Source organism: Canis lupus, chromosome 12 (genome assembly GCF_011100685.1).
Source record: "Canis lupus familiaris isolate Mischka breed German Shepherd chromosome 12, alternate assembly UU_Cfam_GSD_1.0, whole genome shotgun sequence".
Lineage (NCBI taxonomy): Eukaryota > Metazoa > Chordata > Mammalia > Carnivora > Canidae > Canis > Canis lupus.
The window spans coordinates 16079338-16151426 of NC_049233.1; the positions used below are offsets into that span (position 1 = coordinate 16079338).

Genomic DNA, 72089 nt, shown 5'->3' on the forward strand with positions numbered 1-72089 from the left:
TACCAGAAAAGGAATTCCCTAAGATGGATCTCTGAACAAGTAGAGTCATGACTTCTTGTAGCTTACTCCAGTGATGAAACAACATACCCACAGAGTAATGAGAATGATACCATTGCCAGTGATTGATTGATTGATTGATTGATTTCTTTCTTCCTTCCTTTCTTTCTCTTCTTTTTTCTTTCTGCCTGTCTTTCTGTCTATCTGTCCATCTTTCAGATTTTATCTATTTATTTGAGAGAGAGGGAGAGCATGCCCGAGAGAGAGCATGAGCAGGGTAAGGGGCAGAGGGAGAAGCAGACTCCCCAATGAGCAGGGAGCCCAACTCAGGGCTTGATCCTGGGACTCCAGGATCATGACCTGAGCTGAAGGCAGATAAATGCTTAATCCACAAGCCACCCAGGTGCCCAGGATGCTCTGTTTCTATGCATTGATACCTCTGCCTTTTCCCTGTAGGACCAAGAGCTATTTTACACATGGGTAGGTAAACAAGAAGAATTAAGTAATTTAAGCATGATGAAGTACCACTCAGGAAATGTTAAGGAGTGAAGAGAAGAGAGGCTCTTTTCTCAAGTAGATATTGAAGGAGCCAGATTCACCTTCTGAAGGATATGGACTATGGATGGGGGCCTGAAGGTCAAGTGGAATAAGACTAGGAAGAAAGGGAATAGATGCTACATGTAGTGGGAACCCCAGGTGCAAAGTGTGGAGTTGAAAATGAGCTTGCAGTGTATGAGGAAGAGTCCCCAAATAACCAATACATTTAGGGTTTCCTACTTCCTTCTCTTACTCTGCTTTAGGAAACTACCTAAGTTGTATTTTTGAAAAGAATTGGAAATAGCTCCCCTTAAAGGATTTATTGCCAAACTTGAATAATATAAATTCTGATCAGTGGATCCAGAAAAGAATAAGCCCACATATGATATGTCAAAAGCAACTTCTCTGCCAGGCCCTCCAGAACAAGACCCCATTTCACCAAGCCAAGATGGCTTTCACTTCTCACCATCATGGGCCCTATTCCAGTGAAGCAGATGTCTTCCATTCCTTACATGCTTTACACTAATTTTTGCCTCCAAATACTTGCTTATGTCATCCCCCCACTGAAAATACCTGCCATTGTTCTTATTGTCCAATAAAGCTCCCTGTCTAGTAAATTTCTCATATTATTATTTTCTGATCATTAATTGTGGTTTTTTTTTTCCTGTCCAAAATGATAATTATACTCCTTAAGTCTAAGCAAGTCTATGACACATACATCTTATCCTACCTTATCTTGGTTAATAGTAGATGCTCAGTAAGTACTTCAGTTGTTACTCAAGGATACATTTATTTGGCATGGAACCCCGAGGAAATTCGTCATTTAATAGTTGCATTCTCATGGATGGGCAAGTTTGGGAAAAGTGTGTCCCAGCATGTAATAACCAGACAGTACTTCCTATTTGCAATGTGAGTTCACATCCAATGTTGTATTGTTTCTACAAGAAGCCTGAGTGGTGGGTAAGAATGACATAACTCATTTTATGAATGAAATGACTGGGGTTCAGAGAATTGAAATAATAGAGGATGTATATCACAGTAGGACTCAAATCCTCATCTTATGATTTTAAATCTAAAGTGGAGGACAGGACTGGTCAGGTAGTAGGAATGGGGAATCTGTGGTGAGGAGAGAATTTACCAGAATACCAGAAGGAGATGCAATTAAAAGGAAATCAGGAGTTCTAAAGATAAATTTGGACTCAGGGCAAGACTTGAGATTTTGGGGGGTGTCTAGGATAGTGAGGTTGGGGTGGGGGGGGAGGTTGGCAGCCAGAGGTTTCTCCTTATGGCAGCTCCACTTCTTACAGCTTGTAGGAAGAAGGATTTTGAATGAACATTAACCACATGACTGTCCTAAAACTGTGTGTGGAAGGTGACAGTAGATTCAGCCACTAGGCACTAGGAGGGTCATGGATGGGTTGAGAATTCCTATGAAGCTATAAGTTGGAAGTTAGAAAAAGATTTAATCTGTGTCTTTTGGGGGTTGAATGGCTTCCTTAGACATCCACTCATTAGTCTTGTCACCAATTGTGGGGCATAGGACTCTAAGTTCTACGGGAAGGCTAATGGGTTCTGTCCTCCAAGGCTTCCTAGAGGGCTGAACAGTGACATCTATTGGTTCAATTGAAATAACAAGCTCAAAAGTGGTAGAAACATTCATGAGTCATATTTCTCCCTTGCAAAACAAACAATAATAATCATTCCAGAGGAAGTTATGACATCAGCAGTATGTTTTATCTCCAAAATAACAGCAGTCAACTTTCAGTATTAGGGGTAGTATGTGACTTTTTTTTTTTTTTTTTTTTTTTTAGGGATCATCAAAGACTTCTGAAAGGCTTTTATAAAATCAAAATTCAATAGAAACACTTCAAAGGCCTGTGTGTTTTGGGAGTTTCTTATCGCTCAGCTCAAGATTTCATCCTGGAACAGGGCTGAGCAAATTTAGGGAATGGATTTGAAGGGTGGTGGTGGGAAATAATGAAATTGCTTTCTGCTTTAGGAAACTATAACCCAAATCATCCTGTGCATGAGCCTTGTGAATTACAGACAAGATTGAATTCATTTCTAAAAATTTCAATATATCCTTTAAAATCTCTAGTTTTTAACTTCACTTAGTGAAGATTCTATGTTCCTTTGCATTCAATGTTCTAGTAACTGATGACTCTATTTTTTCTTTTGGAAAGCTTCTAAAGCTCATTGAACATATAACCAATAGAGATGCTCTTCTAGGCAATTTGGATAATGAAAAATATATTCATACTCTGGTAAATTAAAAAACATTTTATATATTTATATTTTAATTATTGATGGAATGTTTTCCCTCGCTCCCCTTTTACATATAGATATAGAGATCTATATAGACATATAGATATAAGTACACTCTCTATAAATCTCTTAGCTCAGACTTTTATAAAACTTGCTAAGAAACAGTAAAATGGATACGATTTGGCCTTCAGTGTTTTATTCACCTTAAGGGAGAGGTGAAGTGACACAAGAGAGTAGCATGATAAAGAAATGACATAATGTAGGCTTGGATACTCTATCTGCACACTGAATAGTTAATTAAATACTGATATATTTGGGTCATTGAAGAAAAGTGTTAAGATACTCACTGTTTATTAATTAGGTAATCAATCATGATCCTAGAAACTCATTTTTATTTTAAAATAGGAGTATAAGGGTACCTGGGTGGCTCAGTTTTTTAAGCATCTGCCTTCAGCTCAGGTCATGATCCCAGAGTCCTGGGATAGAGCCCCACATTGGGCTCCTTGCTCAGCAGGGAGTCTACTTCTCCCTGCACACACCCCCCCCCCCACTCTTGCTTTCTATCTCTCTCTCTCAGGTAAATAAATAAAACCTTTTATTTTATTTTTTATTTTTTTTTTAAAGATTTAATTTATTTATTCATGAGAGACACAGAGAGAGAGAGGCAGAGACACAGACAGAGGGAGAAGCAGGCTCCATGCAGAGAGCCCAATGTGGGACTTGATCCCAGGACTCTAGGATCACACCCTGGGCCAAAGGCAGGCGCTCAACTGCTGAGCCACCCAGTGTCCCAAATAAAACCTTTTGAAAAGATAAAGTAGAGGGCATGGTTATGAGATGGTTCAAGTCGGCTTATTCGGGTCTGTTGCCATCTCTACTGGTTTGCCTTCCAGACTCCTGGTCGCTTGAGCACAGCATGGCGCTAAACCACACTGCCCGGCCCCAGGATGAGCGCCTGCCACACTACCTTCGAGAAGGGGACCCCTTTGCTTCCAAACTTTCCTGGGAAGCGGATCTAGTGGCTGGCTTTTACTTAACAATAATTGGTAAGCTTCCTTAATTTTTCTGTGCAAAGCCTGCATCTAGAAAATTCACAGGGTAATATGTTGATTTTGCACAAAGATAGATATTTTGACTGGAGGTGGAGAGTGGGAGAAAGGTAGAAGTTGGTGTGGCATTGCGGGGTTCAGTGAATGTTTCATGCAAATGACTATTATCTTTATAATTAGTGATGGATATCCCTCGATAATCAAAGAAGTTTTACAGCAAAATCATTTATCCTGAGACTATTTTGGTTGCCTTACAAGTAGGTTTGTCTTTTGAATAACAAAATTAATGATAATGAGATCTTATTTAAATAGAGTGCTTTTACTTTAAAAAAAAAATGCTGTTGGTATAATTGTAAGATGATAGGCTCAGAACGGACCTTAGAAATCACCAGATCAAATTCCTCTTATCACAACTGAGGAAACCGTCCCCAGGCTGTGGTCACAATGGACATACTAAGTTTATTGCATTTAAAGTAGAGTTGCACCATGATGGCATCACTAAGTGATTTTGGTGAGAGTTGAAAAAAATGTATTGGTAATAAGATGGGAGTCAGCCCAGGGTCAAAAAGTTTTGTACATCATCCAAAACATGGTGCACCTGTTTCCAGACTATGCTATCCAATGTGGTGGCCACTTGTGGCTGCTGAGTACTTGAATGGTGACTTGTCCAAAAGATGTGCTGTAGTGTGGATATATGTGAGACATTGAAGACTTAGCACTAGCGAAAATAATGTAAAACAGTTCATGAATAATTAAAAAAATTGACTACATGTCAAACCCATAACATTTTGTCTGTACTAGGCTAGCTATATTATTAAAATTAATTTAGTGGTATTTTTACTTTGTTTAATGTGGCTATCAGAAAAAAATTGAAATACATATATGGCTCACTTTTCTGCTTTACATTGTATTTCTATTGGACAGCACTAGTCTAGGCCATTAGAATTAGACCACAATACTTCTTAAATTTAAAACTGTTGTTTTAAATTTGGGTAACCAGTGCACAGGTGGGTTATGTCTTTAGGTGTGTCTGCCTTTAATCTTTTCAGATTTGGGTCAAGCTCTCTCTCTCTTCCTCTCTTACTTCCTCCTTCTCTCTCTCCCTCCTTCCTCCTTTCTCATCTATTTATTACGGGCTAAGAATTTCATTTAACCTCCTGAAATTAGCAAAACTCATTAGAAAAGTCTGGAGACACCTCTATGGTCAGTGCTTGAGGCAAAAGAAATCAATGAGATTGAATCAGAAATTCCACTGTAACGGGGTTCCCTGGGTCCTTGGCTTTATGATTAGCTATTATCACACTGATTTAAATTCTATTTCTTATAAATGGACCCTCATGTCCTTTCAAACACAAGTATATATTGACTGCTCATTCTTTGCCACCGTTTAAGTTTCTGGGAATATAGCAGTGAACAAAATGGGCAAATTCTCTTTGTGCACAGGGACTATCTGGTAGTAAAATCTACATTGCATTTTCATTAAACATAAGTACTTTCAATTATCAGAAAAAGCAGAAAAATTGACATCTTATAAATTGAATTTGTCTCAATCAATTGCAAGAATGGACTTAAAACATAGCACTCCAGAAAGCACAAAAGAGGGAGGGATCGCAGTCCATTCCCCGCCTTGGTATGGAGGAGCTCAGGAAGAGAGGCAACCAGGAGGGGTGGGTGGGGGTGTCAGGAAAATTTGTCACTTGTATGTGGGGATGGAAGGAAAATCCACAGTCAGATTCAAATGAGCATGCTCAGGTGGAGCTAGAAAAATGGGTCCAGTAAGAGTCCCCAAACAAAGGGAACATTAGGTGACTCAGGGAGCTAGGGGTGGAGCCAAAAATATGTTCCAGAACAGTCATTCAGAGTGAGACCAGGGTCATTTGCAGGGATTTGGACTCCTCTAGACTCAGTCTTGGATTCAGTGCTATGTCTGGTTTTCACCCCTCCTAGGATAGGTATGGAGATATGCCCCGATTCTTTTTTTAAGGGACCAGAGTGGAATGACCTTCTTGGTGAGTTTTGTTAAATACAGGAAGTCTTAGGGAAAACTGGAAGATGAGAAGAGAAATCTGAGTTTGGAATAGAGGAGAAATAAATTCGAGACCCATTTCCATCAACTCTTTTACTATAGATACTTGATTTATTAACAGTTTATATATGAGATTTCATCATTTTGTATTCCTAGGAAGATTCAGGATATTGATAATCATAAAATGTCCCTCCCCACTTCCACTCCTGCCTTTAGCCTTTAGCTTTTTTAATCTTGTTTTCCTTTAACTATCATCAAATATGTTTGCATTCTTTTGATAATCCCCTACAGATAAGGTTGCCTCTGGGAATAATCTACATGCAGCTCATAGTTGACTATTTTTTGATAATGCTTTGGGCACTGGGTAAAGCCTTATGAAACACTAGTAAAGATAATTTAAAAAAGGACAAGTAAGAAAATCAATATTCTCAAAGGAGAAGTAGCAGGACAAAGAGTGTTCAGAGGAGCTTTGTGTATCAAATGCATGCTTATTTTTTAATCTTCTTGGATACAAAGTAGAAGGCATTTGTTTAAAAGTCTTCAAGCCATGTTTTCACATTTTAATTTCCCAGTGTGCCTTGCTAGCTGGTTTCCTTTAATGAGATGCAAGTTTCATTTTAGTTGGTTTGCTTGAGAACTCCATAATCTCTTCTATTTTTTCCTCTTCTCTCTTAAGAAAGCTAAAGAGGTTTTAACAGACCATTAGGCAGCACTGACTCCAGGGATTCATAATTTCCTGAGAGCACAATGCAGTCTGTTCCTGGTGGTTTCATACCATCGGTGGAAACACACATTTCTTTCCTTGCCCCCAAAATGAATTGTGGTGGAGAAGTAGAAATTAAAATAGAAAAATCTGGGTTTCTCCTGTTAATGCTCTCCTTATTCCTTACTACTAAAGGCAGCTGTACCAGATTCTCATTTATACACAGCTACACTATGAAGCAAGAATTCCTGAAGAAATCTACTCTACATGTTAAGCTATGGAAGTAGGTGTATTCTTTTCTTAAATAAAGTCAGTAGGGATTGGGTCTTTTTGGATTTAAACTGGGTTTGTAAGAACTTTTGAACAGTATCATTGTAATGCCAAAGCCAAGTAGTCATTAATAAAAGGATATAAAAAAGTGGGAACACATTTATACCATTATTGGTAGGTTGGTGGGTTGAGGGTCACTTTCTCTCCCTTTGGCGGGAGGGGGAGAGCCCATATTATCCACTGTCACCTACTTCCCCTTCATACCTAGTCCAGTCGCAGCTGCAGACACCCAGCGTCCATGTGTCCTCAGGAGGCAAAAAGTCCTGGGATGTGTCTCCAGGAGAGACTCTCCTTGCGGGGGGTTACGCCAGCCCAACCTGGCCTCTGCCTCTCCTGAATGCTGGGGCTCCCTCAGGCGCCCACAGTGGTAGTGAGAGCACCTTGTCTGGTTGGGGTCACTTCAACTTCAGAATTTATCAAGAGCCTAGGGGCTAACCCTACTTCTTAGAGGGAGGGAGTTCTATAAAGCCGATACTTGGTAAAAAATGGCTGAGGAAATACTCCATCCTGGGGGCCAGTACAAGAACTGACCATGGGGATTCCCACACCCTCCTGAGCTTCACTGGGAAGTTAGCATTTCCTTTTTCTGGGTAAGTTCAGTCTTATAATCCCTGACTCCTCTCCCTTTGGAGGCAACCCATCCCTCACCTGTCACTTGCAACTCATGCTTTTTACTTCATCTTCTTAATTTAGATTTTTATTTAGAGTCCTCTCACTACCCTCCTAAGTCTATGGTGTCCATTTTTGAAGTTGAGAAGTGTTTCATATCTGAGTGAACTCCAAATCCTAGTGTTAACGGTGGGAATTTATATTTTTCCTTGTAGGGATTCTGTCCACATTTGGAAACGGGTATGTCCTTTATATGTCTTCTAGACGAAAGAAGAAGCTGAGACCTGCGGAAATAATGACTATCAATTTAGCAATCTGTGATCTGGGGATTTCAGGTAACACAACCGTTTCTTCTTTGGGGGTTTGAGCTCTGCCCCATTCTAAAGTCCTCAGTGGCTCAGAGGTCACCCCTCCCCCATCTCCTTTTGCTCCTCCCTTCACAAATCATCTTTACTGAGTTTGTGGTAAGTCAACTGAGTGAGTGTCATCAGGCCAAAGACATCATCCATTTAACATTTCTGTGTGCCCAGCACGTTAGATGCTAAGACTACAATTTGGAATAATGCATGATACCTTGTAATGCTACACCTCAAAGTGAACCTGCTAAATGATTTAGAAGACAGAATCTTACAGATCCCTGTGTTGAGCTCCTTCACACCTCTGCCATCCTTATGGGACACAGTTAAAATAAACATCAAGGGGCTAGGTCTTGAAGCTTAAATGATGGGTGAAGACAGTCTGAGAGGTGAGTGTAGGAAGACAGGAGAGCTGCCCCACTGGTACATTCAAATGTGGCTTTCGGACTGATTGCAAGTATAGGAAGCCTCTGGTTCAGTCGTTTCTGGAGTTGGACGCACAAAAAAGTCACATGGGGAACTTAAAAAACAAAACAGAACAACAGAAAAGAAAAAAAAAACTTCATGGCTGGGTTTTATACCCAGAAATTTTTATTTGATTTGCTGAGAATGTTACCTGGGCATCAGGATATTTAAAATTAGTATTATCAGGTAAGTTAATGTGGGGCCAAAATTGGAAATCACTGGTTTATTTCTTGCTTCTTTGGCTTCTCTGATAACCCAGCCAAGGAGGAATTGGAAAACAATTTCTCTTTAACTGTAATTCATTTTTATAACTATAAATGATTTTAGATAAGTAGCCTCCCTTTGTTTTCAGTCCCAGGGTTGGCTAGATACACTCAAACCTGACTTTGGAGCCTAAATTCTGCTAAATTGGGGAAATTTGGGTATGAACAGCACACAACTCCTCTTTCTACTGGAAACTTTTTTTTTTAGCAGTTTCCCACCAAAAAGGTCCCTTTTAAAATGTTTTCTGATATTTGTTTCTCCCTTCATAAGAGGATTTTTTTCTGTCACTGCCAATCTCCAAAAACAAGGCTCAATAATAAGCCTCTACCTATCAAGCCAGTATTTATCACTAGCAGATGTGATGCTCTTTAGAGTCTTCATTACTTGGGAAAGTTTACTCAGTATGGACAGGCGTAAATATCATGAGCTCTTATCAGAAATGCTCATGCACAGAAGCATATTATGTCAGGCCTCCTCCGTGAAAATAGCTGAAATGAACCCTAGGCAATATGCGAGGCTGCAGAATGGTTGCTATTCTAGTAATGGCCACACGATGGCAGTGTCGCAACATGAATGATGGCTCTCCCGGTCCTCTCCCTGCTGAGCCCCGACAGCTCTCTCCCTGGTACTGAACGTAAAATGCTCGAATGAAACCTGCCATTTCATCCACATCCTTCACTGGCGAATAATACCAGGTTCATGTTTAGGCTGAATTAGACGAAGCTTGAATAAAAATGGCCTTAATTGGTCTGATACATTGAAATTGCTTTCCACCAAGCAAATCTGCTCTAGAGTTGCACAAATCACCTCATTACTCTGCATGTGTCTTCAGAGTAATTCAACAAGAAAGCATTTTCTTCCATGTGATAGCTTTTGCTGATGAACCTAGATCATTTTTCAACGTTGAGTATCTCTAATACATTTCCCATTCCAATAAATCTTAAACATTTCTGTTTTATTTTTTTTCTTGGTCAACTATATATATTCCATTATAAACACCTTGAAGTACATAGAAGAGACCGGGTGTTCATCTATATAACTAGTATTTGTTGTTTATATCCTGGTGGCTCACAAGTGTTTAAGTGTATTAGGATCACTGGAGAGCTAAAAAGAAAAAACAGTATATTGAAATATACTGATGCCTGAGCTTGCTCCCAATAAATTAAATCAGACTTTCTAGAGGTTAGGCTCCTGGAAATTGATATTTAAAGTAAGACAAAGCCAAGCCAAGCAAAGCAGAACAAAACAAAACAACTCCTCCAGTGATTTTAGTGTGCAGCCGGGCTCAGAACTATTAAGTGAAGAAGAGGGAGGCAATCTAGATGACATTCCAAAGGTTTACCAAAGGCTCCACTCCAGAAGGAAGCTTAAAATAGTCCCAGGCACAACAGATACTAATTTCACTGCATCCGAGTCACTTTCACTTGTCTTTTGCTGTCTTTAGCACCCACCCAGCTGACACCTAGCTCAAGCTTTGCATTCGTGTCTCCTCTGCCTACAATATTTCCCCTCTAGACATTTGCCTGAGATCTCTACCAGTGATTTAGACATCTCCCTAAATGTCACACTCTCAGAGAGGTCTTTCCTGATCCCCTTACATAAAATAACAGTTTCTATCTCCTTTGGCTTCATTTTTTTTCCCTCACAGCACTAATCACTATCATTCCATCATATCATATCTTATATTTAAAATTATGTATTTCTTTTATCTGCCCTCCTTACTATAAAATATGTTTGTTGATCTCGACCTCCACGTTGTCCTCTTTCACCTTGCTCTGTGGTTGTTACATAAGAGGCACTGAATAATGGCCTTATCCTTGCTGGATAAGGAACAGTTTTAACACTTGGTTTCCTCACTGACAATGGGGCTAGACAATGGGGCTAGACCTCTGGGATCAGGAAGTTCTAATATGGGGGTGCACAGTCCAGCAAGATGGAATGCGACACTAGCTATCCAGACAACCAGAGGAGGTGTTGCTTCTGACCTACAGAAGCACTCAAGAAATATTTTCTGACCTATAGAAGGCACTCAAGAAATATGTGTTCACTGACTACACTAACAGGAACTTGAGTGTACCTCTGCTATGGAAGAAGGGACACACCTTGGAGGGATGCGGCAGGACTGGCTCTTGTGAATATGTTTTCCTCAGGTGATACGTTTCGGGAACCTTATGATACATAGATCACAAAGAGCAAATAGAGGTCATGGAGAGCTTCCTCAGCACATTCCCTTCTGGAAGGGTGAAGATTGAATATAATAGCTGAATATGAAGGGCACGGGGTGTGAATTAAAGTAGAAAAATGCTTTCTAGAAAGCAAAACACTAATGGAAGCTGAGGAATAGTTTATTTTTAATTATTTTGAAATTTTTGCAATTTAATTTTCTTAAAATTTAAAGTCAATTAATTAACATATAATGAATTATTCATTTTGGAGGTAGAGGTCAGTGATTCATTAATCTTATGTAAGACCCAGTGCTCATTATATCCCATGCCCTCCTTTCTGTTTTTTTTTTTTTTTTTCCTGAAGATTTTATTTATTTATTTGAGAGAGAGAAAGAGAGCCTATGCAGGCACAACCCAGGGGCTGGGGGGGGCAGAGGAGAAGCAAGCTCCTTCTGAAGTGGGGCTCAATCACAGGACCCTGGATCATGACCTGAGGAGAAGGAAGATGCTTAACCGAATGAGCCACCCAGGCACCCCCTTCACATGCCCTCCTTTTTATTTTTTATTATTTATTTATTTTAATATTTTATTTAAATTCAATTTGCCAACATATAGTATGACACCCAGGGCTCATCTCATCATGTGCCCTCCTTAGTGCCTGTCACTCAGTTACCCCATGCCTCCACACCCCTCCCGGTTCCAAGAGCTCAGTTTGTTTCCTAGGATTAGCAGTCTCTTATGGTTTGTCTCTGTCTCTAATTTTGTTTTTGGGTCTGGTTGTAAACAAATTGAACCTTAAGTTGACTAAAATAGCTGTCTCTTGCCTGAGTAGATTATAACTCAACAGTGAGTTGAGGCAGGTGGGTAATTTTAACTGGAGGGAACTTCCCTTGACAAATTGCTTGGCGCTCTAGTTGTAGGCAAACCGTTCACGATCATCTCTTGCTTCTGTCACCGCTGGGTGTTTGGCTGGATTGGCTGCCGCTGGTATGGATGGGCTGGATTTTTCTTTGGCTGTGGAAGTCTTATCACCATGACGGCTGTCAGCCTGGATCGATATCTGAAAATCTGCTATTTATCTTATGGTAAGTACGAAGGTTTCTCATTCCCTGATAGTCAAAACTAGTGGATTGTCAGACTGTAAATACTGTACTGATAGGTGATGAACAAAGATTACTAATAACCTAGGACACCAAGAGTATCTCCATTTCTAGCCTATTTTGTTCTAACATAAGTTTAAAGCTTTAAACCTGTGCTGATGTAGATTTCTTTTAATACTACGTTTATAGGAATGTCTGATGTTTGACTACAATGCTTTTGGCAAGTATCATTTCCTTGTATGACGTGTATAAGCTTCTACCATAGTTTGTCATGCAAACAGAGAGATAAGACGCATTGAAAGGATGTTAGGTCTGAGATGTTCTAGCTGGTTCCCCATATGGTAAGTGTAATTAGAAGAAAGATGCTTCTGATCCTCCTTTCAGACTCATGTTCCCTGTGATTTCAGAGATGAGGAATTCCAAAATGTCCAGCTCCAAGTTAGAGAGCCGTGCAGCTGTGCCGGCAAGAAAGGACACACACAGAAATATCGCTCAACATTCTTTTTGTGGGATTGTAGGTAGAAAGATGAGTGACTATAAGAATTGGTGAGGGGAGAGCCAGCTATAAAAAAGTTTTCAGAGGCTCAAGATTTTAAAAAAATAATGTTAAAATAAATTTTTATTGTTTTTTCTTCTTGGGGTTCTGGGAACTTATTGAATCCAAAAGAGAAGCATTTGGACTCTTAAGTTTAATACTGAGAACCAGGTGCAACTGGGGAATAGTATTAGCTCCTTCTGGAAAAAGCTTCTCTGTTTGTTAATCTGTCAATCAGAACAGTTGTGACCATGGAGATGGAGGATGGCCTGGAGCCTGAGATGGGAAAGATCAAGTTGACTTGACACTCTCAATGTGGTAGAATTTTCCTTTATATTTTAAAAGTTTATAGTCCCAGACTCTAAGGAAACCATGCAGGGGAGGGTAAGGTCATGGACCATCATCTTCACGAACTAGCACTAATTTTTTTTTAAATCTGCATCTCTTTTTCTAAAAAGCATAACACTTCCAATAGAAATAACTTAAATCAGAGTTTCCAATAATACAAAAAATATTCAGTTATGTATATTCTGGATGACTTCAGAGTCATATACTTTCTATAAAATTGTTTTTGGTCATATAAGTAGATTTTAAATATACTTAATAGATTTTACAAATGAGAAGTCAGAATTTCAACTTCCTGGGGATATTTGAGGAATACTATACCTTGATGTCTCTGCTTTTAAAATATTTTCTTGAATTTAGGCTTGGTGTCCATTAAAGAGGTGAGACTGCCCACTCCCCAGAATCACTGCAGGGCATCACTCCATATGGGAACTGTATATTTTTTTCCAGCTTCTTTTAAGATTGAACCTCAATGGAATGGTTTCACCATTTGATTTGACTCATGATTAAACCCTCTACACAGTGTCTTAAAATGTTGGAATTAGAAGACCGCTTGGGAACATGGAGACCTTTCTCCCATTAATGTGCTAAACTGTTTTAAGGCATCCCTGACAGACAGCCACTTGGCCTCTTCTTGAATAATTCCAGTGACCAGTGACGGGGAGCTTACTACTGCATAAGGCAGCCCATTCTCTGATTGGTCTGCTCTCATTGTTACAATGTTATTCCTTATATTGAGACAAAACTGCCTCCCAGTAATCTCCACCCATTGGTCCTAGTTCTGACTTCTGGAGCAACACAGAACCAATCTACTAATCTACTCCCTCCTGTACTTGACAGCCTTTCACCATACTCGAATGTAAGTATACAACACCTCACCAAGTAACCCTAACCATAAATGCTTATACGTATGCGTATGCACATTCCCCTAAATATATGTGGTTATCTGTGCCAATGTTTAATCCATTATAATGGATAATCAGGAGCTGACATATATTGTGGTTACATAATTGTTACCTCCCTCTGGTTGGGCTTGAGAAATTTGAATTTTATAATACAAAATGCCATATATTTTTTAAAAAAGAGGCAATAGAGTATAGACACAATCCATTATATTTCTTGTTAGTGCTGAGACAAACACAGGAGTAAAAATTCATGTTAATATAGTCCTTCATAGTATGCAAATCAGGCCTTGTATTATTTGAGTGAACCCTTAACAAAACCTGTAAGCAATGCATTCTTATTTCCTCCATCTTACTGCTAAGAACATGGGCATCTAGAAAGGGTACATGAAGAGGGTCAAATGCTAGAAATGAGAAGAATTAGGCCCTACTGACTTCCCCAACAGCATATGGCTCTAAGCGGAAGCAGGCCTTGTGTCTATGTTGAAGGGGTCATTTGGCTTTTGTTGTCTGTGTTCTGATATTTTTTTCTGTGCTACTCCAAACCCAAGGTAGTGAGGATTCACTACTCTGACCCTTTCTCTTTGAGGTGATACATGGGGGGATGGAGATAATTTTCTTAGTGGGCCACAGCAGTATATCAGGCTGCCCCATTTTGGTGGTTATGTCAAACTTTGGAAGATGATCACTAGTGTTCTACAGCTTTTCTTAGATGACTACATTATTTCTTCTTCTTGGAATGCTCTTTTGGTTGATGGAAACTAGTTCTGAAAAACCTGGAGCTCATTTTTTGTTTTTCTGAAAGTATTTTCACAGAATTACTTTTGCAGAACTTGGTAAAATCTACCTAGATTCTCTACCTCTCTTGCTATGGCCATGTGAGCATGACTGCTGTGTTAGTCATGTTTGAAGATTCAAAATTTGGTCCTGTAATGCAGGGTCGGCCAATTTAATGTCACTGCACACAGTCATGGTCGTGGCCCACCAACCCCCAACAACAAGTACTTAGGAGGATACATGAGATGAGAGACATGAAAGCCTTTAGGGAGAAGGGTATCTAAAGGCACAAACAATGTGTTATTATTTGTCAGCCTCCCCAAAGGAGTCTACCTTGGATGAACCATTAATAAATGCTTTTGGGGGCTTGGTCCTTCTATTCTACCAGTTGGCCCCGTATTGGATAGGATCTCAAGGTCATTCTGGATGCTTTCTTAAGATCCTTCCTTCATTGTCTTTGGCATCTTCTTATCTCTCTACTGTCCCCTTTCTTCAGCTTTTGTCACTTACCCGTCCTAAGGCTCCTGCGTGCCTATGGAAACCTTCCCTGTGAAAGCACTTCTGATTTTATTCTCTTGGAAAAAGGCCCATGCTCTGGAACTTTTCTCCCTTCATTCCACTCTCCCTCAGAATTCAGTTACCTGACCACTTCTCCCAGAATCCAATGGAATAACTCTTTGGATGTGGAATTGACATATCGAGGGGAGGTATTTGGGTGTAGGGCAGATTACATCCCGGTAATGCTTTTCTTCTACCTCCAGGGGTTTGGCTGAAAAGAAAGCACGCCTACATCTGCCTGGCAGTCATCTGGGCCTATGCTTCTTTCTGGACCACCATGCCCTTGGTAGGTCTGGGGGACTACGCACCTGAGCCCTTCGGAACCTCATGCACGCTGGACTGGTGGCTGGCCCAGGCCTCCCTGGGTGGCCAGATTTTCATCCTGAACATCCTCTTCTTCTGCCTCTTGCTCCCAACGGCTGTGATCGTATTCTCCTATGTGAAGATCATTGCCAAGGTTAAGTCCTCCTCCAAAGAAGTAGCTCATTTCGACAGTCGGATACATAGCAGCCATGTGCTGGAAATGAAACTAACCAAGGTAACTACAGGAATAATTTACAGAGGGGTTTTCTGATTGATTAAAACTTCATAGGGCAAAAAGGTTAGGGAATGTTGGGGACTGAGAGAACTTAGAACCTCTATTCTTTATGGACTTCTGAACTTTGCTATTATTTACCTAAACCTTTCTAGTATTTCTTTTCCCTGTTTCTGTCTCTCTCTCATTTACACACACACACACACACACACACACACACAGAACATCACACATTTCTAATATCTACTAAATTTGGATCTACTGGGAGCTTTTTCTCTCTATTGAATAAGACATTCTTGGTTCTCAAAAATTATTTAAGTCATAATAATAATAACTTAATAATATTATTAAGTCATAACAATAATAACTTCTATGCATCATAAAATGCCTAATAGTACTTACTATTTTGTATGGACTTTGGTGGGTGTGATTAGGGACATCCTGCCACCCCATATTATTTAGCATAAGAGCTTACCACATCTACTATCTTATGGGAGCTTAACATAAGAGCACTTTCTTTCTTTTTTTTTAATTTTTATTTATTTATGATAGTCACAGAGAGAGAGAGAGAGAGAGAGAGAGAGAGAGAGAGAGGCAGAGACACAGGCAGAGGGAGAAGCAGGCTCCATGCACCGGGAGCCTGACGTGGGATTCGATCCCGGGTCTCCAGGATTGCGCCCTGGGCCAAAGGCAGGTGCCAAACCGCTGCGCCACCCAGGGATCCCATAAGAGCAATTTCTGCAGAGCTTCAGAGTCAACAGTTCCTTGGATATTGTAATGTAATGAAAGGAACACATAATTTGGGAACAGATTAGGGTTCTCATTCCATCACCAATACTTGCCAGGTTTGTGACCCAGAGCTAGATACTAAACTTTAAATCTATTTTCTCACTTGTGTGACAAGAATTGTAACATCTATGTCATTGGATTATGGTGGAGATTCAATGAGATAAATCATGTTGTTCTGTCATTTGGGGCCTAGAAGGTGTTAAAGAAACTGTAGTTCCTTCATTCTCTTGCAACTTTCAGGAATTCTGGGGAAGTATAAGGTAGGGGTCCTCCCACTTTCATCCTGTCTTACTCTTTTTTAAAAAATTTTATTTATTTATTCATGAGAGACACAGAGAGAGGGAGAGAGAGGCAGAGACACAGCAGAGGGAGAAGCAGGCTCCATGCAAGGAGCCCGATGTGGGACTCAATCCTGGGATTCCAGGATCACACCCTGAGCCAAAGGCAGACGCTTTAACTGCTGAGCCACCCAGTCATCCTCTGTCTTACTCTTATAGTGAAAGAGATATTTTCCCAGCAGGTATCTCAATATAAATGACATGCAGCTAATACCATCAAACTGTATATTTAACATTAGTATGCCCTAATTTCTATTTTACTTTTAAAGATAAAAAAATTAAATGTAGATTGAAGTTCTAACCATTCCCTCTGGTATCCCAATCAGTCATATTATTGACATCCCAACTTCACGTGTCCTCACAGCCTACTTTGGAGACCACTTGTCTCAGGACCTATAGTAACAATTTCCTCCAGACCTGAGATCACTTCTAGTAAGTCAGGGCCTTCATTTTAGTAATATTCCTCTCTTTGAATTGCAGATGTTTTGAGATGGTACAATGATCTTTTGGGTGCACAACGTGAGCTAGAGATTTTTGTTGGTTCCAGTTGACCTTTACTTCCTCAACTCCATGTGCTGAGTAACAGCTCCAGAAAGTTTTCAATACTTTAAATCTATACTCATAATCTCATAATAGAGAAGTCTTACCTGGACAAAAACACAGGATCAGGAATCATTATCTGCGTTTTACCTTATAACTGGCTATAAAATAGAAAAAAACTATTTCCATAAAATCCAAGGTCATGAACTAAGTTCTTCATTTCTAGGTCTCCTTTTAGGTCTTACCTATAACTTAAAAAAAATTAACCCAAATAAATGAATCCAAGATAAATTTGTATTACGTTTAATCCAAACCCTACTCGGAATCAACTACTGTTCTAGGAACAGGGTGAATGCAACAATAATAAAAATTTTCCTTTTTAATACTTTATGGAAGTATGTTCAGGAAAATGATGTGATATCCATCACATTAGTAAGTGGATTTGATTTTACCTTGTAGTCCTGCAGTTTGGCATACCAGAAAGCTGCTGAGATGTCATAGACTCTCTCTCTTCTTGCCACCTTCCAGTGGTGTTGGACTCAAGACATTTTGATGGTTTTGATTAGCGAGCCTGGATCCTTATTTCCATGAGGTCCTACTCCAGTTTTTCTGAGTCTGTTGTTCATCATCTGTTCTCCTGTTAGTTAAATTGCCTAATTCCACCCACAGTTAGCTTTTATAAATACCCTAGCATCTGGTTCTTTGAGTATTCTGGACGGTGGGCAATTTGCTTAGTGAGGGATTCTGAAGCTCATTATACATATGAGGTGAAACTTGGCACACACCATTTAATTTGGTTTGTGGTTATTAGGCTCCTTGACCTGGAATGGACTATATAGATCCAATAGCCAGACTCACCCAGACCAGATTAACCAAAGAGATGTTAAATGAAAAGTGTAGGGCAGCCCGGGTGGCTCAGAGGTTTAGCGCCTGCCTTCAGGCCAGGGCATGGTCCTGGAATCCCGGGATTGAGTCCCACATCAGGCTTCCTGCATGGAGCCTGCTTCTCACTCAGCCTGTGTCTCTGCCTCTCTCTCTCTCTCTGTGTCTCTCATGAATAAATAAATAAAATCTTTAAATGAAAAGTGTAGGCATCTATATGTATGATTTTATTTTATGCATATCTTCTTTTGACATATACTAAATGACACTATTACATATAATGTCTACATTATATAATATATTTCATATATTATACAATATGTCTGTACCTCATTTATATATATAAAACTTATATTAAAATAACCTGAATATAAAAAGCTTCTAATTATTAAAACTTATGCAAAAAACATAAATCAAAATTCAACCCACAATGATAAACATAACTTTCTATTTTGGCATCTCTGTGCTAAATTTAAAATGTTTTCAATTACCTTTTTTTTTTTTTTTATGATAGTCACAGAGAGAGAGAGAGAGAGGCAGAGACACAGGCAGAGGGAGAAGCAGGCTCCAAGCACCGGGAGCCCGACATGGGACTCGATCCCAAGTCTCCAGGATCGCGCCCTGGGCCAAAGGCAGGCGCCAAACCGCTGCGCCACCCAGGGATCCCTACCATTTAGTTTTTATCTTAACTTTTTTCTGACTAAAAATAAGTAAAAAAACAACCTTACACTGCACCTTTTCATAGTCTTAGAAAGCTTTTCCTCCAACTACCTCCCAGGATTGGTGGTTTGCTTATTCATTTGGTGCTTTTGATCTTTTAGAACAGCCTGGTCTAAAAGCTTACTACTTAAAGGTCACCTCCTTGGATTCTGGAGTCAAAATAATTTACTTTTCTGGGTACTCTAATGATTTCCAGCTGGGTTATTATCTGGGACTGCATTTTGCCAGTCTGGTCTTATCCACCTGAAAGCTGACAACCCATCTACAAATATCTCTCTGCTTTGTAATTTCCCTTGAATTAATTTTTTTAAGAACGATGGTCTTGCTAGACTTTTGTAGCAGGCTGAAATTTAACAGACTGCCAACAGAGGTCTGTAAAAAAAGCTCAAGAAATAAAAACAAACAAAGACTCTCTTTATATTTCTAGGACTCCGTACCATCTCATTTTCATGTCTGCATTTGACTTTGTAAAACAAACTTAATATTAAACAATGAAGATAAATTCAGTTGAACTGGGGATTTTCCTCCTCCTCCCAGGGCCATGTATAAATTCTAGAGAGGCTTTTATAATTCTGTGGTGTTAATGGGTGGGGGCTCCTGGTCTAGTTGTTTTAATTTATTGACCATGGTATTGCTGACATATTTAAGTTTCTTTCCAGTCTCAGTCATCAGTTGTCATGAGTCACTTCGCATTCTTTTTGTTCCAACTGGAAGTCCTCTTTAGGTTTATCAGCAGTTCCAGCTATTTCTCTGTCCTTCCTTGTTTTTTGACTGCATGCGTATGTTAGGAGTTGGCTGGGACCCTGGGAAGCAAGGCACAAGTGTTTGGCTCTGAGATCCCCAAATGTATTGAAGGTCTTTGCTCCCCTAGCACCATCCCTGGCCCTTTGTGCTAAGCTCGGTGGAGTAGCATCCGGACAGTTTCTCAAGGTCAATTACCAGCTCCTCCAAGGTCCTCCCTCACCTTCAAGCTGTATTCTGTAGTTCCTTTACCCACTTTGGGGTGGGAAACCTGTAATCATGTGCATCCCTCAAAAACTGTTCCCATTTAGTAAGATTAATGCCTCTGGTCCTACAAATTTCTGGCTGTGGATACTCTGTCCTTTTTTTTTTTTTTTTCATACTCAAACCCCCTTTCTCTCAAGTATTTTTTTTTTTTCCTGTAAGTTTCAAATTTCTATTTTAAAACTCACAAGCTGAGAAATGAATGTTTTACTTCTTTGGGTATTTCTGCTTGAAAAAAATCTTCACACAATGCAGTGAACACTCTTGCTTTTGCTTTAATGAGGGGGGCGGTGGAGTAACAGGCAGAAAATACCAGAAGCATAGACTAATTTTTCCAAATATTGTTATGCTGTGTGTATTAGTACTTAATATTTATTTATTTAGCACAAATAGATTATCTATAAGTTCTAGGTCTATAAGTAGTATCTTGATCCTTTGGCATCTGGATTTCTCTTATTTTCCCTTATTTCCACCAGAAAGCCTTCCTGATCCTCCCTGGCTAGTTTAAGTCCCTCTGCAATTGGTCTTCAGAGCACTTCATACATTCACTTTATTGAGCCACACGCTTGTCCTTCTTTGCAAGTAGTAGGTAGGTGAACAGTAGTGTAATATCCTGTTTGCTACTGAGCCTCACTGGCACCTACTAGATGCTTAATCAAGATTGCTATAATGAATACATAATTGAATAAATTAAGTTAATCTAATTACCTTGATGAGTGTTAAGTGGTCCCTTGACCCCTGACTTGAGTTCCTCTGTCCCTTTTATTACTGACAGGCATTTTGTTTCGCTTTGTTCTTTTACGCTGATTGTGAAGTCTTTTTAAAAATCATAAATGTAAATCTCTGCTTTCCTCAAATGATTCCTCTCTTTGATTGCTCATCCAGTGTTATTTATCACTGAGGGTTCATATTCAGAGAACCTTTTAGGAGAACTCTAAGGGCAGTTTGTGGGAAAGCTGAACTGCATTGCTTTTTATTTTTTAAACCAATTAAGTTATTTTCTCTGATTCTTTGTAAGTGTTCTTATCTTAAATGCCACTTCCCAGAAAAGCATTCCCCAAATTCAATTCAGATCTTCCTATTACAATGTGTCAATGCTGTCTTTACATTTTTTTTAGAATTGGGCATAATTTATAATTAATTTATAATCACATACTTATTTTTGTGATTATTTGCTCAATGTCCGGCTTTAGCATTAGTCAGTAAGGCCTGTGGAGTAACAACCGTATCACTTTGTTCATTTTGTGTCCCTAGGGTATAGCACAATGTCTTGAACATTTTAAATTAAACATTATAACATGATATGACATAAAATCATATAACATATAATTAATTATGTTATATCAATATAAATGAAATATAAAGATATATATAAGTAAATGCATATAAAAATATGTATTTGTTGAAGGAAAGAATTTCAAATTAGGGGTGAATCTGTTTTGCCACTAGCCCATGGAGAGTCTCATATAGCTGACATTTGTTATTTTAGTTGCTAGTGGATAAATTCCTTTCTGTGCTGAGGAATTTCCAACATTTTGAATCTTGGGGAATGGAATGGTGGGGAGCAACACATCTAAGCAAAGGCTGACTCCTAAATTAAAAGATACAAAAGGACCAGTCACTGATTTTCCAAGATTCCTTTGCATTTGGAGTACAACTATGACCCTAGGCTCCAGCCAGTGTATCTCAGGAGCTAGTGACTCCAGTGGAGGGGCAGGGAGATGTCTCCTGAGGGTATGGCAGCAGCAGCAGTGGTCTCTGTATCAGAGCTGGTTTGGGCCACCATTTTGGGTATCATTTCTGTCTGCTTGGTCTCAGTTTTGAGTGTAGTGCTCCCAATGATGCTCTAACTAACCCATTCCTTTCCTGTCTCACTCAGCCAAAGTCAATTTCTGTTGTTTGGAACTCAGAATCCTGACTGATTCACCTTGGACAAACCACTTTACCTCACTGGGCCTCGTTTTTCTCATCTGTGAAAGAAGGTGGGGGAGGGGAACTAAATGCTGCCCAAGTTATCTTCTAAAACTCTTAGGTTGTATAGAAATGGCTAGATTGGTTGAATTATTTAAGGGTAGACAGCAACAGCTCTTACTGCTAAAACTACCTGGCCTCTCCACCTATGTTACCCTGTTGAGTAGCAATTTCTTCACCTTAAGGGTTTGGTTCATCTACAATGAACAGTGAAATCTCCCTCATTTGGTTGAGCCAGATAGAGATTTGTATCTCTTATTGTTTAAGCCAGCCACTGCCTCACTGGGGAATGTTGTGTTCAGTTTTAGACCCAAATCCCGCAACACAGATGTACAGAGTGACATGACCTAATTCACATCCTCTCCTTTCAATCACAGCTTTTGCTTGTTTATAGAAGAGTGGTATTTTAAGATTTGAGAAAATTGCAGTGGGGAAGTACAGACCCCTCCTTCTATGTCTTTTTTTTTTTTTTTTTAAAGTACAAGTTAATATTTTCTACTTGGATCACAACCACTTCTTTCTAAGTGCATGAAGAAGGACCTAGGACAGTTGTCTTCTTTGTCATTCTATCAATAAAATAAAAGGAAGGAAGACACTCAAATTACACATGCTTAGGGTCAACAAATTATTTCTTCAAAGGTGGTGTGAAAGCTAAATATCACCCCTATTTTTATACATGTCAGGAACTGAGGGCCAAAGAAGGTGGATCATGGTTGCTAAGCAACACCCCCCCCTCCCCAGTTGGTAGTGTCTCTCAATGGCAGGCTGCCTGCATGTGGGGGTAGTGGCCTCATAACTAGCATTTATTCTTGCATTATCATCTTTTCATATCAATTTTTTGATCAGTTTGGAGCAAATCCATATGCTTGCCAGCTAGACTCAAGATAGGAAAACCAAATCTTATTATCCTCATCTTCTGGTCAATTGTATGCTCTCCCACCATTTTCTCAATGCACACATGTAGTGATCTTGCTCCTTGTGATCTTGTCTCATCCCAGCCGCTGCAATATCCTTGTTATCACTAGTTTGACTGGTTCTAGGATGTGATCAATCTTGTTATTGGTGGGGAATTTATTCCATCTTATTGCCTCTCTTTTTAAACTTCACTTCCACATCAATTCCATGTCCTCTTTTCAACCATTTTATTATTCAAGGTAGTACACAACTTCAAACATTGGCTGAGGCCCTACTCATATCCAGGCAAAGGAGCCTGATGGAAGGAACCAAAATGGTCGTTTCACTCACACTGGTCAGTGGAATTGAACCACAATTGGAATCCAAACCTGAATATATCTATCCATGATGTTTGTGCTATTCCACACTGCTTCAGCACAGAGACAGGGCTGGACTTTGCTTCTTGGAAACCATATCTGCTGGAATGGTTCAGATGAATTAGGTCCAAGGACAGAGCCTTATATAATATTTACTTCTAATCCCATTGTTCTATTAGTACTATGTACAATATTGCCTATGTGACACTTAAGTTAATGCCTATTTGAATTGTAGCAGGAACATATAGATATTCCTTAGTCCTCTGCAGCAAGATCTATTTAAAGGGAACTGGGTTGCAGATGTGTGATTCTTTTGTAGAAGCAAAACACATATTCTGTGAATTTCCTCCCACAAAAAATTGCCTAATTTAAGAATTGAAATTTTACTGCTTTTCCAGTAAACCAAAAGGCAGTGATAAAAGTGAAGTGACTAAAAAATAAACAACTTAGAAAAAAGTTGACAGGTACAGGTGTCTGTGTTAGAACTGGTTTAAGGATATCTGGAATAGAAATTCTGGAAAATGAAAATGAGTACACACTCAGAAATGAGGAAAGAACAGACTGATGAAAGATTAAACATGTTCCACATTGAGTAGAAAGCACTGGGAAAATGAGTGTAACATGCAAGTTTTGTAAGTTTTTATAGAGTATATCTTAAAATGCCTTTAATATTTAATGTTTTAATATTTTGTGGAGTATATTTTAACAGGAAAAGATTGTAAAAAATAAATGGGCCTCATGTTAACTTTGTATTCACTTCAAATACATAAGTAGCATTCTGCAGCGCTTTAGATCTAGGCTTTATCCTTCTTTCTGCTTTTTAAACTTGATTTCTAGTCATTCAATTTAAGGCACTTAAATCCAATGTCCTTTTAAAAAGGATAATGTAATGCACATGTTTGAAGTCCTTCCTCTTCCCATTGCACACCCTCATAAAAGCAGAAAATATGTAAAATGTAGAAAATATTATGGACTAATTGCTAATCTATTTTTTTTTTGTCAATGACTTTGACAGCAACACAAAACAACTTTTGAGACACCGTGAAATCATCAGATGAGTCACCAAAGAGAAAGGGTGGAGCTATGTTAAGTTCCCAGACATCTGCTAAAGCAAGTTTTATTTATACAGTTATTGTTTATTTGGGAATTTAGAAAAAAGACCCTCACTTTGAGCCTTGAGGCATCTGTTCCATTTACAAATGAAAGTCACACAGACCAAACTAAACACAATTTCTCCTGGGTAACCCTCTGCAGAGAGGTGGAAAAGTAAGCAAGCAGGAGATCGCATGTATGATCTAGGCCTGCTTGATAACTGTTAAGCATAGACAAGAATTTTGGTTCAGGACCCTAAAGCAAGGCTGCAGGACCCTGGCGCAGGGCTTCAGGACTTGAAGGAGGTCTGAGCTCACTTCATTCATTTCTTTGAGATTTAGAATATTTGTAAAATGGAGTGAAATGGTTATAACTGAGGTGTGTCTCAACTGCAGTTAATTTTTAGAGATGAGCCTTGAACTTCTTGGGTAGAATTTTATGACCTGAGACGTATGGTGGATTTTCCAGGCTTCTTTCTTGACACAGCCCACAGACGTGGGATTCTCAGGACAAACACCCTACTTACAGGCTGTTCCACAGGTCAAATAGGGCTATGGATCATTCCCTGCATGCCACATCTCTGTTCTCATGGAAGCATATTGAAATGCATATGGTCGTACAAATGACTTTGTTACAAAAGAACTTAGCCAGTTGGATTACTAAAACAAAAAACAAGCATAAATATTATTGCTTTGTTATTAATAAAACATTTTGTGTCTTATTCCTTTTCATAGATCCTCTACACTAGCTTGTCATGACTCTCATGTTAGGAACACTATTTTTTTCCTTCTTAAATGAGACTGGGGAAAGAGGCAGTGGTGTCTGCCCCAGACAGCAGCATGTTTTTGTCTTCTCTGGGTTTTGGGGCACTTGGATAAAAGGATGCTCCACTCTTCCTACAAATCCCTTATAAAATCACTAAGATGAGTCTGATTATGCTCTTTCTAGTCATCTGCCCATTCCTATTCTTGCTGTTGTAGCTAGGGGGCATGAAGTCCTCTGGTCAGGCTTAGGTCATATGATGCTAGCTCCATACAATTGCCTACAGGTAGAAGGGATACTGGTGATGCTATAGTAGAAGGTTTAAGAAGAAGAGGAAAATAAATGCAAACAAAACCAGATGTCCACTACAAAGAGCACTCATTTGAATATCATCTCATTATTTATCTTACAAAAAATACTCTAGTAGATAATAGTATAAAAATACTTCAAAGTTAGTGCCCGCTCTCTTAACTAGGACCTGAAATAGCTCATGTTTAAGATAAACACCGAAGCTCAAACTTCACTCAGAGTAAGAGCCCTTTCATTTCTTGTTTAGACTGTTGCTTAAACAAACCTGTTAAAAGTGGAAATTCTATGTGGCCAAGGATTGTGTCTGCTTTGTTCTTTACTTTATCCTTGACACAAAAACATGTAAGAGATGCCAATGATGCTTGTTGATCGAATGAATAAACAATGGTTTTTCTACCTCCAATTTCTTCCTGCACTATTTCACTAGTAAGGTTAATCTTCCTAAACAGAGCTCTCATGAAGTCTCCAACCCAAAAACCTACTAGTGCCTCAAAGCATATGGAATTTAGTGCAAGTACAGTCATATGTAATAAAAAACCCTGAATATATGGATATTATCTTTCTTTCCAGCCTCATCTCCTATGCCAAAGTGAATTGCTTGCTAGTTTTAATTCCTTTTTTTCCCTCAAAAATATGGAATGTTTCTCGAATTTGCATGATCATCCTTGCACAAGGACCATGCTAATCTTCTCCGTATTGTTCCAATTTTAGTATATGTGCTGCTGAAGCAAGCACTTGCTAGTTTCTTTATAAACCTCACATACACCTGTGTCTTTGCTCATGCTGATCTCACTTCCATTCCTTTATTTCAACTTGCCATCATGCAGGATATACGTCACGTCCCTCATGAAACCATTTTGAATTTGCCCTGTACCATGTAATTTGATCCTCTTCTGCTGGTACTTAAATACTCTTCTTCCTTGTACAGTAGTTGTTTGTATTCCAGAAGGATGCAATAGGGCACGAAGGTGTACTGTTGTCCCCAACAGCACTTGGCATTGTGTCTGGCACCAAACACTTGCTAAAAAGGGATTATTGAATTCAAATGAGATAATCTGTAGGGTCAGGTATGTAGTTACAGGACACTAATTAGGGCTACATTAGTAGAGGGACTGGGTTGCAGATGGTGAGAAACTAGTGAGAGTGTTTAAAACCCTCTCTCTCTTCTTTGATCTGAAGTTAAGAGGTTCCTAAAGTAATTATAATTTTGTGAGAGAAAAAATGCTTTCTGGAAAAGTCTTGCTTTATGCCACTGTGTCACTTAAGTTAAAACTCGGTGATTCTATTTTACTTTATATCTAGTGAGTTTTCACTATCCAAGCCTCATACTTGAGAAAATGAGCCAAAAGAAGTAACACTTAATAGAAATCTCTGAAGAAGGTTCATATTAAAATTTCCAACAAGGGCAAAGTTTCTGTTTCCTGAGGCAAATAAGAGTGATTTAAAATTTCTTCAAGGTGAACATGTTTTCCATCTAGCTCCAAATATAATGGAACATATTTTCTATTAACGTGGGTTGAGAAGTCTGGAAATTTCAGGGGCATGGATGTCTTCTTAGCATGACTTCCTACCCAATGTAAAATCTGCCAACTTCTTAGGGTTAAACTTTGGGTCTTTTGGTACATTTAGATTCTGGAGTAAAGAACGAATAGGATATGGTCAATGGGATAAAGCATTATAATAACTTTCTCTGGCTGAACATCTCGAAGTCCATAGGAAATATATCCACAGGCCAGGTAAATGGAAAAATAATAGACTTTCTTAGATGTAAATCAGCTGCTGGTCTCCCCCACTCCCATCATTTCCATCAGGTGTCTTGACTCTGTTCTATTGCTTTCCCTTACCAGGTAGCAATGCTGATTTGTGCTGGCTTCCTGATTGCCTGGATTCCTTATGCAGTGGTCTCTGTGTGGTCAGCTTTTGGAAGGCCAGACTCCATCCCCATTCAACTCTCTGTGGTGCCAACCCTACTTGCAAAATCAGCAGCAATGTACAACCCCATCATTTACCAGGTCATTGATTACAAATTTGCCTGTTGCCAAACTGGTCGTTTGAAAGCAACCAAGAAGAAATCTTTGGAAGACTTCAGGTAAAATTTCAGAAGCCAGAAATGAATGATATCATTTCAAAACCCTGTGGGTTTCAAGCCACTCTGAAATATTGTCTCCTTGGGATTAGAGCTCACTTAGGAGGAGTCTAAAGAAGACTGTATTTTCTATTCATCAAAATTCCTGAAGTCATCAGATATGTTGGGTTGGATGTCATGGTAGATAACGAGAAAAGTAATTCAATTTTTGATTGTAGAGCAACTAAGATAGGAAGCTATGTCCATTCAAGCAACCACTATTGCTCACTCTTCCTTATCTGGGACCAAATCCATTTTACTCTAAGAATATGATTCCACATGGCATTGATTCAAAATGAAGTTCTCACAACAGAAAGGATTCTCCTGTTTGGGATGTTTCTATCTCTAGCTACAAGTATAGGATTTGGGCAGGCAAAGGAAGGAGAGAAGGGAGGTGACATTGTACTCTCTGTCAGGTTCTTTATGTTATTTTCACAAGAGGCCCTATTGTACCTTCTCTCTGTCAGATAAGGAAATGGAGGTACAAGTAGGTTAATGTTTAAGTGAGCTGTCTGTGCTTAACGCAGCCAGGAAGTAGCAGAGCAGAGATTTAAATTCAGATCTATTGGGTTTGGAAACACTCTAAACTACTTCTGCTATAAAATAAACAAGGGAGTTTGGGGATCCAGCATCATTTTTACTCAAGGCTCAGGGTGAGTAAAGAGTCGAGGATGATGTGTGGGCTTTGTGTTCATTCAGGACCAGTCCTAGCAGTGGAATGTGGATCAGGCACCTGAATGCATGGTCTGAGGTGAGGGGTGTTGAGAAGGTCGAGGTTTTCTGATTTCTATTAATTCTTACTCACTGGATGTCTAGTTATTTTTCGGTACTGCTTTTCTTGATTAAGTAGGAGACAGAAGAGAGAAAAAGGTAGAACTAACTAGGAGAGATTGTGGGTGTTTATCTTATTCTTTAACTATGCTTGAGCAAGTGACAAATGTTTCCTTACCATTACCATATAGGGTACAGGATCAAATGAAAAAAAAAAAAGGCACAAAGAAAAAGTAGTATTGTCATTGTTGTGGTACAGGGGAAGAAATACACAATTTGGAGGTAGAAGACCAGTATTTGGTTGATTTACCTGTATCTTTTGGCAAAAGAACTACTTAGAGCCTAGAATTGCAATGAGCTGTTCGCAACACTCATCTTTTGAAACTGTAAGAATTACACCAAATGTGTGTTTGGAAAGGGCTAGATAACAAGTGTTAGCAGGTTTTTTTTTTCTTTCACATTGTTGATGGCTAATGCCTTTTCTATTGAATTGAATAAATTTGAATGCTCAAATGCATCTATTTTGACAGTAATAACACTTTGCCCTTATCAACTATTAATACGTTGTTATGAATCCAGGTTAGAGAGAGTATTTTTAATATTTTTAATAGAGCAATTGCAGGAGAAAATAATGGGCATTTCTTCCTCTGAAAGAGATGATGGGAATTTGACAGGAATGGCTGAAGGCAAATTTCACCTACCTTGTAATCATGCCTTGGACTGATCCTGTGTTCTGTACATTAGCTCTCAAGTGTGAACAGCACATAAATATTCAACACTCAATAATGAAAAGGGAGAAATTTATGAGGAAGGCAGTGACTTGAGGCCGCAGACCTTTGGGACAGCCAGGCAGGCAAGAATTGGTTCAGCTTGCCTGCTCCCATTAGCCATTTCTACGAAATACAATTGCTTTGCTGGAGGAAGACAAGTGCTATTTCCTTATTCTAGAGTCTTGCAGATTGCAGTGGAGAAAGCAGGTGGTAGCACTAAAGCAGGGAGAAGCCTTTGGGTTTTAAAGTTTGGAACATTTTCAGAAAAGGAATGCTGAAGAGGTGTGATGAGTTCCTGATTTTTGGAAGATTCTTGTTTCAGAGAAGAATTTTCTAAAGAAGCAAAAGAAAAAAAGTGGATAATATTGAGGCTTATAGAATGAGGTGAAGCGGTCTGAAGGCAGTCCAGAGTGGTTAATGCATCACCAGAGCAAGTCAGTCAAATTAAACTAGATTAATGGATATTCTTGTTTTTTCCTCTTCTGAGCTCTGAAATGAATTTGCTTATCAGGGGAGACTCTCTTGGGAAATATTTTGAATTCAAATAAAAAAGCTAATGTGTTGAATGTGAGACTGTGGAAATAAATTTTGAGTAATTTTTATAGTTTCATTAAAAGTTAACTAATTTTTCCCCCTAAATTGAGTCCTCTGAGATTTTGGTAAAAGCTGATGAACTACAGCAAAAAATATGGCCAAGAGCCTGTCTTGAAATGCTCTTATTCATCACATCTGGGTATCCAGATGTAGTCTTCTGTATTTCATAAACAGTGCTTCTCCACCCTGGCTGTATATTAGAGATACTGAGGGAACTTTGAAAAACTGCTGCTTATACCCTCCCTTGCAGAGATTTGGCTTCAAGTGATCTGGATTGGGCCCAAGCTTCATTAGTTTTTTTGATTGGTTAACTCTTCCAGATGGTTCTTGTACCCAGCCATTACTAAAAGCTGGTGAACCAGAGCCCAGGAAAGAAAAATATTGGCAGTGCAGCTCATGTAGTCAGAGGCCTCTCTTCCCACCTACAGAGAGACCAGTGAGTGACAGGGGAACCAGACTTCAGGTACTAGGCCAACCTTACATGCAATATAAATGTTCAAATGACACTGGGGGTACAGAGCGAAGGACTGAGGCATTTTACATTCCTCATATTTGAGTAAAAATGAACAGATAACAAAGCCCTCAATTCTGGCATTGCCCTTGTAATAAACCTCCCCTGACTCTTTTAGTTTGAATGCTGTCTTCCAAAGAACACTCTTTGTAGGTAAGTCACAGGGTGCAACTGTCTGGTTGGTCCATAGGTAGGCAATGACTTTTGTTCTGAGGATGGGAAACTCACTGGGACACAGATGTGTCATGCACAAGTGGCTTGTTTATGGAAAGCTCTACTCAAGGGACTTCTTGACTTTGACTATTTTTAAGCAAATTATTATTTTCCTTCTCTCCTAATTCAAATCTTGCACATATAATCTTCATGGTAGACATGCCTACTATGGTATACATACACAGTACGTGTTTGTGTGTTTATATACATGTTAAATCGCATTTTCTTTCTTCTGTGTCTAGGCTGCACACTGTTACCACAGTCAGGAAGTCTTCTGCTGTGCTGGAAATACATCAAGAGGTATGAAGATGGACACAGCCTCACTCATGGACACAATTATTCACTTGTTTGCCTCTTCACTGCTGTTGATGCTTGATTGTGACTACACTTTTCTCTTTATATTATATTTTTATATTTTGTACACTTTCCCTCCTTTTCCTTCAGCCAGGATTTGCTGGGAAATTCCAAAGGCCAAATGGAAATTAGATTATAGGATACTATATAATGAATATTAACTAGGATGAGCCTCCCTGGAATTTTCTTTTTATTATATTTTAAAACCTAATTGTCATGCCCAAAGTATTCTGAGATACTAAGAAAAATGTTTAATTGTTTTATTTATTAGAATGTTATTTAACTTCATTACATCATCATTATTATTTCTTAATGGAGGGCCAGGATGGCAGTTTTGGGGTCCATTTAGATGGGTGATTGTTGGGACTGTGGTTCTTTGACTGGTGGATGCTTCTGATTCTTGCAGCCATTCTACACTCATGCTAACAGTGGATCACACTCTAATGGTAGTGATTCCCACAAAGGAGTCCTCTAGGGAAATCAATTTTGCCTTAAGCCCCTAAATGGAAAACTCTCTTGTATCTCAGCATTTGAGAACAAACACAATTCCCACTGATGATAATTTTACCCACATGGATTTTCCTCATTAAGCTGCGCATACAAACATTGTGGATGTAACAGGGCATTACTAGCTATAATTACTCAAGAAACAAATGTAGTGAAAATAGCTATACATAAGTATTTTTAAAATTTGTTTGTTCTTTGTTAACTTTGTTATTTCCCTTGTTCATTGGTTGTTTTCAACAAATACCGTGTGAGATGTACAGATGAAGAAATGCACATAAGAATGGGATAGAATTATTTCAAAAGGCAGATGCTTGCTCCTTAAAAACTAATGAAAGGTGGGGGCACACATGTAAATACCAGGTCCAAATTGGCCTTCAAGACATGGCTATCTGATTTTCCTTCCTAATCCAAGGAGTAGGGCCATCTTTCTTGCAGTTATTTTCATTCCAGTTCTAGGTGGGTGTCCCCATGCTCCTTGCCCCATTTACCTCCTCCTTTTCCTATGACCCTAAGTCTTGCTCAACAATTTTTATCCCACCTTGCTGATAACAGCTGGTGAGAGAAGAGGAAGAAGGAAGGGAGAGGCCCCTCCAATGCCTTTGATAATCTCTCCACATCTTCCATCTGAGGATTTATAGAGATCAGACCATATTCCAAGGTTTAGCCCCCAGTATGTGGTACCTTGTTTTTGCTTTTTGTTTTGTTTTGTTTTTTTTTTTTTGTTAATTAGTTTTCTCCAGAGTAGGAGTGAAGATGGAGTTGTTGTACATCAGTGGTTTATGATAAAGGCTCAGTAGATGTGTGTATAAAACACTTTTTTTTTTTAACACTTTCTGATTAAAGCCAAAGAAGTGACCACTCTGCCTGGGACTTGGGACTGCTTACCCAAGTGGGAACAAAAGAGGCAAGATTATCATTAGACTGGAGAAGCAAGGGAATTGTAGGCAGATGAGTAAAATACAGAGAGGTGGAAGAGCATGGTATCTCAGGTGGAGGAGGGTGCAGGTTCAGAGCACAGTCAGACTGCCTTGTGTCTCCAGCTCCTTGCCCTTCAGGCAAACCTGTAAAATGTGGAAAGTAACAACAGCTTGCTCACAGGGTCCTTGTAAGGCTAAGATGAGAAAATATGCACATAAATCACTTAGCACAATAACTATAATGAAGAAAGCAGCCCTTACATATTAGCAATTGCTATAATTATTATGAACATGTGGGGTTGTGGTTAGAAGTGGGGTATGAAATTGTGGTCAGGCCTTGTTCTTGATGCTGTTATGTGGATCTTAACCTCGAAGGGGATCAGAGCCCTGTGGGATATTAGGCAGGGGAAAGAAGTGATGTGGTTTATAACGCTGTCTAATGGCAGCGTGGAAGGTGGATTGTTCTTCATGGGGATGGGGTTCAAGAGTAGACTTTGGGAGACCAGGTGGGCAGCTTTATAAAGAAATGGCAGCTTAGGAGGGCCTGAATTAAGGACTGGTAACAGACATGGAGATGAGAATATAGGTTTAAATTATTTTAAGTGGGAGATCTTGGCAGTTGATTGCATGGGAGGTGGAGGAACCAAGGGATGCGGAACCAAGCTGAGGAAACAGTGAAGTTAGTGGTGTCTACAAAGGGGCAACGTGCAGGAGGGGGGAAGGATGGAGGCAGACAACGAATCATATTTGAGAGGTTTGTCTACAACACAGATGAAGATATTTAAAATAACAGGTGAAAAAAATCTAAAATTGGACCTGACATATAGGGATTAGAATTTGCAAGTTAAGCAGGTAGGAAAAGAATGAACATTAAGGTAGAGATGCTGGTTTCAAAAGACCTCAAGAAAATGATGTGAAGAATTTTCCGTTTTGTTTTGAAGGAATGATTATGGAAGTGAATGGTGAAGGGAAATGGAAAAGAACATTCAGATTAGTGTCTAAAAGGTAGAATTCATTCACATTGACACTGTACAGAAGCCTCTGAAGGTAGACTACATCCTGTCATTTGTTAACTGACTAGGGTGTGGTCTTTTAATCAGCTGGGAAAAAATGTATAAGAAAAGATCAGCATACTTATGGGGTCTGGAGGAAGAGGGTAAACACTAGAATCTTTGGGGGAAGATCTGAAATTTCACTTCTGCTTCCATTTGAAAAATATGATTTAAAAAGTGATTCTATATGCTCTGGGTTCCACGTTTTTTCTGGGAGCTGAGAGGCACCAGGATTGTTACTAGTATTGATAGGGAAGGAGAAAGCTGGTCCTTAGGGTAGAATGGAGAAGAAAAAAAATGAGCCCATGAGGGTTGGCTTGCATATACCAGGCTGTTGGTGGATAACTGCCCCTTCCCCTGGGGCTTCCAATGATTTGAGAAAGCTCTATGTGTCCCCAAACACTTCTACAAATTCAATTTAAGCTTACTATAGCTTAGAAAAAAGACATTACATTTTGTGCCGGTGAGGCTGTGTGTAAGAAACTGAAACTTTGAGCAGACATTATACCTGGTCTCCTTTGGGTTCTGGTGGCTGGCCTAGAGCCTGCCATGGGAAGGGCACTGGGAAATTGAATGGTCGGAAATCAAAAGAGTAGCTGTCAGGTTTGAATAAGGAGAGATGTGGAAGTGTGGAATAGAGTACCAAATTGAGAGTGTAAAATCTTAGATTTAATTTATACTTTATTTTAAATTCACTTGCTCCCATGTACCTGTTTAAGTATGACTGTCTCCTTAATAAATAATGAATAAATGAATTTGTGAAATGGAGATTAAGAATAGAAATGCCCTATTAACTTGAAATGTTGGATTTCAAGAATCATATAAAATCCAAAAGTATTTTGATTTTTTTTCTGAGTGAGGGCATAGGAATATATTATATAGCAAAACCCAATTATTTAACTCTCAGGAAGGCAATTGTTTCAAGAATCAAGCCTTATACTTCTTTATTATTTTTTTTAAAGATTTCATTTATTTATTCATGAGAGACACAGAGATACAGAGAGAGAGAGAGAGAGAGAGAGAGTGGCAGAGACACAGGCAGAGAGAGAAGCAGGCTCCATGCAGGGAGCCTGACATGGGACTTGATCCCAGGTCTCAGGATCAGGCCCTGGGCTGAAGGCAGCGCTAAATTGCTGAGCCACCTGGGCTGCCCCTTATAGTTCTTTAGAACTGAAATGGTAACTAGAATTTTTGTCTCATTTATATTTCCCTGGAAAAACACAGTACTATCTTTAATGATTTTTTTTAGCAATATGAACCCCAAATATGCCAATGGGAATGCTTCTCCATTAAGTTAGTGCGAAGGAAGAAAGAAAGAGTAGGAGGAGGGAGAGAGGAAGAGATGGAGAGTGAGTGGGATATTGAAGGGATTGCTGATGCCTGCAGAATAAAATGTCTGAAATTCTGCTGAAATGTCAGAGGATGATTTATCTAGAGTGAGGATATACATCATTATAAAATAAAGGTTAGTGAAGGTAGCATGAGCTTTTGATTCAATAACTAATTTTGTAGAAATTGAAGCAGGCCTCTTGCTCAGAAGGCCAAAGGATTGACTTTTTTGCACTCCTTTGGGAAAAGGAGTGAAAGGCAAGAAATATAAGAGCTAAAGGAATTTGGTACGAAAACATACTGGAGAGATGTCCAGTGTCAAGGCATGAACCCACATAGCAAAACCATTGGTCACCTGTGACCTTGAATGATTTTTCAAAGATTTTACAACTTTCAACCTTCATTAGGTTGTGGAACTCTGAGGAAGATACACCTAAAATAATATTATCCAAGAGATTTAAATCAGAATAAGCACTGGCTTTTAAAGTACTGTTCTCGATTACTTTGAACCTGTTTTTTTTAAATCATGCCAGAGAGATGAGATGCAATAGTAGTAATTGTGTATATAGACCTTCTCAATTTGATCATAGACTATATATATGTGTGCATGTGTGCCCATTTTTGTGTATATGGGACTGTCACATGTACCACAGGCTCTAGAAAAGACAGACACACATTATATACATTAGATGGTATTTGAGAGCAAAAATGATTCTAAATTGTATATTTGAATTAGTATTTCTTAATTGCTTTTGCTCTAAATACTGCATTTACTTATTCAGCTTTGAATTGTGGAAGCTTTTATTAAGTGTCTACAGTACACACAATCCTGAATGTTTTGAGAGATACAAAAGAAGAAGAGAATGTGTTCTTAAAAAATGTGGAGATTTAGCAAAGTCTTGACCTCTATTTACATTGCAAAGATTTTAATAGTAACAATTTTTAGTTGGGGATCAATAGATGCCAATAGGTTTTATTTTAATGGGATACTTTGAGAAATTGCAAAATGTCAGGACAGATCCTGGGAATTGATTTGTATGTGTGCCTCTGTGCCCCAGATGAGGAGGGAAATATGGGGCTTCCACCAACTCCTCTAGAGCCAAATTCATTCATTGCTGGGGCAATGATCTCCTGTCTTCTCTAGGAATTTGAGGGAAAGTTCACAAATCCATTTTCTTTCTAGATACAACAAAATTGGGCTGGTCAGGTGATTTGGTACACTGAGAATTATACATTTTCTCTCAAAGACTAGAACATCAGAGAGACAGCATCATATAAAAGTATAGTACAGTTGCTGAGTTAGCTAGGCCTGATCTCAAACTCAGGGTCTGTCATTTACCTGCTGCATGGAAATGGGCAAATCCTTTGATCTCTTAGTCTTTTCAGTTGTCCTAGCAGTGAAGTAGGGACAGTCTTACCCTTATTAGGATTTATTGTAATTTGAATAAAGTTTGTAAGATTATTAAGACAGTTCTGGCCCATTGAAAGTATTCAATAAATGGAAGCTATTATTATCATCACTATGAGAAAAACCATAGAATTATTCCAAGTGGGTTCTATAGTGATAACTGTAAATGCTTTTCTAAAGGTAATATGAGTATGTTCTTTAAGCTGTCCAGTAACTATAGATCTGGCAAATGTTCAAGCTATTTGAGGTGGTGAGAAACATGACACCAAGATTCTGTGGGAGTGGCCACTGGTATCTCTGCCACAGGGAACTACTAATGTTAAGAACTGCCATCTTGGAAAGATGCTGGCTCCTCTGAGCCATGGCTGGGGGCAGCAGGTTGTGGTTTAGAACAAGAGAGTAGAGGTTTGCTCTATTACAGTGGGAGTCATCTTGGAATAAGGCAGCCAGAGTACTTTGTCTGTTTAGCTCTAATGGAAGGATCAAGATGATCAGTCTTTCGTAGACACTTCACTGAGGTGAGAACACTAGAATTTCCCACTATGTTTCTTTGTGGGAAAGCGGCAGAGTCAGAAATTCTGGGGGTTGAGTTAGTTATAGAAATTCTTAGTTACCTGACCCCTGCTTCCTAGCTGGAGAGTGTATTTAAAGCAGAAAATGTCCCATTTTGAAGGCCTATCTAGGATTTTTAACCTACTAATGTCTATGTATGATTTGTATACAGTGTGGTCTAAATTCTTGCTGCCCAGAGTGTAGTTTTTCAGACACAGAACCTGGGTGTTTCTTTGGAGCTGGTTAGATACCCAAAACTTGGGCCAAAACCCTGATCTACTGAATCAGAATTTGCGATTTCACAAGATAGTTTGGATGTGCGATTTAACAAGATAGTTTGCATGTCCATTAAAGTCGGTGGTTATGTTAAGACTAATGTGGTTATGAGTTTTTCCCCACTGTACATGGTAACAAACAGAACTTGCCTAGTAGTAGCACCCAGCTAATGGGCAGCTGGTATGACAGGAGGGAACTGGGGTCTTGAAAGTGTCCTTGGACACTGGGGATGAGAGTCTTCTCTGAGAAGGATACGCTCTAAGCTGTGTTCTATCTTCAGGACAAGGGTATAGTATGACACCAGGTGTTCTGGAGGGAGAAATCTAAGACAATAATTCCCTCTGGAATGCTGGGTACAAGGCTCCCATTCTCCTTCCCAAGAACCAAGGGAAGGGAATAAGAGGCTGTTGGGTGAGTCAGCATGTTCCTTACATACAGCAGTATTAGTAGGGTTTAGCTACCCAGAGCTAACTTGTTCACAGAGAAGGATATATATTTTTTAATACCAAGAGTTACATTTTTGTAAGTATTTTCTATTTTGAAAGAGTCATCCACTTGTAACACCCACCCTTCCCACATATACACACACCCAAATGAACAAAATCTAATTTTGTTAGAGGAAAAGAAAAGCATCTGATCCACTTGAAAAATGAGCCAAGTTTGGCAGCAAGCATGTGGGATTTATCCAAACTGCCTAGAATTATATCTGAATCTACAAATTTTGACACTCCATCCATGTAGAAGCAAAGCCATATATGAGCCCAGACTGATAAAAAGCTTTAAAGCATTGGAAGTGAGGAATAATAGTATTAAAACAGCAAGTCACTCTGAATACTCCCAGTGAGTGGAGAAACTGGCACCTTTCTCTAAATATAGGCCCAGGCCTGGAGATTATACAAGCACTTCCAAACTAGTGTTTTGCAGGAATGTGCTGCCAGAGGGGAATTGGCAGGGCATCCATCCAAAAGATAATCCAATTCTGCAGTTGAGCCTGAATGTGGGGGCATAGATGAAGCCCTTGGCTCAGGATGGGGATGAAACTGGGCACTCTCCAAAGATGATACCTTTCTGCAGAAGAAATAGTTCAGGGTAAGAGGAAAGACCCGAGCCACCTCTTTCGAGTGTTTTCCTGCTATTGTTTGCTAAGTTAGCTGGGCAGGCACCAATTAGGAGTCTGCAATGGAAGATGAGGGAACTGGTAGGATGACAATCCTGGAAATTAGCAGTCAGGTTTACCTTGGAGCCAGAAGACCAGGTAGGCATCTGTGTAAGAAGCAACTGGCTCAAAAATGTTCGTGGCAAGGGTCAAAGGGCCTACAGTATAATGGGTTGAGCATGTGGGCATAGAGCAACAATTTCTAGGTAAACCCTATAAAAAAATTTGCTTGCAAAAGTTGATATAGAAAAGAGGCAGCTGTGGCCTCTTTAAATTCATTAAAAAATATTTATTTTTAGCTCCTAAAGAAAATACCAGAAGGATTAAATTATTGTATTCATAATTTAGTTGCACAAGCCTTCTGCCTCCCTGCATCTAGAACATCTAGCTATTGGCCTCACCCTTTGTGTACTCTACTTTTTCAAGGTAGTGGCATCAATGCTATGACTTGCTGTTTAGAAATAACTGAAGAATCCTAAAGATATATATATAATATAATATATTTATTTATATTAATTATATTTATATTAATATATTTATTTATATTTATATATTTATCTTTAGGATAATCCTAAAGATATATTATATTTATATCTTTAGGATTTTTCTATATACGTATTTTATATATATAAAATATATTATATATATAATTAGAGATACATATATAATTTTTGTTACTATAAATATAAATGTGCTATAAGGGTGGAGAAAAGAAGTTATTTATTCCATATTTAGCAGTTTAGCATCTTAATTTCATTCAGTGTTGTCTTGATTTAATTTAGGACAACTATTAATTAAACGTTTATCACTCAATATAAATGATTTTCAAACAAGCAAAATCATTCACATCAGTCAGGCCGCTGCTATTGCTGCATGTTTCCTGTTACAGAGTCTTACAAGTTTTTCCAAATTAGGTTCTGTTTTTCAGGATGATTGAAATTACAGGGGGAGCTATATTCTCCCAGAAAATACTCTCCTGGTTTTGTTTCTGATGATCAATGTAAATAAGTACTGATGGGAAATCCTCTGGGCTTGTGAGTCTCAGGTGGCAGTCCATTTTGTATTGATTCCAATTAATACAAATAGATGAGATGTGCTCTCATTATAGTGGGAGTTATATGATTAAAGTTTGAATAAAAGGTCAAAACTCAAGTTACTTGCCAAGAAATAAATTTTTCCAAAGGAATATAATAACAGCCACAATATTACTAAGTTTAACATGTTGCAAGCATGCAGAGGTCAGCAAACTACAACCCTCAGGTCAAATCCAGCCCATTGCTTATTTTTGTAAATAAAGTTTTGTTGGAACACAACCACTCATTTTTTTTTACATGCTGTCTGTGGCTGACCTCCTCTTTTGAGGTGTAGAGAGAGAAATTGTCTTGAAGAGTCTAAAATACGTGTTTTCTTGTACTTCACAGAAAAGATCGGCCCAAATCTGCTCTATTATTTTACATGTCTTAAAAACTCTAGAGGATATTCTTTGTTCCCTATGAGGAAACCAAGGTGCAGAGAATTTCTGCAACCTGCTCAAAGTCACACAGTCATTGGAAGAGCTGGGATTCCAGTTCTCTTAGGCTGACTTCACAGCCTGTGCCTCTTACTGCTGTAGGGGCTGACAGAGATTTGTTCTGTATTTAAATTTTCTCTTTCCCTCTTGCTTGTTTTAAAATCCCACTCTAGGTTTTTTATAATAATTTTACTTCTTTGCTCAATTTACAAAAGTAATGGGAAATTAAGAACCAATTTCCATTCCTTTTATAGAATCAGGAGGTGAAAGTCATGTCTGTTTATTTTTCATAAGGGAATCAATTGTATGAGGGTGTGTAAAGGTGAAATAAACTCAAGTAAACGTTATTTGATGAGTACATAGGAAGCTATACAAGAAAGAAGGCATGCTCTTTTATGAAAAGATGTCATGGTCTGGTGGAAAAACAGATGAATAAAGGATGATTGTCTTATCTTGTGGGGAGTGCTATGAGAGAGGCAGCTCAATGAGCTGTATAAGTATAGGAGGGCTCTCCTAAACCAGATTAGTGTTGGAAGGAATGGGACCTGTCCTGGAAGAGGAAATTTCTAATAGGAGTTGGTCAGAAGAAATTGCTGGAAGGGTCTTCAAAACTAGAGAGAGTTTTGTGAGGAAAAGTACACTCTATGTAAAGGCATGATATGTTGCAGAGGCTCCAAGAAGTTGAATAGAGACAAGGAAGGGCTGTAAATTCATGAAGGTCTTTGAACGTTATGACATCAGGGTCAATAGCTTTTTTTTGTTTCCAGCTGACTGTGGGAGACTTGTGTTTTTAGTACATGAAGATTGTTTTCACAGTTGCACTTTGGACCATATACTTTGAGGTCAATTTGATTTACTTTCTCATCAAAACACAGCAATTGGAGCACCTGGATCAGAGTTGCCTTGGATGCTTGTTTAAAATGTAAATCACCTGGCCCTACTCCATACCTCCCACATCAGGCTCTCTGTGGAGTGGTGCCTATTTAAATCTGTGTGATATTTAAATCTAGGGGTATTTATTTAAATTTGCATTTAAATAAACACCCCAGGTGAGTTTTATACACTCCAGGGTTTGAGAACCATTGAAGGATGGTTTTAAGAAGGAGTGGGGAAAAATTTATCTAACTGAAGGCTGAAGAGGGTCTGAATAGTTGTACCTGGGTTTCAGAGGAAATGATGGATTAGAAATATTTTGGAATTCAAAAATGACAAGAGTGGCTAATTAATTGGATGTGGTTAATGGGTAGCAAAGGAAAAAGAAATGTCCTCCCTGATTAAAAAAATTCTGGCTTAAGTAATTAAAATAAGACAGAATATTTTTCTTCCACCTAAGATTGCACCTCCTTCTGCCTTCTCTCCCAAGGCAATTCAAATACTTGCTCAGTAGCTTCACTATTTTTCACTCTGAAAATGAGCCAGAAAGCCTGGAAATGAGCACCCAGTTTAGTTTCCCTAAAACACAAAACTATGTACAGAGTAGTTGGAATGCATATTTATTGAAATGGAGATCCTGATACATAATATGTTATATTTTTTTGCAGTTGTCACACTAATGTGAAGGATGTGGAGCCTGGCAAGAAGAGCAGTTTAGTTAAATTAAGGAGTCTGATTTGTGGGCAGATTGGCCACGAGAGAACTAGTGTAGACTTGTTTATGAACCAACATCATATTAGTTATTTTTTTCTGAGGAAATGTCATTTGATTGATGGTTTTTATCATCCCACACTTCTGTTGATCAGATACTTCAAAAAAAATCCTCAAACTTCACAAATTTGTAAACTGATCTGATAATCCAGAAGTGGTGTAAAAAATCTCTTCTATGTGTGTGAGGGATACACTTTCCAGGATGTAGTTTGCTTTGGCTGTTCTGAATAGCACAAGAGATAATAGCACAAAACTCTGTTATGTTTCCAGCAAAGCGCAGGCAACATACTTATTAGAAAGAACATTATTAAGGGAGTTTGAAGAACATCGTTAAGGTCTGCCTCTGGTTAGTTGTGTGACCTTGGTCCAGCACATGACTAGGTAGTGATGTTGAATAACATATGAATTCAACCCTCAAGGAGCTTATTTCCTAACAGGAAAAGTAGGGTCAGGGGATGGATAGACAGTTTGGCTTCAAGGAGGAAGTATAGTTTGAGCATAATCTTAGGGGGTCAATTGGTTGTTCAGGCTCAGGAGGAGGTGGAGGCACTGGTCCCTGAGGCATACCTGAAGGATGGAGAACAGTTTGTATTAGTTGGATCATAGAGTGTGTAGGAGAAAATTAGGCTGTGCAGATGATTAGGGTGCACATCTTAGGGGGCCTTCTGGGTTAGTCTTGGGAGGTTGCATTTCATTCTAGGTGATGTGTAGGAGTAGAATGCAAGGAAATGAGTTGGGAGACTATGGAGGTGGATGGATAAGAAAAAGGGCCCAAACTAAAATAGAATGTCCAGGAAGGGAAAAGAATGATATGCATCCAGAAAGCTCAAACCTCCAGAACTAATTGCATCTAGGAAGAAGGTGAACAGAGTTCACTGAGTAGCTGTCCTTTATTACAATATCCATCCTAATCCTTGTCCTGGTGTGTGTGTGTGTGTGTGTGTGTGTGTGTGTGGTGGGGAAGGGAAGGTATGATTAGATTATTAAGGTCTGAATTTAGCTTTGGAATCTGTCCACTTACCAGTGGTATGTGTCTCCCTGAAACTCAATTTTTTCTTCTCTACAAGAGGAATGACACACGTATTGGACATGAAGAGTGCATCTAAAATGCTCCCATTTGGTCTGGCACATACAGAGAAGTTAGCCTACAAATGTTAGTTCTCTAGCTGCCCAATCCCACCCTATTTCCTTGTCAGGAGAAAGTAATTAATAAGGAATACCCAAGTGACAATGCACTCTATGAATATTGAAATCAAATATATTAGCTGCCTATATTAGGCAGAGTTATCAACTACAGAGTGCTGGAAATTTGAGCTTCCTGACATCTGCTGATGCACATGTCAATCTAGTGTGTAAGAGACTCATTTCCTACTGAACTGGAACTTGAGAAAGCTGGTCTAGATACAGTGTGGGGTAGAGGAGGTTAATCTGAGTCTCCATCTGGGAAAACTTCACATCTGTAATTTGACTTGTTTTCTTGCAGATGAGGTGCTGGGCAGAAGGTGAGTGTGGACTGGTGAAAAAAAATCTTTATAATTGAAAAAGTAATGCAAAGCGTCTTCTGCTGATAGGAAGGGTCACCAGACTAGGGAGGCAAGGTTTGGTCCTGATGCTTTCACCATAGTATCTGATCACCATAGTTGGGTTCTGGACCAACTCCATTTCCAGTGAGAATACTGTGGGCCTTCTACGATCAGAATGTGCCCAGTCATTATACTTTCTGCGTAGGTTATTGCCCTGTTCCAGCTGCAGTTTTCTAGAAGTGGATCCTGAGTAGGCAGAAATGGTCTGATTCTTATAACCGAATTACTTCCTCTTCTTTTTCTTCCTTCTTAAGGATCTTGGGAGTGCCCCTTATTAGAACTCTTTGGAGGAAAAGAAATGAAACCAGGGTAAACCTGAATCAATTTTTTTGTAAAGAGCAAAACAGAGACCCATTATTCCTATAAATTTCAATAGAATAGCTTTTGTTTTTCCTTTCCTCTCTCTCTCTCTTTTGGAATATATAAAGAAACAACATAAGAAAAGTCAAACTTAAGTTCAAAAATAACTCTTAGGTAAGGAGGAAAGTCCTTATGCCTGACCAGAGGGAGAGTGGAAGCAGGAAATTTAGAAGATGGAAACAAATTTAACCACCTTATAAATTTTGAGTGGATTGTAAATACAGAAGAGATGAATAAAAAAGCCTGCCAAGAGACTATGAAATGGTCTAGTTGGGAAATGACTAATGCATGAACACAAATCTTGGTGACAGGTGGGTCAGTTATCTGTGGACTTTCTAAAGGTTAAATTGAACAATAATAGGATTTTGTTAATACCCTCAAGCGAGTTTAAACCATTAGCTACATGATGCAAATATGAAAGTACCTTTTATTGGGCATGATTAAAAATAATGGGGTATGTTTAAAATGATGCCATTGACTACAAAAGGGCAATTAGGGAAAATTTGTTTAAAAAGCCAGAAAAGTGATAATTGCTTGGCAATTTCATTGTTATCACTGGAGATGATTCTCTTAATATAATAAACCGGGCACTTTGGCAAGCGACACAGGTTCTAGGCTAACTGTAAGTCCTTCAGGATTTCCTGGCAGCTAGGAACCTTGGTATTCCCAAAAAATAGCTTTTGTTAAAATGAGAGATGCTCATGAGTCTGAAAGTATAGCCTACTAATTATTGCACTGGGTCACTTGAATATGTTTGATATTCAATTCTCATCATCTGGGAGCTGATTCTGTTTTTCCTCCTGCCAGACCTTTGGTTGATTCTGACTATAGTAGTACTATCTAGTAGACATACGAGAGTAAAAATTTCACTAGCTGGATTCTCCTCAGAGATGACTTCTTCAGGTTCTTTCGTCAGTATGGGAGGAGCTTCATCTCTAAGCAAGTGAGAGAAGCAAATAACTTAACCTTTGCTTGAGTTGAGTGAATCAGTAAACCTCAGCCATTCCTCTTAGACTTTGTGTATGTGTACACATATTTTTTTCTGGTTGGCTTAATATCTTTTCCAAACATTTTATTAAAGATTTTATTTATTAATCATGAGAGACACATTGAGAGAGAGAGGCAGAAGGAGAAGCAGGCTCCATGCAGGGAGCCTGATGTAGGACTCGATCCCGGGTCTTCAGGATCATGCCCTGGGCTGAAGGCGGCAGTAAACCGCTGGGCCACCAGGGCTGTCCCTTTTCAAAACATTTTATGGAATTTTTCATATATAGATGAAAGAGAAAGAATAGTATAATAAATTAAGTATCCATCTCCCAGTTTCAATAATGATCGATATATGGCTCATCTTGTATCATGTCTACCTATATCCACTTCCTTTCCTCTCCTCTTCTCTTGGAGCAAATAACACCCTGGGATTTCACCACAAGTTTTATGTATCTGATTTGTGAGAACAAAATTTCCCAAGGCATGGTCCACAAAAACCCTATCCTGCAAAGCTACTGCAAACATAAAGGGTTACTTTATGTACTTTGGGGAAATGCTAGACACCATCTCTCCTTTTTGAAAGGCCCTGTACATTAACACATTAATGGTTCTGAGAAGTTTGCATGTTAGAACTCATTTAAACCAGTATCTTCCAAACTTGATTGAATCTGGAACTCTTTATTTCCAGCAGATCCTATTTACATATATGGAAGAAATGTTAAGAGATAATATTTGCATTTCCTAGGCACTTGCCATGTGCTAAGTTTTCTGTAAAGTATTTTTTAATATGCATTCCCTTAATCATTATAATAATCTCTGAGATGAGATTTATAGCTGAATGTATTATCCCATTTTCAGATAAAGAAACTCAAGCTTAGAAATATGAAATAACTTGACAGTTGTCACACAGTAGGGAAGAGACAAGGGCAGGATTTACTTCTAGATTTGTGTGACCCTTGGAGCCTGAGCTCTCAACCCTTGTGCTATATATATATATATATATATATACATATATATATATATATATATTTGGAGAGAAGGTATTAGTTATAACTGATAATGGGAATATCCTCTAGTGGCATTGATATACTCCTGTTTTCTTGTGATGACATGGAAACAAAAGTACAGCAAAATGCATTTGGTCAGAGTCACTAGGCTAAGGATGTTGCTTAATAATATTTTCTGTTTCCATTGTGCTTTGTACTTTTAGATTATTTGCACATCTATTGTCCTATATAAACTTCCCAATGTCTTGAAAAAAGGGTAGTATTGGTGTTATTCCTATTTAGCCCATAAAGCACAGAGAAGGTCCATGTCTTGCCCCAGGTTGCAGATTCATTACAAAGTTGGAATTAGGACCTAGATATTATGTCCAGGGCATTTTACTTTGACTGAACCATGAATATTGCATTGACACATGGAGTATGACCTGACTCTTGGTTTGTTCTAGTTAATGTGAATTGGGGAGGCAAAGGGATAGGGTATTTGGGGAGACTACCTTAATCTAGAATTACTTGATGGAGAAGAGTGGTGATGCTCTTTTCAAAATATTCTACAGGTAAGGTCTGAGGCTTCCCTCAGTATATAGATCATGTTTTAGGGTAGGAAAGGAGGAGTCTAAAGATTTAGTTTTCTTAGGACAACTTATGACTATCATATCCCTTTGCTCCTTTAGAACACGGAGAACTCTGCTAGAGCTCCTCTGATACCCTCAGACCCCTGACCCCAGCTTGTTTTGGAAACTCTGGCCCAAGTCTAGTCAGTGATGGAAGAGGCTCTGTGGAACTATAATGGTTCCTTCACAGAGGTGTCCATGATATAGCTGGGAAGAGCAGCTATTTATCATCAATTTCACTTTCCTCATCAAGGTCAATGTATTACCTTCTAAAGTTCATATTTGGTATCTTTTCCCCTGACTACTAAATTATGCAAAGAAATTAAAAAACTATGCAATTGTTTTCAAATGTATCATGGGAAATAGGACAGTTGTGTAATAGCTACACAGAATTAAGCACCATCATTATTTGAGCTTTACTAGGGTAAACTAACACACCTCTGATTATCTGAGCATTTATTCTGGCTAGGACACACTTGCATGGAGATAGGGAACATTTGGATGGGTGGCTGCTAATATTGAACATTATCACTTCATTCAAATAGGTTGAGAGAAGCAAATATGATAGGTTTTTCTCCCATGCTATAATTATCAAGGACAATTCAGTACATTTAGGTACTGTCTATATCTAGGCCACAAAATTATATAACAAACTATCATTCATTGCAGGTGATTAAAATACATAATAAAGCACCATGACCTCATTACTATTATATTCCCTCTCATAATTAAAGTAGGCATAAATTTAAAATATGGAGACACCATGATACAACAAAAAGAACATTGGTCCCTGGATTAGACAATCAGCATTAAGGAATCAGTTCTTATACTTTGACAATATGGCTTTGGGAAAATAATTTCATTTCTTTGAGGCTTGGTTGCTTATTTGCAAAAATGGAGATCATAATAAACCCTTGTTTATTATGTTTTCTTGAGGATCAAACATTACAAATTTGGACCTACAAATTCCACAACATTATTATTAATAATAAAGTTTAAAAATGGAACAATAAAATTATGAGAAAGGCAGCAGAAAATGAGAAGAGAGCCCCCTGCAAAAAGTATATTGTCTGGGGGTATGCAAGCAGAACTGCTCTTCTGAAACAGAAGTCCATTTGACTGCCTCCAGTTTCATAGATGAGAGGAAGCTCAGCCAGTCCAAGAGCAATAAGTCAGAGAATAACAGAAGAGCCAATCACACAGTATCAACCTACAAGATACATGAGTATTGACTTTGAGATCTGTAGTCCTAGGAAGAAAGAAGGCAGCCTTTTTATCCTGGACATGGCCACCTAGTTCCTAGTTCCAAGTATACGTAATAGCAGTCAGTGATTATTGTGATGCGAGAGTGTAAATCTTATTTATTTTCTGTTTGGTTTAATTAGATTGCAATAAGCCAGAGTGAAAACTCTCCATTCTGTGCTTCTAGGGAGTTCCTTGCTAACACCAAACTTTCAAATCAATGAATGTTTAAAGCACTCCGTTGCCCACAAAGTCAGCCATCCATCCATGTTTCACTCTCGGAGGTGTTGAGACCCAGAGAGCCGCAAAGCTTTCCTCAAAGGCACAGAAAGCTAGTGATAGAGCTAGACAAGCCTTCATGAATCCAGGATCTTCCACCTGTTTTACCTATTGGGAGTTAAGTGTGTGTTTCCTGAAATATCCTGAGCATGGCAGTTACTTCACAAAAATAATATTATTGAGGAAAAGAGACCTTAAAACATTGCAAGCATGTATACAAGTGTCTGGTATATGCTGAGGATAACTTTCAGAGGGATTTGTGGAGATCTGGTAAAAGAAATGAGAGAGTCTGCAATAACTGAATATTAGATGAGAAGGTAGTGTATATCATCTTTTGAAATTAAAAAGGAGTGGTGTCTCACTGGAAACCCCAGGGGGCACATGTGGTTATCATCAGTGGAAGAGTGCATCTTATTATCTGGTGAGGAGGTGAAAAGAGTGAGTCAGCTGGCACAATGGGGAATTTCATTTTAGGTTAGGGTGGAGGGAGGGCAGTGGATGGGAGGCCTTTCTAGTGTCAGTAACTGTGTGTTTGTTGTGATCACACTATTCAGGTTAATTTGCCATTTGAGACTCCATGCTGAAACCCCAAGGAGAAGATTTCCAGTTATTTTTCAGAGCAAGCTTGTGTGAATTACAAATATTCTCAGTGGCCACTTGAATTGTTGGGGGAAGATCATTTCCAGTGTAATTATATTTGTCTCTTCTATTGCTAATGTTAAAATGAGAGAAAATGTAGACAGATTTTAGTTTATCCCAAAGAGACTATAAGAAATACAAAGAATAGGGATCCCTGGGTGGCGCAGCAGTTTGGCGCCTGCCTTTGGCCCAGGGAGCGATCCTGGAGACCCGGGATCGAATCCCACATCGGGCTCCCGGTGCATGGAGCCTACTTCTCCCTCTGCCTGTGTCTCTGCCTCTCTCTCTCTCTCTCTCTCTCTCTCTCTCTCTGTGACTATCATAAAAAAAAAAAAGAAATACAAAGAATAATTTTTAAAGTTTTTTTGATACTTAAAATCAAAATAGTAAAATGATCTCATTGAAACAATCTGAACATTATTGCACAAAGATGTATAAAAGCAAAGATAATTGATTAGCTTTCCTCCAATCCTATCTCAGTGATAACAGGGTGATATGCATATGAGAAAAAAAATGGGCAAAATCTTAGACAAATCAAGGAATCCCAAAGTGCTTGAGACTTTACCTTTAAGCAAGATTAAAAATAACTAAAAATTCTCTTAGAATTCCTGAAGAGGTTCGTGGGTAAACAGAAGAGGAACATAAAATATCTGGAATACCAGCATAGTATCAGAAGGAATTAGAAAGGCTGAATTCGAAGGAAGGCATCTCGGAACAGTTTGGTGAAGCATCAGGCAGACAGGCTTAACATCCGAAGGCAACACAGCAAGTCTTCCATCATAGTAGTTCCCAAAAGCAGCTACTTAAAAATCTGGATCTCTATTTGACAGAAGACTGCTTTACTTTTAATAGTATCCCAATCTTCATTGTCGTACATGGAAGTAAATTGGTTTTGCCTTACAAAAAAAAAAAAAAAAGACTTTTTAAATTACCTTTTTTTGAACTGAATCTTCATATAGAAGGATCTAGACTGAAAGCTTTGGGGCTAGAGTCGGGCAGAGGTCACAAAAGGGCACCGAGAGAAGCAGACCTAGAGGAATTGATTTCTAGAAAATTAGCCTTGAGTAGAATTTTTGATGTTAAAGAATCAGACTTCTCTCAATCCTTGTTTTCTTAACCAATCATAATTTTCTTAATCAAGCTTCACAGAAAGAGGCATATGGTTACATGGCAATTAGTGACTCATGTATCCTTAGGGTGGCTCTTATCAGCACCGTGCATTTAATATACCTTTCTTGTGGGCATGGTTTCATGGTGGAAACATTCAGAAATGAGACATGATACTGAATTTCAGAGCACAGAAAGAGAAATCAGGGATCAAATAGCAGATGAACATGTCAAAAATTAGAAAAATGAACCAAAAACTTAATAGTGATACGTGTGAAATGGTGAGGGAGGAAGATCTGGCACAGGTGTATATTTCGACAAGATGGGCCTAGAGAGGAATGGCTGCTTCAATTCCAGACATGTGCTACCTCTGCCTAGTGATTTGACATAAGGAAATGCTGGAATGAAAACTAATTTCTCATGCAGAGATAAAGTTCAATCTGAATCCAATGGAGTATAATTCCATTATGCCTGAGTTATTTGTGGCTTTTGACTTACAATGTGCTATCCAAATTGTGAGATGACAAATACCATTAAAGGTACAAAATGTATCTGTCTACTCCATGGGAGAATTTGAGGAAACAACCAGTCTTTTTCTCTTTCTTTCTTCCTTCCTTCCTTTCTTCCTTCCTTCCTTCCTTCCTTCCTTCCTTCCTTCCTTTGTTTCTTTTTTTCTTCCTTCCTTCATTCTTTTGTTCCTCCCTCCCTTCCTCCCTCCCTTCCTTCATCACCTATCTATTCATCCATCTATTTATCTATTTATATAATCCTATGTATGTATGTATATCATCTTTATATACACATATGTATACCTGCATCCAATAAGCCTAGCTCTCATCCAAAAATGTTTGTAAAGAAATTGTGCTGAGTAATAATTGCATTATTTCTGGATTTCTTTGAAATGGGAAAGTTGCATATTTCTTACTCTTGTGACAATTGGTTTTATTTACAGAAAGTTAAACAGTCATTTCTTAGCTTAGAAGTTTTACACATTTCTTAGTGGGCCACAATACAATGGGCTATTCTGGCTATAAATTCAACTGGGTTCAAAGACTACTCTTGGAAATTTCTCTTTCCTGTTGAAGTTTCATCCTCAGAATCTACCTAAAGTTACCTAAGGCAAGCATTAAATGTGCTGCTTTGTAAAATATCAAACGACTCTTCATCTTTACCCCAGTGTTCATTGCTGAGATGTGTATAGATCAATAGATAAATGAGAGTCTGGCCTCAGAAAGTATGGCTCAGGGATTGTGGTGTCCATATTGTTCCATCCTCTGTGAACAGATATGAAACTCTGTTGAATTGATGATAAAATCAATGAATTCGCTGCACTTCAAAAATGTTGTCATTCTTTATACAGAGCAGGTGCATATTTACTATTACTTGTGATCTTGAGGGAAGGAGTTTGGTAATAATGGTGACCATGACAAGAAATAGGAAGCTCTCTTTTGAAACCGAGTAGCTCTATACCTGTTCACCAGAGTTTCAGAAAAAATATCAAGTTCTAGTATATTTTTTTGAAATTCTGAAAAAATATTTAGTATATTATTTGTATTTATTTTTTAAGCTTGAGATAATACATGGCTAATGCCAGCTAAAGTGTTGTTACTGAAGTTGAATCATTAATATGTACCATATATTGTTAAGTGCTCACTCTTCAATATCCAGAGATGACTTAAAAATAATGACTCAAGAGGGAAAGAACATTCTAAGCAATGGGAAAGCAATGGGTAACTTAAACTTTTCATTCATTGTAACAGCAGTTGAGCTTCTTGATGCATTTATTATTGTAAAAATGTCCTTGAAACCATCAATTATTTCTTCCTTTAGATGGTTAGTATTCTGAATATTATCTTGAAAACTTCTAGAAGCATAATCTGTCAAGTCAACTTGTACAAAGCATTTGTAAGTTCTCTCTGTGAGAATACTCAGAAGTTGTTTTAGTTTCTAATTCATTATCTTTAACCCAGTTGTATGTTGAACTGAAGGGCACACTTGACTCCTGCACTGGGAAGAAAAAATGGATTAGTCCTTCTCATCTCTGTCAGTTTCTCTTTATCCACACATTTAAAATAATTTCTCTCTCTTTTCTTTTTGAGGCACAGCTGTGTTAGTCAAGTGCATTTTTTTTTTCAATAAAGAAAATATACTGCACTGACACTCTGAATCATTTTGGTTTTGTTGGTATTGTTTATTTTAAATCCAAAGGTTCAGCAGCACAGTGGGTAATAAATGAGAGAATGAGAGGCTTTGACAGAACTGAAATAAAGATACCTTACATTAAAGGGACCAGCCGAATTGTACTATTCAGTAACTCTCTATGTGCCCATTATGGTGATTTGTGTGGACTTTTCTAAAACCACAAAATTTAAGTAAAAATACTCACTGGTTAGGAATTTTTCTAAACATTTGGTAGCAATGGGAGTTATCTAAGCAACTTAGAATATCTCTGAGAGTTATGTCACTGATTCCTTTACCTAAATAAAAGCAAATCCCCCAAGATCACCCTCTAAAAATTGGAACAACCAATAAATGTATACTATTGTAACTTTTTTTTTTTTTTTTGCCTTCATCTTGGGAGGCAGCATTGTCTAGTTTAGGAGAGCTTGTTATCCTACTGACTAGAAGTAGAGAGGTGATTGTATATTGCACCAGGAGTCCCTGAAGTTTAGAAAGACATACTATACAATAAACCCTATACTATAGCCAAAATCACAATTCTCTGTTGTGGCCATTTAAGAAAGAAAGAAACAAACAAACAAAAAAAACATGGGAAAGAATATTGAAGAAAAGGAAAAAAGTAGATGCATGTGAGAGAGCGAGAGAGCGAGAGCGAGAGAGTCTGGGGGACAGAAAGAGATGTGTGCAAATAAGAGGGATTAATACAGACAGACATTAATCAGCTCTTAAGAGAGTGAAAGTCACATTTTCAAACTTTTGAAAATATTGCTGCTAAGTTTTGTTAAAACAAAGGCTATGCTAGGGAAACCTGGAGAGCTCAGTGGTTGAGAGTTTGCCTTTGGCTCAGGTTGTGATCCTGGGATCCTGGGATGGAGTCCCACAGGGAGCCTGCTTCTCCCTCTGTCTATGTCTGTGTCTCTCATGAATAAATAAATAAAATCTTAAAAAACAAAACAAAACAAACCGAAGGCTATGCTATGCTGTAATGTCATGTAATGACACATGAACAATGACACACATGAACACATGAACAAACAAACTCAGGCAAAGCAAAAGAACCCCAAACAACCCCCCCCATCCCAGTAGTTTAACGTAATACACATTTATTTCATGTCATAACTCAGGTCCAGTCCAGTCAGCCGAGGGACCCTGCTCCATTTAGTCCTTCAGAGTCAGGTTCCTTTCATTTGGTGATATCTCCATTTTCAATGGCAATCTCCAAGGTTACTACAAAAAGAGGAAGTTAGAGTGGAGACTCAAGGGGTGAGAGGTTATGGGTTATGCCTGCAAGTGTTATGCATCACTTCTGCCCACTTTCCTTTGATTCCAATGGAGTTGTGTAGACTCAGTGGTTTCTGAGGGCTCTGACCAGTTTAGTACTGACAGCCAGTACTTTCAAAATCCACCATGCTTAAAACAAGCAGTGTTAGAACAGTGTATTAGAAATGTGTTGGTGACATTTTCCAAAATACACAAATCCCCCACAAACTCCTCCACACACACATATACACACGATGGACCTTTGCTCTAGGTTCTGTGATTAATAACTACCTACTCCTGGTAGTGAGTCAATTTCCCTCTTTCAGAGAAGAGATTGCACTGTGGTTCCCTATCTGATTAGGATTTTTAGGAATGAAGCCCAAAGTCAGGTTAGGAGAGGAAACTGCTCTGTCTCCTAGATTGGGGTGGGGAGTGAAGAGTCCCTTGGCTGAGTGGTTGTGAGTTATAACATGAAATAAATGTATATTATGTTAAACTACTGATATGGGTTTTTTTTTTGGGGGGGGGTTCTTTTGCTTTGTTTGGGTTTGTATCCAATATCTATTCTTCACCTCCAAGGTGTCATTCCAAAACACACACACACACACACACACACACACACACACACACACACTACATATAGAACAGTTTGAAGCACTGCCCCAGACTAAGGAGGTTGCTAAACATTTCTACATATTGAAAACTCAAACCAAGGTGAAAATTTATTAGAAGACTCTATCTGGTTCCTACTGCTGCTGTAAATAATTACCACAACCTAATGCCTTAAAACAACACAAAGTTACTATCTTATAATTCCAGAGGTTGACGGTCTGAAACGGATTTCGTCAGGCTAAAATCAGGGTGTCACATAGGCTGCATTTCTTTCTAGAGGCTGTAGGGGAAGATTCATTTTCTTGCCTTTTCTAGCTTCTAATGCTGACCTATTAGCATTAGAAGGTCCTTGGCTCTTGGACCTTGCCTTCCATCTTCAAAACCAGCAATGGATGATTGAATATATCTCATGATGCCATCTCTCTAGTTCTGACCTTCTTTTCTCTCTCTTCCCCATTTAACCCCCATATTAATATGTTGGGCTCATGTGGATAATTCAGGATAATTTCCTTAAGGTCAGCTGATTCATAAGCTTAATTCCATCTATAATGTTAATTTCCCCTTGCTGTATAACATAACATATGCATAGGTTCCAGAGATTAAGACATGGACATCTTTGGGGGCCATTATTCTGCCTACCACAGATACCAAAAGATGGGAAGAGAAAACTGGCAGGGGATAGCATTTTAAGTTAAGTATTAGATAATGAAGTTATTTAATTCATTCACGCGTTTATTTATTTAGGAAACATATATTGTGTGCCTTCTGTGCATTTAGGATTGAGTCATGCTCTAAGGATAAAAGTCTGGAAAACAAACAAACAAACCAAAAAACAAACAAAAACAACTTTGTTTCCTTTCCTCATGGATCTTAGATTCTGTTGGAAACAGACAGTGAGCAAGTCTGTAGTAGCACAAGCCAGAGAATCCTGCTACAGGGGTACAAATGAGTAGCCTTGAGCCCAGGAGTGTGAAGAGGGAGCAACGAGCCCAGCCAGACTGGGAGTGGGAGTCTGGGGTGGAAGATGAAATGTACCAGGGAGATAAAATATAAGTGATTGGATGTTCCATAGATATGAATAATTAAAAATAACATTCAGAGTTGTAGAAGATAGGGACAGGATCTGGGGAATGGGAAAATTAGGAGATGGAGCTGAAAACAAAACTTGAGGCTGGACCAGGGGCTTTGTAAGTGATTTTGAGGCATTGGCCTTATCTTGATGGTCATGGGAAACTAGAGGTTTGGGGGCCAGAGTTCTCTTGTATAAAAGTCATTGTATTGAGCTATGCCAAGAGAAGGGTGATGGTCCTAGAAAAGGGAGAGAAGGGGTAAATATGGGATACGTGTAAAAACATAGGAGGGGACCAAGAACTGGCTTGTCTAAAGATGGCTTTAGACTCAATGACTCCGAGATGTTGCCCTCGGTGACAAAGCAAAAAAAAGGCAAGTTTGAAGCGGGGCTGATTTGTGTGAAATGAAGGGGACTCTGAAAGATAATAAAAAACATTTAGCTCTCCACAGAGGGAGTTTTGATAGACTTTGGAAAATCTCAAATGAAAATATTAGTTAAAAAAATTTAGAACTGTCTGTGGTCAATAAAATTGCCACCTTCTTGTTTTTTATTATAAAATGTAAGTAATATGGATTTCATAAAATTTGAAGATCAAGTTGAAGGTGAAATAAAATAACAAGCTTCCCTTGTAAAAAAGAACTGAGTATTTTATTTTTTTCCTTCCCTATACAATCTAAAGATTCAGTGATGGGGAAATTACTTCATCTCACTTGGCGAAGTGACAGGGGATGTCTTATGAAAATCTATTTACAGTTGTACATCTTCAGCCCCATAACAGTAAAGCAGCAGTGTACCTCTGGAGGATTTTACACTTTAGTAATTCATTATGTCACAGGTTCCTCTTGGTGTGAAATTATTCTGATTAAGAAGAGCTGACAAAGGCAGAATGAAGTGATTCTCTTCTCTTACCATCTAAACAAGTCATACTTAATATTTCTTCAAGGTCAAGTTCAATTGAAAATAGGACAGGGTGATAGCTCCTTAGATTTGTGCTAATAACTGGGTGTTCTCAGCAGAAGCCTTTTGGCAGCAAAGTTAACTTATCAAAATGCTTAAGAAAGCAAAATTGCCTGCCAGATAGGAGATCCAAAAGTTTCAGGGCCCGTCATAGCTCTAGATTTCTTTTTCTTTTCCACTAACACGAATGAGCCTGATGCTTGAATAGTAATGCCTTGGAAAGTATGATCTCAGGTGCAGAACAAAAACGTTCTTCCTAGGATTTGTAATTTCATTGTAGGTGTTACTTTCCAAATGGGTTTAGACTATATTAGAAAAAATTATGAGAGAGGCTAGTACTCTTCAGCATGATGGCAGTTGTTTGAGTGACACCTTGCAGCATATATTCAAAAGATCAAGTGGCTCCTCCATTAACTTTCCTCAACCAATTCTTCAATCATCTTAGTCACCTGTTGTGACCTGCTAGTCAAAGCCTGGAAGATCTGGAAAATTGATCTGGGCTGCCTATAGTTTCCAGAGCATTGTTCATATTTTCACTTTAACTCACAGGTATCGGATAGGGACTCACATTTTCACAATTGGTACTGATTCTCAAACAGTATAGCCTGGTTAAGAGATAGGCTTGGGCATCAGCTCTGGGTTCATGCCTCAGCTCCAACTTTTCCCAGTTGTGTGATCTTGGGAAAGTTACTTAACCTCTATGAACATCAATTTCCTAACCAGGAAAATGAGGGTAAGAGTGGTATTTACTTTGTGGTATGTTTGCGAAGATTAATTGAGATGAACTGTAGAAAACATTTCACCCAGTGGCTGGCACATAGTGAGATCTAAACAGGAGCCAGTTATTTTAACTTAATCATGAGCTACAAAGAGCGCAAGATGAAAAGAAACTCTCAAGTTTTGAAAGAAATATTTGAAGATTTTCTTCTGCTTTTATAGCCCCTGATTGTTTTAGAATTTGAAACCAAATGTCCTTTATAATAAGTACAGCACCAAACCCTATTAATGCATTAATAGAAAATGTATATCTGAAAAGAAATAAATGAAAAGAGGGGCTATAGGTATAAAAAAAAAAAAAAAAAAAAAAAAGATGTGCGAGAAAGAATTTTCCTGGTAGATTTTAGAATGTTCAAAGAGAGCACAGAGAATAGCCTTTTTGGCTTTGAAGTGCTGAACTAATTAGATCCGCAGATTAGATGCAGAGAAAAGGTGGAAATCATTAAAAAAAGCATCATTCCAAGACACTCAGAGGCAAGAACCGCATGTAAGAGGGCTCAAAAGTTCAGTATTAGTCCTCAAAAAGTGAGTGGCAAAGAGAATGAAAAAATTTGCAGATTGGTTTACACAGAATGTTCTTTCTTCTCTCTGTAGTAATCTCTCCCTGTTTTCTGGACCCAGGTTAGTTTCTACGTCATGTGGAAATCATCACGCAGTAGACACCAAAGCTCTTCTTGCCTGCTCTTCCCTCTCAAAGTCCATGGCCCTTGGATAGTGTCATTGAATTTGAAACTTGATTCAATCTTAACATTTGTCTCACGTTGTTTTGATTTGGGTGAATGGGATGCCCATGTTTGATTCTATACTACCCCTTATGGGTTTGATCGTATACGTGTTTCCAGGTACTTTCATTTAATTTTCACATCTCTATGTATAACGGAGTACAGGAGAAATCTTGTCAACAGAAAAGCCAGGTTAGAGAAAAGGCATGGATGTGGAGGGAGCATTCAGAGAAACACTCAAAGACCAGAGAAATCAGCAAGTCCCAGACCAGTGAAGAGAGGAGGCTGGATGCTGGAGCAGTTTCGTGGCTGGGGAGAGTAGCAGGAGATGGGCATCCAGTCAATAACTGATGACAGAGAAGGCATGAGGGCATGACATCTCCAGACCACTTAAACTGGCTGAGCCTGAATTACTTCTGTGGAAAGTGGCTTTGTCTTTGGGCCCCTCACAGGTCTTGCTTTCCACACATCTCATGGACTATCCCTTTTCATTGTCCTTTTCTGGTAACTCCTCCTTTGTCTAGTTATTTAATATTTAAAAAAGGAGTAGGTTAGCCATCAACATTAAACTCTAGGGTGGATTTCCACCATGTTTAGAATAATATGTGCATTCCTTAAGGTATCTTCTTCCCCAACATTTCTGATACCACTCTTCTGCTCACTGTGCTCCAGCAATTATGGTGTCTTCTCTAGCATTTTCCTCCCCCAGAGTCTTTGTCTCTGCCATAGTCTTTTGCTGTAACTCTCTTCCCTGATATTTTGTGGGACTGGCTCTCCCAGGGGCCAGATCTATCAATGTCTTCACAAAGAGGACTTTCCTGGTTCCTTTCCAAGTTCCTCTCTCACACCACTCAATTTTCATTATGATTATAAAGATTATTTTTTAAAAAATACATTTCCTTACTTATCGTCTCTTTCTCTCTTCTTGAGTCTAAGCTTGATGAGGGAAGGGAACTCATTTATCTTTTCACTGCTGCATCCCAAGTATCTGGTACAGTGCCTGACATGTAGTAGGTACTCATTAAATATTTACTGAGAAAATGAATGTAGGAGGAGATAGTATCAGAGATGACACTAAAACTGGGTTTAGAGATTCCAACCTTCACTCTTGCTTTGAAATACAAAATTATAATAATTTTAATAATGTAATTCTTGGATCAGAGACTTTTTCTGTCTGTAGGAAAAGCAGTTACCACTTTCTGGAAAAGGGGTAGTCAAAATAATTAGATTAAAGGTCTCAAACTCAGTGTTTTTGCTTTCCAGTCCTACTGCTCTCCTACTAATTTGCAGTGGATGGCTCAGTGATTGTGTGAGAGTCACAGAGTTGAGGATTAATGAGCAGCTCCCATCTATACAAAATAATCTATCCTTGGATGCAGGAGAAGTTTGATAAATCATTTTACCAAATGATTAGAGCTGGTATCTTGAAACATTACAAAATCAAAGCCTGGCGATTATATCTTGTACATTTAACTTGCTTCCCCCCCCTCCACATTAGAGGATAGTACCAGGTAGTTCTCTGGAGGGTGTCCCACAAGAATACTCCATCCTTCCCCTTTTCTGTGCTCTTTCCAGTCATCATGGCTTCCCAGTAGTTCTTTCTCCTATCCCTGTTCCCACCTACCTATCTAATCCACCAATAGTGAATTCTCTATGTCATTTGGGCCTAATTTCCAGGTTCCATCAGCCCACTGGCTCTCTCAATGTCTCCTTACTCTCTCCTCAAGATACTCAGGAGCTTCTCTGTCTCCACATGCCCTGGGCAGGCTTTGGGAAACAAGACATTTATTTCTCTAGTCTTTTCCCTGAGCTGCTCTGTTGTGCTATAGTGTCTTATATTGGTTTTGAGTCAATCATCCCAGCAAGCTTTTCCCAAGGTTTCAAAGTAGAACAGAGAAAACAAACAAACAAACAAACAAAAAACCAAACCTCCTTTGCTTTCAGTTTTCCCTAAGCCTATGTAAACTGCTTTCTCCAATTAGGATTCTGGTACAAAGAAGAGAAGTTGAGATATGTATTTCTATGACCTTCCTTTACTTTTGCTTCTCTTCACACTTCAATTAGCTGAGAGAGAGAGCAGGCTTTTCCTGTTTCTCACTTTCTGGCAGGGTATTTCCCCTTTGTCATAATTCTTTCCTGGGAACATTAAGCTTCACAGCTTTGCCTTAAGGATGAAAAAGTATTGACTTGAAACTATAGGAAAATAACTTCTGCCAGTTTTGGCTTTGATATAGGTGATACAGAATAAGTTGTAACTAAGGATCATGAAGGTTAAAAAAAAAAAGCCCAAATACAAATACAAAGAATGTTAGCCCTTTTACAAATGTTTAACTAGAATCAAAGCAAATATTGAAATATTTTAAGAAGGAGAAGATTTTAAATAAGTGAAAAACATTCCAGAAAACAAGAAGAGACATTAAAAATGGAGACAGTCAATGAAAAGGTCCTAAATCGTGGAAAGAAAATATGAATTATATATTCTAATTGTGTAATTTCTATTGTCTTGACAATAGACAAGTCACTTAATTACTTTGAGCCTAGTAATTCCATTTATAAAAAACAAAAGCCAGAGTGTTTTTCAATACTGGTGTTCTGCTTTGTATGATTTTTAGATGTTATAGTGTAATGGTGTGCTAGTTATTTAACACTGCATAACAACCACTCCAAAACTGAGTGATTTAAAAAACCAATAGTTTATTTTTTCTCAGGAATCTATCATCTGGGCTTGCATCCATGGAGAAAGCTAATTTTTGGTACCAGCATTATCACCTGGGTTGGCTTGATAGGTCTAATGAAAAGATGAACTTGAAAGAAAGGAAAATTCAAACTAACCTTTTGGAATTACTTAAATCATTGCCCATCACAGCAGTTGATAAAATATTTTATTTCCTGATAATTGTTGGACAATAAAATCTGTCAATCTGGAATTTAATCAATGAGATATTTCAATTCCCATATTTCCACAAGACAGTGATACTTGGAGTTTGACTTATGACTTCAAGGTACTGAAGAAAAATTGTTCTATAATTAGTAGAGTATTGATATTAAATGAAGGTCATTATCTCCTAACTTTTTGAAAATATGAGAAAAGTTAACAAATTTAGAAGTCATGAAGTTCAATATACCTGGTTTTCTCAAGGTTGAGGCTGGTATGAACAGAGGAGGAAAAATAGAAGGCAAATTGATTGAATGAATACAGGTTCAGAGATCAACAAGAATAGATTTTCCAAGTAATAGAAGTTTTTATAAGCCCTATAGAAATAATGACAATAGCTTATTCAACAGTTATATGATAAACTGTATTAAAACTTTTACAGTAATTATGTAGAACAAATTTGTAAACATCAATAGGAACATATGGAACACATATTTGATGAACAAGTGAATAAACAAATAGTAGTTATTAATTTTAAAAATATATTTGTTGAAATAATGCATTCACATTTTAAGAGATTAGGAAACCAAGGCAATGAGAGATTTACTATCTCTCTTAAGGTTATGCTCAAGTGGGTGAGCAGCAGATGTAAGATTTGAAATGAACCCAGCTAGAGGTATGTCCACTTTTTGGGTGTTTGTGTCATGCCACTTGCTTTTTTCCCCCCTTTATGCCACTTTGCTTTAATGAAAGATTTAACAATAGTACCTGTTTGCACTCTCTGAAAGAAATCTTAAAGAGGATTTTTGATTTTTTTTTAAATTTTTATTTATTTATGGTAGTCAGAGAGAGAGAGAGAGAGACAGACAGACAGAGACAGAGACAGAGACACAGGCAGAGGGAGAAGCAGGCTCCATGCACCGGGAGCCCGACGTGGGATTCGATTCTGGGTCTCCAGGATCGCGCCCTGGGCCAAAGGCAGGCGCTAAACCGCTGCGCCACCAAGGGATCCCGGGATTTTTGATTTTATAAAAAAGTGCAAAAAGTGAAAATAACATTCAGCATTTGTTTTGCATCAAGCCTTTGTAGAGGCAGTGTGTACCCAGAACAGTGGGAATGGCCCCACCAAGCTCCTTCCCCAGGAATTACACTGAATATCTCAGCATCAAGGCACCAGAGCTTTGAACTGTGTCTGTGAGCATCTATGCTTCATCTCCATTTATTTTGTGCAGACTTTAGCAAAATGTATCCTAAAGAATCAGAGAAGCCCAAGAGATGTTATTTTTGGGGTCTGGGAATGCTAAAACATTTTTCTAAACACATTAATGGTATTTGCTTCTTTATGCCATTTTGGCTTATGAAAGCTTTCACAGGAATGTTCTACCTTCCGATAGCAGGGGAAACCTGGATTTCAAATTCCAAGCTTCATGTACTTAATCACTAAGCTATACCTCAGAGTGACATACTGCAGTGGTGTAAGAGGATAAATATTGGAAACATGGAAATGAGAAATGCTGAAAAAAGAAACTTCTGTCAAGCAAATTTTCAGTGTTATTCAGTAGCATCCAATAAAGTAAACACATATTTCTTGCAAATGTTATTTATAAACTCCAATTGCCTTCTAAAGTGGGTAGGCCCTGGTAGCCAGAAGGTTCTTTATGGGTCTGTGCTTGAGTGAGAGCAGGTGAATTTGGAGGACATGGCAGAGAAATAAATCATTTCTCTATGAAAAGGAAGCAAAGGATTAAAAACATCTGAGAGAAGACCACAATTTGGGACTGGCTGAGAAAGGAAACTCCAGGTGAGAAGCACTAATATTGCTCAGAGCATCACAGGATTATGTGCTATGGTGGTTTGAGTATAAAATATCTTCATCTTTTCTGAATCTCCTCTCGATCCTATTACTCACTAATGTCTTGGGGTGAGCAGATTTTGTTTCTTCTGAGGAATGGAAAGATGTGCCAAGTCCTACCTACTTCAACCTTGGTCTGGAGAGAACACAGGACACATGCTGGGGCATCTGATATCTCGGTACTACTCTGCTCTACTTTGAGGGACAGATAATGGCCAATTAGATTTTGTCATAGTCTGAGGGAAATATCCCTCAGACCACAGAATTTGCTTACCTTTGAATCCAAGCTTACCAAAGAAAACTTGTTTTCTGGAGGTAACAGTTTCTTGGAGGTATCGGTTGAGGAGGGGATTCTTGTCAGTGGCTACATGAGGACCCTGACTGTAGACAAATTTCCAGATTCTTCCTGTGAGAAGAGTTACAAACGCCATGTCTTTGGATAAATCTCTCCTTCTCTTTCCTTATAACTTTGCTTGGCACTGTAACAAATTCTGTGTCTCGATCTCCTTTGGCACCTGAACTTTCTGCTGGGCTCCGGGGAGAACAATAGCAAAGGAGAATATATGGTCTAGTCCAAAAACATTTCCTATGAAGTCTTTTCCACTCCCTACCTCCAATCAGATAGAATTGAGCATTTTTCCTTAGTACTATTCTATAATTTCATGCAGACTTCAATCAAATAATATATTACTCCTTTTAGCACTTTTGGAAAGAAAGCATGTTAGATTCTTCCTGCCAACATGTATGCTACTTAGGGCAGAGTGTTTATATCTCTGGTGCTTATCCCAGAGTCTACCATGAAGTAGATGCTCAATTAATGACTGGTGAGTGTAAATGGCTGGATAAAGACTGAACAAACATTTCGGTGTGGTAGTACCATGGGCCGGAGAAAGAATGAACAGTTCTGGAAGCTGGCCTACTGGTGGCTATAATTTTTCTCCACACCATACAGTCCAGGAGAAGCTGCAGCAGGGCAGTGATAGAAATGTCTGAAATTGAAATATTGTATCTTTAGGCTATAAAAACTGTAATGACATATGTACATCACCTGGTTAAACTTCACTGAGAAAGAAAATTCTAGGTAGCAGAAAGGAAAAAAGAAGTCAAACAATACTGAGTTCTAAGGATGTAATTCTTAAAAATGTATTTTTATTTGTGAGGTACAAGAAACTCAGGGAGATTAGGCAACTTGCCAAATATCCCATGACTTGCAAATTATAAAGTCAGGACATGCCCCGAGATCTGCGGGAATGAGAAGGCCAGCTTGCCGTCCAGAAAGCTGACACCGTTATGGACTAGGTCTGTAATGAGAAGCTTTTCACATGTGAGATAGGAGATGATTTCTTTCAGTATCTCAGAACAAATACTTCAGAACCCACCTTTCATGTTTTAGATGCAGCAGCCATGATATATAATGATTATTCCCATGAGCAAGATGGTGAGGGGAGCATACAGAAGTGCTTTACAGAGAACTGGTTGAACGTACTGTGATTTTGCAAGCATATAATAGAAATAGAAGGTGGGATTTTTCTAGTACTCATTTTATCCTATCTAGAAATTGTGAAAGTATTTGTTCAAATCAGGAATTAACCCTGAAATATGGAAGGTGTGTGTGTGGGGGGAATGTCCAGTAAACTTTGGCTGATGGAATAAATGAATGACTCACTCCTGATAGAGCTGTGGGCACTGAAACTGCTCTCAGATCAATCTTTGAAGGACGTTACATAGGATCTTAGTCAGGGAAGCTGGCAGGGAATAGCTTCTCTCTTAGGCTGGTGGTTGGCTTCTCAAGAAATTAGGAGCTCACCGCAGCATGGTCACCCAGAGCTTTTCCTATCAGTAAATCACAGAGGAGTGAGTTCCCAGAGTCTAATCAGTAAGAGGGTGACTGAGGAGCTTCTGAGAAGTAATAGTGCTCTGCTTATGTGAGGACGTACTGTGCTTGTGCCAACAGGGTGGTGTGGCTGCTGAGGCAGCTAATGTGACCTTAGGCTGTTTTCAGGAGGAAATAAATGGCCCCTCTTACCATGTAGTACATGATCCCCCACACTGCAGCTGGATTCTGTGTCTAGTCACTGACTAGCACGGACATGTCCAAATAGGGAAACCAGCATAATGAGGGGTGGGCAAATCATGTCATGTGAGCAGTACTTGGTAGGGCTGGGTATTTCATTTTGTTTTTCTGGAAGGTGAGAATCATCAGAGGCACAAATATTTGAGGATCCGTTATGTGAAAGATTGCTAGATGTATTCTGATTGGGTCAAAGGGTGGACATAGATATCAGATCAACTTAAAGAGAAGCTTTCTAACAATTATCTAAAGATAGGAGGTGTTGGCTCACAAGGGAGCCATTATAAGAGGTGTGTGGGCAGAGGTTAGCTATTTGTAGAAAGGATTGCAAGTCTGGGTAGGAAGTCAGGCAACAGACAGTGTGGAGTGGACAGTGAAGAGTGCAGGTTGACTGGAGAAAAAGGTCTCTGTTTTTGGCATAATTCAGTCAGTAAGAGCTAAGGTAGAATGTGATGGTTTTCACTTGCCAAACGTGCAGAGGCCGTACCCGGAGGGACCCAAAATGGAAGGCGCCTTAGAAATCATTAATGTAATCCACTCCTTTTATAGACAAAGCTAACTGTTGTTATTGGACTACATGAGGCAGAATTAAAGGAGATTCTCTGTGCTTTCATCTGCCCATGGCTTTGCAATTTTTCCAGGGGACTTGAGGGCTTGGAAGCAGACTGGTAAATGTGAAAGGCTCCTGGCTTCAGCGCCGTTCTACTCATCTGCTCTATGAATGTGGTGTTTGCACTGATGTTGGAAGACAGGATTCTACAACTAAAAATTCAGAAACCTTGGTTGATGCCAAATAGCATCTTCTTCTTTCTCCCGTCATTCTCACAGTAGAGTGAAATTCACTCTCTGCCTCTAGAAATGCCAATAATTGCTTTTTCAAGCAACTACTACCATGAGAACTGCCCAAGAGTGAACAAGTGGGACATATTTTAGGCTTACTGGCTCAGATCTATTATTTTCCTCCAAATTTCCATCACCACTGTGTGTCACTGCTGTATTTTTCCTGAGCCATGGCTTATTTCTGTAAGTGTTCATCTAATTGCTTCCAATCTTTCTTCTCACTACTGATCCTTCCAATTGGTCCTAAACTTTTTTGGGATTGAAACTGGCCAATTCTCCCATTTCAGTGGTATATAAAAACTATTTTCATCTCTCAATTTCATACTGTATGTCGCCTCAAATAGCACTGGCCTTTTTTTTTTTTTTTAATACTACACATGTAGTCTCAGTTTGCTTTCTTATAACTGGGTTGAACTCTGTTGGTTTATCTTTTTTTTTCTTTTTTAATGTTCCTCCCAACCCAACCTCCAAACTCAGGTTTCTGGTAAATTTCTGCATGTGTTTCTCAACAAAATTCATTTGAGTTCTTTAATGCTTGCATTCTTAACATCTTTATGCCTGTATTTCTTGGTTTTCTTCCCTCGTGAAATTCAGGAACATTGACTACTTTATTATCAGTTGCAGATTTGGTTTATCAGTTGTTCTGAATCAATAATGAAGATGTAAAACAATGCTTGACTCTTGGGGATGCAGATGATACCTCCCTTCAGCAAGATTCATTTCTGTTCATTTGTTGATGCTGTCAGGCTTCCAACCATGGGAATGTGCCGAGCCCAAGCAATTTGCAAGTAAGATTTGAGGAATATTATCTAAAATGTTTTCTGCAAGTTTGACTATAGGGGCATATTGCTTATATATTCATTTTCTCTTTCACCCTGATTTTAATCATTTCTATCAATGTGTGGGCCCCATAGCTTACCATTTTATTATTAATTAATTAATATTGAAGTGTAGTTGACACACAGTGTTATATTAACTTCAGGTATACAACATAATGATTTGACAAGTCTATATGTTATGCTATGTTCACAAGTGTAGCTACCATCAGTTACCATACATTGCTATTACAATATCATTGACTATATTCCCTATGCTGTGCCTTTTATCCCCATGATTTTTTCATTCCATAATTGGAAGCCCATACCTCTCACACTCCCTCACACCTTTTGCCTATCCCCTCACCCCTCATGGCTCTTTTTTTTTTTTTTTTTTGAGATGGCTCAGATGTTTATTTTAATTTTCTCTTTACTACTAGAGTTATCTTTCATAAGCTTTAATTGCTATTTTCCCAAATAGCAATTACCAAGATCTTTCTTGACCACTTTTTTTTTTTTTTAAGCCACTTTTTTTCCCCTGTCATCAACTCTCCAAGGAAAATTTCCATTGGTCCTGAATCGTAGTTTACAGTGAGCTCAGTTTAGCCTAGCTAAGCACTCACTGTTGATGATGCATGGGCTATTTAGTATATAAGGGATGATATACAGACCCAGGGGTTATAAACTGATAGAGCCCAGAAAAACAGCGCAGTTCTTATGTAAGGTAAGTAATAGTGGCTGAGAGCTTGAGTAGTGTTTTCTTTTCTTTTTTTTTTTAAGATTTTATTTATTTATGAGAAAGAGAGAGAGGGCGAGAGAGAGAGAGAGAGAGAGAAAGAGGCAGAGACACAGGCAGAGGGAGAAGCAAGCTCCAGGCAGAGAGTCCGACGTGGGACTCGATCCCGGGTCTCCAGGATCACGCCCTGGGCCGAAGGCGGCGCTAAATCGCTGAGCCACCTGGGCTGCCCTAGTGTTTTCTATATTAAAATATCTACCTCATGGCCCATCTGGCATATAATCAAGCAGATCTGATTATTTTGAGACAGATAACTTGTGTTGAAGAGACAATTCATTGACTTAAAAAAAAAAAAAAAGGAATTCTGGACTTTGATATACAAAGGAGGGGGGTGAAATGTAACTCTCCCTAAGCTTTTCTTCTAGTTAGAACTGTAACACATCATCCCTCAGATTAAAAAAAAAAAAAAAAAAAAAGGAACTCCCATTTTTGCCAACCCCTGCTACAGTGCTAATGATTTACCACTATGATCTACAATATCACTTTTTCCAGAGACTTTTGCATCTCGATGGGGAACTCCTAAAAGTGGTAAGTTTTCAAGATCAAAGGTCAAAGGTGTGAAATTATGATACCTGGTCCTGAAATTGATAATTTTGGAAATGTTTTTCTTCGTTGCCTCTCCTATGATTTATCTCATACAATTTGCTCCCAATGACTCAGTAAGACAGACTCCTTGGAGAAAGTTTCGACGAAAGCTCTATCTGATAATATTTTCCTTTTTAGTTATCTGTTTCATAGGAAATTTGGCAATGGCAGCTGATGTGTGCAATGTCGTACTTGTCTTTTCTTACAGTTTAGTTGCTCTTACTTCTTGGACTAGCAGGGATTTGAGATGCAGTGATTATATTTCCGATACCGGTAAATTTCTTCATTTAGGGTTTGAAATGGAATAATTAAGGCTTACAAATATAGAGATTTGCCCACTTTGTTTGAGGGAAGGATAATAATGTTTAAGATAACATGTTAGTCCTTTCCCCAAACTGGGAGTAGATAGGAAAAGTGACTTGTAAGTTAATGATATGATTGGCTCCAATATGATTGGTTTTGAACTGCATGGTCTTCCCGATTTTAGCTTTTTCTGATGGGATTCAGATATGCATAGGAGTATTTTGGTTTGTTTTTCCCTGTAATGAGAATTTAAAATAGCCTGAAACCGGGTGTGTTGGCTGCGTACAGTTTCATTTGCATACCACATAGAGGAGGAGAGAAACCTGGACAATATTTTTGGCATTTTAATAATATGCCTCCAAGGAAGGAAACAGCCATACAATTCATTTTCTTTGACAAAACTTTAATTAGAAAACCAGACTCCTCTGATTATAAAAATTACACAAGCTGATAAATCTTGGTAAGTTATAGAGAGAATAATTTTATGAACATTTTATACCTAATAAAAAAGTTAAAATAATTAACAGCATTCATCAGATTAATTTTGTTTTCACACGGTTTTCTAATATAAAAAAACATATAGTCATCAACCTTTATATAAATCCATATATGTTTGTAATAGTGTTTTCATAATGAGAAGGGACAATATTCATATGTAAATAATAATATTAATAATCAGTAATGAATCAAAACTGCCAAAAGCTGAAGCATGACAAAATTTATGATCAAAGTTGCTTAGGGAACTTTTGAGTTTTCTAGATCCAGCAAAAATGATCTATTGGAGAAAACCTAGACACAAGAATTCGTATCATTGTATTGCCCCACTTGAAAAAATTCTGTATGATCAGTGTTGGTTCATGTGTTTCCAGAACAATGACCTTTTCTTTTCTTTCAATAATTTTGTACCAGAGTGGTGCTAACAATGTGCTGGTGTATTGTGCTGCCTGCAGGAAACGGTGTTTGATCAACAGAAAAACTGTAAATCTTTTTTCGCCCCAGACTAGTAAGAATAGACCCATGTTGACAACACAAAGTTTCATCTGAATGTGGCGTTCCTGTGGGGGCTAACCTGTGTCCTGCAATACTACATCATTTAAAAATACCTTAGTTCTTAAAACTTCTGTCCTGGTTCAAGCATCACATTGACTTCTGATTGCCTTTTAGCAAGATAAAAGAATAGTTCAAACTATAAAGGAGGAGTCTTGGTAGTGTGAAGTAGTCACATGTAAAATCTACATTTCTTTATTGCATTCTAATTTTTTTTCAAAATTGTATTGCAATGCTGACCCAATTTCATACCATCATCAAATCACTTTAACCATGTGTCTGTGAAAAGTGCTTCTATGTCTCTGCAATACTGTCTAAATATAAGAGGTGCAAACTTTTAACGAATTACTGAATTTCATTTGGAGAATAGCAACGAAAACATGAAGTAAATCCTTTAGGAAAGATGGCACTATGCTGAGCATCACAGATATTAAACACCCTAATAGTTGCCATTAAGTTTCTTTTACAAGCTGGTATTTTAACACATCTCAAAGTTAATTTAATTATACTAATTTTGCAGCAAACTGTAATTAGGAAGAATCCTCTATTGATACGTTGAGGTCCAAGGATAATACATTTAAGGATGCCATTTGTTTCACATCTCACACTCAAATTCAAGCAGGAAGATTTCTGAAACATTTTAGATCATCTAGCTGGTAAGCTAAAGAGAGGCAGAACTGGACTGTCTATGAACATTTAAACTTGAGCATTGTCCATGCAATCTCTTGTTGCTCCCTAGAAAGTGTTTTGCTGGAAGTTATACCAAGTGAGAGCCCTGAATGAATGCGCCAGAAATTATAGGAGAGGAAAGATTCTCAGAAATATACTCGATTTTGTGGCAGGCAACCCCAATTTTGGATTAAGAGGCAGACATAAGAAGAAAACCTGATTTTAATTTATAATATTCATCGCCTTCCTCCATAAATAATTTCCTTTTGGAGGACAAAGTGATGTGTAATAAAACTCGGTATATTCAGCTTACCTCAACTTCAAGTGGGTAAGAATATAAGTAGCAATTTCAGCTGAGAACAAGGCAGAGATGAAAACATTAATGGAAATAAAAAAGCTATCACATCTCACAAGCAACTTTTGTATCATTTACAAAACGTAAAGAAAACTTTGTGTATGCTGAAACCCGTGTGGGTATAATTAATAAAGCATTTTCTGGCCCAAATACTGAAATACTGCTTCACCATCATAAATTACGTTGTTTTTGATAAATTCTAATAAGGATAAACTAAGTCATAAAAAGCAATAAGAAATTTGGACAAGCAACAAGCCATCTGAGTCACAATTTCTGTGGATCGGATTACACAATAAATCTGTTGATGTTAAAAAAACTAGAACAAGTTCTATACTAACAAAATTCAGAAAATGAGAAATTTCTACCAGAAAGGAAAACAAAATGGCAAATATCACAATTGTACAGAAACTTCTTCCTCTATTTCTTCGTGACTTGATTAATTTAAACTACAAAAGTTTTTTCTGAATTCTTTCAGCCATTAGAGGACTAGTTATGTTCTTACAGAACCTGTGACTTAATTACAAGCATCTGTTTTCAAGGCTAATCAATGAATCATTAATGTGAGCTTGGAAACAGCAGGTAGAACATCAATAAATTATTCATTTTGGGAGAAGGATGAAATGTTCCCAAGCATCAGAGGATGTATTTTACTTATGTTCATGTCAGGCTGGCTTTGGGTGCTTGTGTAATCCTAAAGTTCCCACTGAAAATAGCTTGGGGCAGGGTCTTTAAGTTTCTTAGCCAAGAAGAAATAGCACAGAAATTGCCCCCACTCAGACTTGTAGTTGCCAGGATGGTCTTTCATGTTTTTAGCTGCCTCCCTTCCTTCCTTCCTTCTTCCTTTCCTTCCTTCCTTCCTTCCTTCCTTCCTTCCTTCCTTCCTTCCTTCCTTCCTTCCTTCCTTCCTTCCTTTCTTCCTTTTCCTTCCTTCCTTTCTTCTTTTCTTCCTTTCCTTCCTACCTTCCTTTCCTTCCTTCCTTCCTTCCTTCCTTCCTTCCTTCCTTCCTTCCTTCCTTCCTTCCTTCCTTCTTTCTTCCTTCCTTCCTTCCTTCCTTCCTTCCTTCCTTCCTTCCTTCCTTCCTTCCTTCTCTCTCTTGACATGTAAGGACAAGCTATGACAATCTCTGCTGAGACAAAGGAAATCACAACTTTTCTTAAAATTTAAGCTACAGATAAATAATTTTAAAAAATCAAAGGCTAGATGTTAATACTACCTGGCTAAGCATTCACAGGCAGGGAACTTTCAAATTTGTAAGTAAGTCTACTCTGAATTATTTACTAGACAAAGACATACATCCAATAGCTTCAACTTTACAATTGAAAGCACATGAAACTTTCAAGATCCTCCTGAAATTGGCCCACACTTTATTTCTTCCTTCCCTCTTTCCTTCCTTCCCAGTATTTATTGAATGCCTAATATGTGCCTGGCACTATTCTAGACTATGGTGTTTTCACAGGTTATTGAACAACAACAAAATCTCTGTCCTCATAGAGTTTTCAGTCTACTGAGGACAGACAGACAATAAACAGATACTATTGTAAGGAAGGAGGGGGAGGAGACTTATTGTATGGTTATGGAAGGCTTTTCTGATGACTTGATAAATAAGAAGAAATATCATGAAAAGAATTGGAGAAGACTAATGGCTATTGGCTAGAAATTAGAGCTTTCAGGGTGGTGAGAAGAGCAAGTGCAGGAGGACAAAGGGGATTGTGGCAGGAGAGGAGATAAGAGAAAAGGAGACAAGGGGTCAGATTTGGTAGGGTTTGCCTTTATCACATGTCTTCCACCAGAGGTAATGGCTGGGGAGAGCTGGATCATTTACTTGAACAGATCCAATGCATTCTTCAAGGACAACGTGAAGTTGTGTTTCCTTCCTGCACTGTTCCCCTGATATCCAGATTCTCTTAAGTCTAAAATATGAACCATGCAAATTATTATCAACAATGTTCTTCATCACTTATGATTGCTTCCTCTGTTAGCATCTTCAAATAGATCCCAAACAACTTAAGGATAGAAACCATGTAATTCATTTTCTCCATCCCTTACAGTGCATAGCATGGAGCTCATGGTAATTAAATAAAAGCAATTGATAAAGTTATGTTAATTAAGAAAAAACAAAGAAATCCACAACTCAAAAATAAATTCAAGGAATTTTGAGAATGTTGCCATGAAAACAAAAACAAAAACAATAGCTTAGAGAAGAACTCAGTGTATAATACACATTATCTTCTGATTTGTCTGACGATTTATGTCATTGTCCATCCGAGTTTAGAGATTATCTCTGTATATTTGTACTCCTTCTTCTCGCCCTGCAGAAAATGGGGGCCCCATCTATGCAGCCTTTTTTTTTTTATAATAGTGCCACTACCCATTTCCCTTAATGTTTGCCTTCATTCATGAAATTTCTATCTGAATTTTTATCTCCATTTCCCCAGCATATTTTACCTAGCAGGGCACGCAGTTAACTCAGTGGAGTGGCAGATTATAAATATATCAGAGACATAAATGACAGGGTAAAAATCCACTAGGCCACTAGTTTTTTTCGAGCCATTTGCTTGAGATCACCTAGTTAAGAAGTGGTCATGGATGGACAGTAGTGATTGAACATTTTCATAAAAATTATTTCTCTGCGGTAAGATCTTTATAATTTTTAGACTAGAAATAATCTTTACACATTGTTTATCAGTTCTCTACAGAAGATGGTATAGGCCAACTAAAGAATAAATGTTGATGTGTTCCATGCTACATTGAACAAGCAAGAACATAAGATACCACTTGATGCCTTTCAAATCATTATTTTAGTAAAACATATCAATCTCAGGACATTGGGTGAGATCTCACAATTCCTCCAGTGCTAAATTGGAAACTGGACAAACCCTTAAGAACCTGATGTTAAGAAGGAGCAAGATTGTGTTCTTCCATCCATAGATGACTCTTTCCCAAATTAGTCATGATTTTTCTTTCCTTTAAGCCATCATTTTGAGTATGCCTTAGTCATTGCCATGCTAAATAAAAGTGAGCGGAGGTGGCAACATGGCAGGAAATGACTCCTTATTAACATTCTTTTCTAATGTTCTTTCATAAAATGCTTTTTCTTTTCTTTTCTTTCTTTCTTTCTTTCTTTCTTTCTTTCTTTCTTTCTTTCTTTCTTTCTTTCTTTTTTTTTTTTTTCTAATCTCTCTCAATTCTAGCCTGAGTGTCTATTTATCAGTATTTCTTCCCTTGGGTCAAATGATGAGTCTTGACACTTTATACTTGTAGGCACCAATTTCTTTTAGTGTATTAATATCAAGCAAAATGATTTCTGCCCTTAAGGTTTTATCTTCTGCATTATTAGTAACACTAATCAATTGATCGCCTGTCCTTGCCTTCCCACCTTACCATTTTGTTCAAAACCCATCTAGCATTCATTGGTACTCATTTCCAACAAACAAAAATTAATAGAATAATTGCTATTTATTATGGCAAACAAAACATTAATTAAAAATTATGAACAGTTTTTAGATTAGGTTAATAGCCAGCAAAATAACTCTGGTCTTGCCAAAGTTTCATAATATAATTGTTTCAGTTAAAGGAAATAATTCTTTCCAACCTTTTATAC

General features: G+C 38.4%; 1 protein-coding gene and 1 non-coding gene across 2 annotated transcripts; one reads left to right on the forward strand and one right to left on the reverse strand.

The window, feature by feature from the left end:
* The first annotated feature begins 3715 nt into the window (after positions 1–3715).
* Positions 3716–32481, forward strand: OPN5 (opsin 5). The gene is made up of 7 exons (XM_038553374.1): positions 3716–3845; positions 7732–7851; positions 11681–11851; positions 15187–15521; positions 27045–27286; positions 30424–30481; positions 32335–32481. The coding sequence occupies exons 1-7, from the start codon at positions 3716–3718 to the stop codon at positions 32479–32481; spliced, it is 1203 nt and encodes a 400-aa protein (XP_038409302.1).
* On the reverse strand, positions 25825–25932 carry LOC119874378. The gene has a single exon (XR_005368236.1). It is a non-coding gene; the product is annotated as a U6 spliceosomal RNA (small nuclear RNA).
* Positions 32482–72089: the final 39608 nt, after the last annotated feature.

Bases quoted from the DNA above. Each gene is read 5' to 3' on its own strand.
- OPN5 (XM_038553374.1), top strand. From the start codon at position 3,716: ATGGCGCTAAACCACACTGCCCGGCCCCAGGATGAGCGCCTGCCACAC. The intron at 27,287-30,423 runs GTAAAATTTCAG...TTCTGTGTCTAG, and splicing joins AAATCTTTGGAAGACTTCAG to GCTGCACACTGTTACCACAG. The intron at 30,482-32,334 runs GTATGAAGATGG...TTAACCTCGAAG, and splicing joins TGCTGGAAATACATCAAGAG to GGGATCAGAGCCCTGTGGGA.